Genomic DNA, 72,089 nt, shown 5'->3' with positions numbered 1-72,089 from the left:
CACACATCGAGACAAAACCACGCACCAAAACACACGAAGAACACATGCGTACCGTTCTGTAAGTAAGAGGACAGTGACATGTACATACTGTATGCACGTTAATTATTTTGCCATTAGCTTATCGCAGCAACATAGAAACCGCAAGAAGCAAGAAAATGTTGTGTACATGCTTGCAGATGTTTACTGCAAATAACCCTATGGAGATGCAGGAACACTCGAGGGACTTGACAGAGCCATAACGCACCAACCTATGGATACTATGGAAAAGAGCACACAGTAGGAACTACACTATGACTTAGGAAATCACAGTAGGCCACAACAATCTCAGAAAGCTGAAGCTAAACTGATCACTGCACGAACCAGAGAGCTGTTGTGTGTGGAACGGGACCACTGCAAAGGTTGCATTGTTGCAAGTGACATTCTTTCCCCTGAACTGAAGAAACACCAATGGGGCAGGCACAAATAATTCTCCTTAAATTCAGAGCTCCAGAAGCTCACAAACGCGGTATCTGAACATGTGGTCCAGCAGCACTGATGGTGAGCCAAGAAATGGCATCTGGGAAGAGCAGCGATCTCACAAACCAGACTTGCAACAAAGTCGTTACAACCGAGCCGAAGTTGTATGATGGGAAAGGAGCACTCTCAATAGTCATGGTGGTTCACATGAGCTATAATGCAGACACATAGTTGTGTATATTACCTTAAACAGGTACACTCCGAGCTGAGAACCAACTTGTGTCCCAGGGCTGGGGGTTAGCAGCTCGATCAATCACAATTCATGGCCCTAAGGGTGGGTAGTTGGGGCCACCGACCAATCATCCGGTCCGCATACTGCAACATTTAGAAGTTGCATTTTTCAGGGATGTTTCAAGCCTGACACCTGACATGAGAGGACCAGTAAACTAACCTCTATTGGGACCGCTATAAGGGAACTACCACCCAACACCCAATCACAAACGGTGATACGTTTCAGGAGAAGGGCCCAGACTGGGACGTCATTGAGATACAACCACAATACAAAACTGGCCTGCAAGCCAGTGTTCGATGAGTGTGTCTGGATTTTCCTTCCATGTGCTAATCCCTGATGGTTTGTTGGCTGTAATAAACCACAGTTGAACTTGCTGCCTGTCTGGACTTGCGTTCCTTTTGGGAGAGGAAAGGAGTTAGGCCTTTCATGAGTTTGGAGTTCGCGAACTCCTAGCAACCACCCTGCTTGCCTGGAAGTTCTTCCCTAACACTTGTGATAACAGGCTTTGTGAGCACTGTTGTGTCCTGTTGAGATTGCCGCTTTAATGTGGCATGCCCTTTTAAGGAGAAGAAAGTCCATTGTTGGGGAATGCAGGACATGTGGGTCCAGGTTAGTGGGGATTGTGTGTGGGAGCCATGCTTCAAGAGGCACAGTGTAAGTACAATGGGAAAGGGCCAAATGTGTGCTTTTGCTGCTATACCAGTGTCTGCGCTGCCTGGGTTTACTCTTTTGGTGGTCGTCACTCTTAGCGGTGATGCTCAACAACCCGCAAGATCCAAAAGCACACTCCTTTCAACATTTATATAGTTATTTAGATAGATTTAGAAAGGTCATGTCGACTTCCCTAAATGGCCTCTTAATTAATTATATGCGTGCCAATACCTGAATTAAGGGCAGCCTTCCTCTGTATGACACCATGGTAGACTTTTCTAAAACCTTTGCTATCATCAATCGAGGCAGTTAGAACTTAAACAGTGAGGTCTGCCTCCTCCTCTCCTGGCAATTATAGACCACATACATGATAACACGCTGGTCCAAATTAGATTACATGGGCTGGGTCATTTGACAAACCCAATCTGAACTATGAGAGGCCTAAGGCAGGGGTGCATTCTTGCCCCCTGCCTTTTTAATTCATATTTGGCTGATTTGGGGGAGGTATTGCAAAAACAGCCCTGTCAGTCCTAAAATACGCAACCAAAATGTTTGCTGGATGGCGTATACGGACAATATAGTCTCAGTTGACCACACTCACATAGGCCTCCAGCACCTTTTAAATGAATTTAGTTGGTATTCTTCGGAAAGTTACCTGTTGATCAACCCCCAAAAATCACATAAAAATGTGCTTCTCAAAAACAGCTAGACGGTGTGCAGGTTTCAAGTGGGTTTTGAACTCTGTGGAGGTTATTTCTGCAAAGGAAGGTCTATACCTGGGTTTTAGAATGACATTACAGCCTAGCATAGCTTTCATATAGGTTAATTTGGAGGAAAAGATAGACCAGTTTGTCTGTCAAATGAAGACTGCTAAGTAATTTTTTTATACAGAAAAAGTTATTCCAGCGCTGTTTTATGGGATCGATGTCGAAACGCAAGCCTGGGGTGTTGACTGGGTCTGCTTGGAGGGGAGATTATGGAAGAAAGTTTTTAATTTACCTCTCTCTGTTCCAATGGCCTCCCTCCGTTATGAGCTCGGCCTGATCTAAATGAAAGCGTGGTTAGACTGGAGGTTGGTTTCCTTTTCCAGATCTATAAAGCTTCCTCATCAGAACTCTTCTTATTATGATATTAGGATACACATGGCAAGAGGGGAAGATCCAGTCCTTTATATATTGAATAGTGCGTTAATAACCATTCTGAATAACTGTCTCTGCACTTTTAACGATTTGACCACAAATCCGTGCAGTGTCAAATTATCCATCAAGAGAGCGGACTGGATAAACACAATTGACAGGATGAGAAGCTCTCGCTTGCATGGTTCATTATCCAGACTGGATAGGCCTTTCCCTGTCTTGTGCACATATCTGCGCAAATTTCCAAACGCATATTGGCTTGGCCAATTTGTAAGATTCCGATTGAATTTGCTGCCTACAGGAGAGGTCATGGAAGTTCGGTTAAGAGGACATAGTTAGGATGGCATGTGTAAGCTGTGTAGTGAGAAAGAGAAGTAGCAAACCTTGAAGCACATTCTAATTTCATGTCCAGCTTTGCAAGCTCAGTGTCAATTGTATTTAGGACGATTTGTGAATAACAGTGTGTGGTTAAACCCTGAAATAATCTTGGAACGCTTGTCCTCTGGGCATGAAACTTTCTTGACTATCGAAGTGTTGAGTAATGTGGGACTTTTAGAATGATCTTAACGAGGTATATTGGTCACAATGTTTGATTTATTACGAAATATTTTAATTTAATTCTGTTTTGTATGTTTGGTAAATGTAAAATGTATATTTGTGTACGTTTTGATATGCTATGTAAAAGGTCATATTTTTGACTAAAACAAATTAAATAGAAAAATATATATATAGGGTTTTCACTGCAGGCTAGGGTGTAACAAAAGGAAGTGCAATAGGAAGGAGGGGTGGGACACAATTGATAACAAGGTGAATAGTGGGTGCGTTAGGAGCAGGTAGGAACATCAGAAGAATAGAATAAGGGCCGGCTTCTGATCTGGAAAGGGAGGGATAGGCCTCCACTTAAATGTAGCACAGAAACTCCCCAATCCCTCTTGATCGCGCGCTTCAGCAACTTCTTCACCTGCCCATCCATATCTTAAGCTCTTGAAAGATGCTATGTTTAAGTTCACTGCTGATCGTATTTCTACAGGATCATTGCAACGTTGTAACATGGTGTAAAATTGTGGTACTGCACAGCCACGAGTTTAGCAAAGTGGTGCTCTTGGTAACAGACCCTGAGGCAATGGAAAGTACTGTTGGAGGAGGGCTTCAATATGAACACTGAAATGGAGGTTGAAAGTGTAAGATGAGTGAAAGGTGAAAGGAAAAGTGGAATCAATGGCCCTCTGGGGAAAAGGGCCTCAGTGAGGTATTGGGGCAAAAGTGGGGTGGGGGGGTGGAGTAAATGGAATAGAGAGATTGCTAGAAATATGTCAGGATCCTATATGACCTCTGGAAAAAATACATTGCTTATGCAGAGTGGTAGCTAGGACAGTTAGGGTTATTTTTTTTGTTTTTGTTTATTGTGTATTTGTAAGGCACTTATACATCAAGTAAATTGTATTTCAAAGCGCCCCTAGGGCAGACGGGGAGGGAACATGGGAATGAAAGGCAAATATAATAACAATGAAGAGAAAGAAAGAGGTGGTCTTACTAGGCCTTGTGAGCCTTCAGAACGTGCAATTGCAGAGAGAGAGAAGGGATGAGGGAGGGGGTAAGTGCTAGGAGTTCCATTGAGATCGCTTGGTAAGCGTGGTCAACTGCCAATACAATAAGGGCAGGCCTGTGACACAGCGCAGGCCAGTGGGCGACCAAAGGCAAGTGCTAGGAGTGGGCAGGGCTGAGGCTATTGTGGGGAGGGAGCAGGACCCATAAAGGACACATAAGAGCCCTGGTCACCAATATCAGCAGTTGTGGGGTTTAGCAAGGGAGGGAGAGGGGGAAGGAGGAGGTGAAAAGGAAAGTCTTGAGGAGCTTCCGGACTTTGAGGAGATCTGTATCAAGACAGAGAGAAAGGGGGAGGCTGTTCCAGAGGAGGCAGCCAGCTGGGGAAAGAGATCAGCCACCAGCTTGCTGTTTAAAGAAGTGCTTGACACGCAGAGAGTTGGCGCCGGAGGAGCGTAAAGATCTGGAGGGAGAGTATTTGGTGCGAGGCACAGACAGCCTCATGGATGATGCAGCGAGATTTGAATTTGATGCTTGCAGCAACCGGGAGCCAGTGGTGAGATTATAGGGCTGGATAGATGAGGGCCCTGGGCTTGAAACCAAGGATAAGTCTTGCAGCCCTATTCTGGATAAGCTGGAGGGGACGTAGAGAGGAAGAGGGTAGATTAAGGAAGAGGCTGTTGCAGTAGTCCAGCCTACAGAGTACCAGTGCTCTAGAGACATTGAGCCTCTGGGGGAAAGTGAGGAAAGTAGGGATTCCTTTGAGAAGGTGGAGTTGAAAGTGGGCCTTCTTGGCAAGGTCCTGGATGTAAGGGAGGAAGGAAAGAGAGGAGTCGAAGATGACTCCAATGTTTCAGGCTTCAGATAGTAGAAGAGGGAGAGCCCATAGAGGGTGGCCAGAGTTAAGGGAAGAAAGAGGGAGGCAGAGATCATTGGAGGGACACCAGGACTGGATGGCAGAGCAGTTCTTCACGGTTGTTCAGGAGAGCAGTTTCCGTGCCTCTTGATGCTCGGAATCCAGATTTATGGTCTTGTAGGCAATCAACAATCTCAGTATGCTGGGTGAGTTAGGGGAAGACAAGCTTCTCCAATAGTTTCCCAATGAAGGGGGTGATAGAGATGGAGTGGTAATTAGCCGGACACAAGGGGTCAGTGGAAGATTTTTTCAGGAGGGGGCGAACAATAGAGTGCTTGAGGGAAGAGGGGAAATACCCAGAATCAGAAATCAGCAAGTGCTGTCCTTAATAGTTCTGGAAGAACAGGGGGAGACCTGTATGGAGGAGAATCATTATGGAGCTCTTAACTCCTGCCAAACAAAGCAGAGGCAGCCATCTTCTACTCACATTTAAAATTGGTAAGGTTCATTGATGGGGAATGCTGGACAGGGCGGGGCCTCGGTCAGAGTTGGCAGGGATCTTCTATGGGAGCACTCCAGAAGTACAATGCAGGTAGGCAAGGGCCACGTTTGTACTGTCTCTGCTATGTTGTTAACATGCAGAGCTGCTCCTGGGGGTAATACTTAACTGGGTGCAGGTCAGGCAACCCACAACATTCCTTAGCAAAGTTCCCCCTCCAGTACACTGAAACAATAATTTCTAGATGACCATGTTCAGGATTCTGTTTGCCACAAATTCTTTTAGATTGGATTTCTTTATCTATTCAGTCCTCCCTGGTGTTAAATATTTATGTTTTGCTCTTGGCTTCCCTTGTGGATCTTTTGGTATTCAATTATTTATGTATGCTGACGGCACCCAGATTGTTCCATGACCGGATGGGGAGAAAGCCAGTTTAAACTTTGTCTTTCTGTCGTTGATACATGGATGTGTCATTTCAGGCAGAAATGTAATGACTCTAAAACCGAAATTTTCATGCCCTTTGTTACCCCGATTGGTGTTTTTATTTGGGCCTGAATATTTAGGTTCTTGCTGTAAAGGACCGTTAGGGGGTGGTCTGTACTTCTGCTCTCTATATGTTAGAGGGGAGGCACAGAGGACCCCAGCCTAGATTCTCTATTCGGTAGCTATGGTCGAGCAATCAAGGCCTAGCTTCTGAGGAGGTGATGCAGGCTGGTTCATAAGTACAGTGTAGTCCCCAAGCCCCCACAAAGGAATGTCCGCACACTGTATTGGTTAGAACACAGTCTTTATATAATCAATATTCAAGGTTATGTACACTCATCATAATAACTCACTTTGTACTTAGGAAAATCAACAATGGCAAATATATACAATTCTAAAGTGGTACCACCCTTTGTATTAGATCTTATTAAAGTGCATCAACAATACTGTAACAATGTCACACAGATCAATAGAGTGAAACCAGCAATAGAGAGAGGAGAGAAAATAAGATGGTTGAGCAATAGGCAGAATACTGGCCCCTACCACTAGACACAGTTCTGTGTGGAGATCCCCCCACCTGGGCAACCTGTAAAATAAAGATATAGCACAAGCCCAGTCCATATATTGTTCTGCAAGTCTTATTCCCTCCTATAATGTTTTTACCCCCCCAATGTACCTGGTGGAGTCGAGTTCTTCGAAGAGGCGTCGACAGATCCTTCTTGAGCGACCCCCTTTCAAGCTGAGTCACGGATCGTCGCGAGGCGTCGAGAAGCGTTGAGGAACTCGGCGTTCGGCGGCGGGGAATCGACGGCCCTTCTGGAATGCCTTCCCTTTCAAGCGGGAGACACAGGGCGTCGAACGTCCGTCGAGGAACTCGGCGTTCGGCGTCGGGGAATCGACGGCCCTTCTTGAGTGCCTGCCCTTTAAAGCGGGAGACACAGGTCGTCGAACGTCTGACGGAGAACACGGGTGAACGGCGTCGATGAGGCGGCAGCTTCGTCCGAGCGGTGCTCGTCGGAGTCGGAGCGTTGGCGTCCTGCAAGGAAGAGGCGTGCGGGGCACCTCGATGACAATTGTTCTGGACCGCAAAGATTGTGGAGACGGGGGCCCAGCAAGGGCGTCGAGTCGTTCGAGTCTTTGTGGTCTTCGGGTGGCGGGAAACCCACCGGCAGGTTTCTCCTCGGCGCGTTGGTCGTCCTCGACTTTCTCCGGCAGGATAAAGTGGTCGACGAAGCGGACGAGGGAGTCCTTCGATTCGAATGTTCTTAGGCAAAGGTGCGGACGGCTCCAGTCATCGGCGGCACGGCGTCAAGTGGTTTCCACGGCTGGGCAACACAACTTCGACGGGCCTCCAGCGGTTACACAGACCTGCGAACCCTGGTCGACGGCAATGGACTTCGACGGCGGCGATGTCCGGGTGCTTCACTTCGATCTCCTCGGTGGTCCCGTCTCGGGTCGGCAGCCTTTCGAGGGTCTGACTTCTAGGGCGCTTCGGCGAAGATGGAGCGGTGCTCGATGGTCCCTCGGAGCACGGGAAGAGGGTGCCTTACCAGGTCCTCTCTCGGGTCAGTCTTCGACGATTTCGGCAGCCTTCGGATCGGTCGAATCAAATGCAACAGCAAGTCTTTTTCTTCCAGCTGGACGTCGAGGATCAGCAGTTCCAGTTACTCTTAGAGTGGAGACTCAGCTCCAGAACGCTTCTGAACAATTACCAGTGGTGAGATGTCCCCAGATATACTATTCTGTCTCTCATCCACACTGCTGGCACACACTCAGCAGCCAATCATACAGAAGGGCATTCATGCAGTCAGTCAGCCAATCAGGCACACAGTGCATTCAGGCCACACTCCTCCCTTTCAGACACTCACAACAAGGAATGTGGATTGGGACAAGTACCCAGCCATTCAACACTACACACTGCATTCAGGCCAGTTTCGGGCAGGGCTGTCTCAGTCTTTGTCTCTCATGCCAGAAACCAGACAACCACAACAAGGAGTGTATATTGGTCACACACTCCATTCACCCAGGTCCCACCCACAGGAGGTACCCACAACATACAGTCACTGGGAAGGCTCCATTCAGTCTAGCTGGGCCTTCACAACAACACCATATATGGAACTTCCACCCAACAGCCAGTCAGGGGGAAGGGACAGAGTCAGGGCTTCCCAGGACTTTGGGAAAACAAGGTAACAGGTAATAGAAGGCAAGAGGCCACAGGGGCCATCTTGTTTCCTATCAGGAATCAACTGATCCCAATGGCAGGGCCTGGGTATCCCAAAATGGAGGACACCCAGAGCACCTGTCAAATTCAGCATGGAGCTGCCACCAGCCCATACCCTGCTCTGTGGGCCACCCACAGGTGCCCAAAAACATACACTAGGGGCACAGGGTTGTACCCCTACCCATGGGTGCCATAAGGGTATCCCATGGGTCTGTTCACCAAACCAAAAGAGAGAGCTGCACTGCCAGGAGTCCCACATGGACTCCTGGGCAGAAAACACGACAGAACACACGATAAAAAGCAGTAAAGGACAAGGATTCAGAGGCCCTGTCCCTCTGATGCATTTCCAGCATCACAGTCGCCCCCCCCCAGACTGAGGTGGAGGGTGTCTAATCTCCCACGGGATAGACACCCTCATCCAGACGGTCAACATACCTTCTGGAAAGGCCATCTGCATTATCGTGATTCTTCCCTGGTCTGTGCTCTATGGTGAAGTCTAGCCCTTGCAGGCTAATGGACCACCTGAGCAATTTCGGATTCTCACCCTTCATTTGCATAAGCCACTTCAGGGGCTTATGATCTGTTTGGACCTTGAAGGTAGACCCCGTAAGGTAGGGCCTAAAACGCCTAAGGCTCCAAACTATGCTAAAACACTCCTTTTCAACAGTAGCCCGCCTAAGTTCTCTACCCTTGAGTTGTCTACTGATGAATATGATAGGATGTTCTCTCCCTTTGTCATCTAACTGGGACAAGACAGCTCCAATTCCGGTGTCGCAGGCATCCGTCTGGACGATAAAGGGTCGGCTGTAGTCAGGCGCACACAACACAGGTGCCCTACACAGACTTTCTTTCAAGCCATCAAAGGCCCTATGACAGTCTTCGGTCCAATTAACCTTCCTAGGCTGTTTGGGTGAAGTTAGAGCTGTCAGGGGTGCAGCTATGGTTCCATAGTCTGCCATGAAATTGCGATAGTACCCAGTGAGGCCCAAAAAGGCTCTCACCTGGGTTTGAGTAGTGGGAGTCTCCCAGTTCTATACATCCTGTACTTTACTGGAGAGAGGTTGGATTTGACCCCCTCCTACCTCATGACCAAGATAGGTAACTTTCCCCTGAGCTATCTGGCACTTGGTGGCCTTGATAGTGAGGTTAGCCCTTTTCAAGGCCTGCAACACCTTATCCAGATGTGTCAAATGCTCTTCCCAGGTGGAACTGTAGATGGCAATGTCGTCTAAGTAACCCACACAAAAGGCTTCCAGCCCACTGAGCGCATGGTTGACCAATCTCTGGAAGGTGGCAGGGGCATTCTTCAACCCAAAAGGCATGACCCTAAACTGGTAGAGTCCCTCAGGTGTTGAGAAGGCCGTCTTTTCCTTGGCATGGTCCGTCAGAGCTATTTGCCAATAGCCTGAGGTAAGGTCAAAGGTGCTCACAAATTTGGCAGCACCTATGGTGTCCACGAGCTCATCAGCCCTGGGCAATGGGTGCGCGTCAGTTTTGGTGACGGCATTGACTCCTCGGTAGTCCACACAGAACCGCCAATCCTTGGTACCCGCCTGGGAACTTGCCTTGGGGACAAGGACCACTGGACTGGACCAGGGACTGGTTGAGGGTTCAATAACACCCAGATCCAACATCTTGGCGACCTCAGCCTGGATGTGGTTCTTGACGGTATCTGACATACGGTAGCACCTGCTTTTGACAGGCACACTGTCACCAGTGTCAATTTCATGCCTACACCACGGTGTAAGGCCTGGCGTCAGTGAAAACAGAGAGGCATACTGTTGGAGCAAAGCCCTGCAGGCCCCCTGTTGCTCTGTTGTCAAATCCGGAGAGAGATGTACTCCCTCCACTGAGCCATCCTGAGGGTTGCTATGCAGCAAATCAGGAAGGGGCTCACTCTCATCCTCTTCTTGCCCTGAAGCTAGCAAGAGACATGAGACTTCTGCTCGCCGGTGGAAAGGCTTGAGCCGGTTGACATGGAATACCTGAAGGGCTACCCCAGAGGCTCCCATGTCAACCAGATTATTGACTTCACCCATCTTGGAGATGATCCTGAAGGGTCCAGTCCACTTGTCTGCCAAAGCTCTAGGCTTGGTAGGCTCCATCACAAGGATTTCCTGTCCCGGAGTCCAATCCACTTGCGAGGCTTTAAGGTCATGCCAGTACTTATTCAATTCCTGGCTGGCCTTGAGATTTGCTCTTGCCTGACCCATCTTCTGTGTCATCCTCCGTCTGAGGCCTAACACATAGTCCCCCACTGGCTTGGCGGGACCTGGAGGGGTGGCTTCCAAGCCTTCTCTGATCAAGGCGAGGGGCCCCCTCACGGGATGTCCAAAGAGTAACTCAAAGGGGCTGAAACCAACACCCTCTTGAGGTACCTCTCTGTAAGCAAACAGCAGGCATGGCAGGAGGAGATCCCATTTCCTCCTTAGGGGTTCTTCCAAAGCCCCTAGCATGCCCTTGAGAGTTTTATTAAATCTCTCAACCAGACCATTGGTCTGGGGGTGGTAAGAGGTGGAGAACTTGTAGGTTACCCCACACTCTTTCCACATGGTTTTCATGTAACTAGACATGAAGTTGGATCCTCTGTCAGAGACAACCTCCTTGGGGAATCCAACACGGGTGAAAATGCCCAGGAGAGCCCTGGCAACCACCTTGGCAGTAACAGTCCGAAGGGGTATTGCCTCAGGGTACCTGGTGGCATGATCTACCAAGACCAGGATGAACCGATGTCCACCTGAAGTGGGAGGGTCAAGGGGACCGACGATGTCGATGCCCACCCTCTCAAATGGTGTGCCAACCACTGGCAATGGCTGCAGTGGGGCAATGACACAGCCTCCAGTCTTGCCAGACAACTGACAAGTTGGGCAGGTCCTGCAGTGGGACTCCACCTCTACTCCCATCCGTAGCAAGTAGAAATGGGCAGAGAGCCTCTGCTTAGTCTTCTTGGTCCCAAGATGACAAGCCAAGGGCACCTCATGCGCCAACTGCAGTAGGAAGGGCCTGTAAACCTGGGGTACCACCAACCTCTTGAGGGCACCAGGTTCAGGCTTAGTGGGCTCACTAACAAGGAGCTCACCCTCCCAATAAATCCGGAATGTCCTAGGCACTTCTCCTTGTGCCTGGGACAGGGCCTGTTTCCTCAGTCCCTCGAGAGAGTGGCACTCTCTCTGTCCCTTACAGAAGTCTGCCCGGGAGGGTCCCCCTTCAGCTAACAAGCATTGAAGGTCAGGATGATCCTCCGGGTTGAGAACCTCTCCCACAGGAGAGTCTTCTGTCTCTTCTCCCACAGGAGTTGAGTTTGGGTTTTCCACTGGACCCAGCCCGTCCGGAGCATGGATCCCAATGGGTGCTGTCGGAACAGCAGGAAGAGAAGGTGTTCCCTCCACAGAGGTGGCCTTCTTGGTCTTCCTTCTTCTTGCCTTAGGCCTCGCCTTTGGCTCAGGTACCTGACTCACAGCCAGACCCGGGGTCACCTGTGACCTAGTCACTGCAGCAGCAGTCATGGGAAGACCATCCGAGATCAACCCCAACTCTACTAGATCATTTCCTAACAGAATGTTAGCAGGGACATTGCCCTGAACCAGGACAGGAAGCTTTGCTGTCTTATCTCCAATCATGAGTGTGACTAAGGCTACAGGCGATAATTTGGGAGGCCCACCAGCTAACCTGGTGGTTCTCAGAGGAGCACCTACATAGTCCTCTGGCTTGAGCAGGGTCCTGTCCACCACTGTCATGCTTGCCCCAGTGTCTCTCAAACCAGTAGAAGGCTGGCCATTCAAGAGGACACTTCTCAAAAACCTATGGGTGTTCTGTGGGATAGTCGCCAGTACTTCTGCATACTGGTCCCAGGCCCCAAGGGACACTAAGGAAATCTCTACCGGAGCACCAAATGTGATCCCGGTAGAGGAGGGGAGGACAGTGGCCTCCACCTCAGACACGGGGTAAGGGTAGGTCAGGCTGACAGCGTGTACTCCAAGTGCCTTACCTTTACACTTGGAGTCACCCCTTCTGTGATCCAGAGCCCCACAGTCCCAACAAGTGCCAGGAGTGCGGGGTACGGTACTGGGACCACTGGGAGCCTGCTTTGCAGCAGGTGGACCACTACTCTTATTCCCACCCACAGATGACTTATCCCCACTAGATTTTTGGATCTTGGGAGAGGAAGGTTTAGGTTTACCCGACTGTGACTGCTTGTGGGACTCCTCAGCTTTCTGAGAGGCCCCCTTTTCTTTGTCCTTGTCCTTCCCACTGGAGTCCTTAGGGGACACCCGGTGGGAGACCCACTTGTCAGCCAACCTAGCCAGCTTAAAGGGGTCCAAAATGTTCTGGTCATCCACATACTGACGCAGCTCTGGTGAACAGGCTTCAGAAAAATGCTCAAAAAACAAGAGGTGGGACAATTCAACAAAAGTCTTAACCTTGTATCCATCAATCCACCCCATCATGTTCATGTGCACAGCACTCACCCAGTCAACCCAAGACACATTCTCTCTTTTCTTAAAATCCCTGAACCTTTTAAGGTATTGGGCAGGTGTTTTGCCAAACTTGGCAATCAAAGCAGACTTCATACACTCATACTGACCCCTTTCTTCCACACTCAGCTTCAGAATACAGTCATATCCAGTTTGAGGCACTTTGCTTAACAAACACTTAGCCCAATCTCTTTTATCAACATCATGAATCGCACAAGCCATTTCAAACGCTTCAATCCATTGGAGGATATCTGAACCCTCCACAAATACACCAACCAAATCTTTCATAAACTTGGTGGCTGGGGACCTGACACTCTCACTGGTCTTAGCTGAAGCCTCCACTCTAGCTTTCTCTAGCTGGATTATCTGACATTCAGTGTCCTGGCTCTTGAGTTCAAAGTCCTTATTTCTGAGTTCAAGATCCCTATTTTTTCGAGCTCCACTTGTTGAGCCAACTCCTCTTTCTTAAATTCAGCATCTATTTCCAACTTGCGGTATTCAAAGGCCAATTTCATCCTTAATACCTCAAGCTCCAAGGAATTGCTGGGGTTTGGAACAGAGGCAGCAGGAATGGCGGCATTCCCAGAAATAGATTCAGCAGAAACCCCAGGGGCAGAGTCCTCATTGGTTGCATTCCCCCCCTCATCAAGAGTTTCACCATCAGTCTGGTAGTCCACCATGGCAGCTATCAGCTCAGCCCTAGACTTATCCACAAAGTCTAACTCCCTGGCTTCACAAGCACTCTGGAGAGCCTCCAAGCTCATCCGAGTCAATTTGCCATTTGCAATAGACTCCCTTGTTTGTATTGCAGTTATCTTGTACACAACTAAACCTTAATTTAATAAAGTGCAGATATCTTTTGTAAGTGGCACGGTTATACACTGATTCTTAAAACCATAAGCATCCCACCGCTTGCCACCAGCTGTAAAGGACCGGTAGGGGGTGGTCTGTACTTCTGCTCTCTATATGGTAGAGGGGAGGCACAGAGGACCCCAGCCTAGATTCTCTATTCGGTAGCTATGGTCGAGCAATCAAGGCTTAGCTTCTGAGGAGGTGATGCAGGTTGGTTCTTAAGTACAGTGTAGTCCCCAAGCCCCCACAAAGGAATGTCCGCACACTGTATTGGTTAGAACACAGTCTTTATATAATCAATATTCAAGGTTATGTACACTTATCCTAATAACTCACTTTGTTCTTAGGAAAATCAACAATGGCAAATATATACAATTCTAAAGTGGTACCACCCTTTGTATTAGATCTTATTAAAGTGCATCAACAATACTGTAACAATGTCACACAGATCAATAGAGTGAAACCAGCAATAGAGAGAGGAGAGAAAATAAGATGGTTGAGCAATAGGCAGAATACTGGCCCCTACCACTAGACACAGTTCTGTGTGGAGATCCCCCCACCTGGGCAACCTGTAAAATAAAGATATAGCACAAGCCCAGTCCATATATTGTTCTGCAAGTCTTATTCCCTCCTATAATGTTTTTACCCCCCCAATGTACCTGGTGGAGTAGAGTTCTTCGAAGAGGCGTCGACAGATCCTTCTTGAGCGACCCCCTTTCAAGCGGGAGTCACAGATCGTCTAGAGGCGTTGAGAAGCGTCGAGGAACTCGGCGTTCGGCGGCGGGGAATCGACGGCCCTTCTGCAATGCCTTTCCTTTCAAGCGGGAGACACGGGGCGTCGAACGTCCGTCGAGGCACTCGGCGTTCGGCGTCGGGGAATCGACGGCCCTTCTTGAGTGCCTGCCCTTTAAAGCGGGAGACAAAGGTCGAACGTCCGACGGAGAACACGGGTGAACGGCGTCGATGAGGCGGCAGCTTCGTCCGAGCGGTGCTCGTCGGCGTCGGAGCATCGGCGTCCTGCAAGGAAGAGGCGTGCGCGGCACCTCGATGACAATTGTTCTGGACCGCAAAGATTGTGCAGACGTGGGCCCAGCAAGGGCGTCGAGTCGTTCGAGTCTTTGTAGTCTTCGGGTGCCGGGAAACCCACCGGCAGGTTTCTCCTCGGCGCGTTGGTCGTCCTCGACTTTCTCTGGCAGGATAAAGCGGTCGACGAAGCGGACGAGGGAGTCCTTCGATTCGAATGTTCTTAGGCAAAGGAGCGGACGGCTCCGGTCGGCGGCGGCATGGCGTCAAGTGGTTCCCACGGCTGGGCAACACAACTTCGACGGGCCTCCAGCGGTTACACAGACCTGCGAACCCTGGTCGACGGCAATGGACTTCGACGGCAGCGATGTCCGGGTGCTTCACTTCGATCTCCTCGGCGGTCCCGTCTCGGGTCGGCAGCCTTTCGAGGTTCTGACTTCCAGGGCACTTTGGCAAAGATGGAGCGGTGCTCGATGGTCCCTCGGAGCACGGGAAGAAGGCGCCTTACCAGGTCCTCTCTCGGGTCAGTCTTCGACGATTTCGGCAGCCTTCGGATCGGTCGAAGCAAATGCAACAGCAAGTCTTCTTCTTCCAGCTGGACGTCGAGGATCAGCAGTTCCAGTTACTCTTAGAGTGGAGACTCAGCTCCAGAACGCTTCTGAACAATTACCAGTGGTGAGAGGTCCCCAGATATACTATTCTGTCTCTCATCCACACTGCTGGCACACACTCAGCAGCCAATCATACAGAAGGGCATTCATGCAGTCAGTCAGCCAATCAGGCACACAGTGCATTCAGGCCACACTCCTCCCTTTCAGACACTTACAACAAGGAATGTGGATTGGGACAAGTACCCAGCCATTCAAAACTACACACTGCATTCAGGCCAGTTTCGGGCAGGGCTGTCTCAGTCTTTGTCTCTCATGCCAGAAACCAGACAACCACAACAAGGAGTGTATATTGGGCAGAAAACACGACAGAACACACGATAAAAAGAAGTAAAGGACAAGGATTCAGAGGCCCTGTCCCTCTGATGCATTTCCAGCATCACACTTGCCCAGTACCCATTTTTTGTATGAGAAATCTTGGGGAAAAAGTTCTCCAAACTGTTCCTTGCTCTCCATATTTAGGATGTAGATCAATCTTGTATTCACCATCTTTGCCTCCTTTTAGGGGTTCTTCATCTTCTTTCCCCTACTCAAGTCACTATAGTTATTCGTTTTTTATCTAACAGGCTCCACTATTGCAATACCAGAGTTCTTGGCCTCCTGTTGTACTCATGCCAGTACGTCTGGCTGTGGAGAATTGCGCCGCTCGACTTATAATTGCTCTTTGCCATTTTTACCTCCTATACCCAGCTATTCAAGCCCATTTGGTTGCCTGTGGCTAAACAAATAAAATTATAAGCTGTGTGTCTTGTTTTTAAATCCTTGCACACATATTGTTCACTGTTTATTGGTCTCTAAATTGAGGCATGTCTTTCCCGTTGAGCCCGTTGTGCTCTTCAGCTGCTACTTTACTTGTGCCCTCTTTTCATTACTCTCATTTTGGCAATATATGTTTTCAAACTTTTATGCAACTCTCTCTCAAATCAGTTATATAGTCATGATCTTAGCATTTTCAACAAGAAATTAAAACATGTGTACTTAATCATTGTTGCTTTGTCTTCCTATTAGTGCAAAGGTGATGTGGATAATTCATTTTTATTTATTTTATTTCTTAGAATTTTTGTTCGGCTCTGGACCTACCCAGCGGGTCTCAGAGCACCTTGCAAGGCTCAAAGAATAAAAAGGTGGGAGGTGAAACAAAAGTTAGAAAATATTTTTCCGGATAGGATAGACATTTGATAGCAGGGAAGATGGAGGGTTAGCGTTAAGTGTGGGGGAAGAGGTATGTTTTGAGGCTCTTTCTGAAAGTGGTAATTGAGTGTGCAATGCAGATGTTGCCTTACACCCAGCGACCGCATCTCTCCTGCACAAAAAAGTCTTTACTGGCTCCTGGTTGCTTCACGGATTACATTCAAATCCCTCTGCATCATCCACAACGCTGTCTGGGTCCAGGTACCACACTATCTTCAACTTTATCTCACTAAATACTCTCTCTCTAGACCACTTCGCTCCTCTGGCACCAACTCTTGTGTGTAAAGCGTTTTGCTAAACAGAGGGCGGAGGGTTGTTCACTTTCCCCAGCGGGCTCCCTCCTATGATATAGCCTCCCCCTCCCCCTGCGCCTTGAGCAGGATCATCTCAAATTCCAGAAGCACCTTCAGACCTTCCTCTTTTCCTCCCCCTTCCCTTATTCTTTCCTCTGCTAATCCAGCAGTTACTGAATTGGTGTCCTGGGCCCCTTATGCATCCTCGGGGCACGGCCCTCTCACACCAATTCTGCCCAGCTCCTGTCTATCCACAGCACTTGCATCTGAACACCCTCCTCCCTGGAGGCTCACACTCACACCTCCCGCAGCTCCAGTCCGTGTCGCACTCAACATTCGTAGCACTTCTTTTGTGCTCACCCATGAGCTCGGGCTCCCCAGCACTTACCCCATTTCCCTCTTCCTTGCTACACTTGCACCTTCTGAATACTCACAAGGCATAGTAGGTTTGTCCCGTCTACCTTTTCCCACCACCACTCTTAAATATTGTATTTTTAATGTATTTTCCCACCCTTGCTCCCTCTCTGCCGTGTGGGCACTTTGAAACAGTATTTCTTATTGTATAAGCGACCAACATTCCTAGCACTTCTTTTGTGCTCACCCATGAGCTCGGACTCCCCAGCACTTACTCCATTTCCCTCTTCTTCGCTGCACTTGCACCTTCTGAATACTCACAAGGCATAGTAGGTTCGTCCCTTCTACCTTTTCCCCCCCACCACTCTTCAATATTGTATTTTTAATGTATTTTCCCACCCTGTAGGCGCTTTGAAACAGTATTTCTTATTGTATAAGCGCCCTCACAAGCAATCAATAATTAAATAAATAAAATAAATATATAGTTTGCTCCAAGCCCTGGCTGCCAGTGTGTAAATGCTGGTTTGTGTGCTTGTTACTTTGCAGAGTGAAATGTGTAGGTGTTGCTGGCTTGCTTATCTGGTGTTTGTGTGGGTGATGGGTTCGAGTTTGTCGTGAGGTAAGATGTGGTTTTGTGGTGGATGTCTTTGAAAACAGTGCAGAGTCGTTTGAGGGCAAATCTTTGGGTGCATGGAGAGCCAGTGGAGCTGTACAAGACCAGGGTTTTGTGTGAATGTTTGAGAAGGTGGTGGATGAGTCTGGCTGCTGCATTTCGTATGGCTTGCAAGGGGGGGGGGGAGGGTGCTGCTGGGGAGTAATAAAACATGTTAGTATTCTTGTCCACCATACTTTGCTGTCTTGCATCACGGCTTCTTTCGTTATTGGAGATTTTTTTGGCACACGATGCCCTCAGCAATCCAAAGGTTGGGGTTGGTGCTCGATCAGCAGAGGTCCTGCAGGTTTGGCTGGGAACAATGTCATATTTTAAGTGAGGGTCAGATAAGGGCCTGAAGGCCGTGCCTCCAACTCGTGACATCATTTCTTGAACCCAACTCCTAACCTATCACTAGACAGGCCATGATCGGGTCTGCAAGCCATTGATCCCCCTCCACCCCAATCCCGTGAGCCAGTTTGAGAGAATGGATGGAATGGTGGGAAGGGAAATCTATGGTTTGGGAGCATTTCAATTGTAAAAGCCCAGGCATTTATTTGGTCCTGGTTTTGGGAGCTTTAGCTCACTACCTCAACCCAAACCGGACTGAGCTTGCGCAGTGGGGATGGATTAATAGAGCACTCCTCAATACACAAAATAAATGTGTGCAAGCAGCCTGTACCTGGTTTGAGACTTGTTGATGTCGGTCGGGGGGCAGGGGGGGCTTGCTGATGGGAGGGGAACACCGCCTCTAATTCCCCAATGAGCCAACTGACCCTTACTAGTGGCGGTGCTGGCAGTGGACACCAGAATCCTGAAAGTGTTTTACCGTGGCAATGACTGCATAGATTGTGGGCACTAGCATCGTTGAAATGTTCACTGGCAATGAGGATATACTGTGTGGGGACCAGTATCATTCAAACATGTTTTACGGGGCTATTCTTAAATGTACTGTGGGCACAGGCATCATGAACGAGGGCTTTAGGGTGGCAGTGCTGGCATCTGACACAGGGATCATGAACATGTAATTTAACAAGGCAGTGCTTGCATATATTGTGGGCACAGGGATAATAAAAGTGTGTTTTACAAGCAATTCTGTCAAATATTATGGGCAGAGTCATCATTAACATGTGCTTTACAGTGACAGTGCTGGAACATATTGCAAGCCGAGGAACCATAAAAATGCATTGTAAAATGCTCCTGTCTTCTGTTGGTGACCTAACATCATTTGGCTTTTTTCATATTACCCTACAGAACATGTTACTCAACTTCTCTTTAAATATGTACTTTAAAAAGGCACTTTTTGACTTATTATTAAAGTTTTCACAGAGGAAGAACTCTCCCCAAAACTGCCTTAGATTGGATTGAGGACCCTCATTATACTCAGTCGCTGACAGAAATTCAGGGGAAAAGATTACAACTTTCCAGTGAAATAATTCACTAGCCGGAACCGGAAGTAGTCAACGAAGCATAATCAGCAAGAAGACTAAAGGATCAGTGGACTGGAGTGGGAATGTTGGCAAGTAATGTTGATGCCTGTCCTCGCCCCAGTTCTGTTGTATGCCCATTAGCAGTTCGGCTTGTTAAAACAGAGTGAGCTAGCTGGAGGCGATCTAAACACTGCACGCCACTAGCCACTGGCAAGACATACATTTGGATCAAACCAATTACGAAATCACTCTTGGGCATTTTATAGTGCTCTTCTTTTGCACTTGCAAAACACAACCATCAGCTAAAGGGCATCCTGGCCCTAAGGGGGAAATGCACTGATCACAGCAGTAGCACACACCCAGGTGCAAATTTGGGATTTCCGGTTTAGAATGGTGCTCAAGATAAATTAGACATTAACAGAACAAGAAAGTCTTCCTTTTTTTAAAAAAAAAAAAAGTCAGAAAGTCAGGAATAGTTCATATAGCAAGTTGAATCGTGTTTCATAGAGAGGCTGCAGAACAGTAGAGAAGCACTCTGCAAGATTATTAAGCCTATTGGGCGACCATCATTTCATCATTTCAGGAACACAGTGACCCTCTGCCAATGAGAAGACAATTATGAAGCATAGTAATGCCCCAATATATGAGCACAAAACGCCATATGTTCACCTTGCAGGGTGCTATGGGGAGTACAGTGGGTAATACTCGAGTAAACATGTTATCATTTAACATATCTGGTTCAGAGTCAAAACCCAAAAACTGGATATTGTCACACTGTTTTGGGGACAGAACTAAATAAAGGGCAGTATGAAATTTGGACAGCTCTAATCTCAATTGGTTGACACAGTGTTGTATCCCCGCTGTCAAGTAGCCACACGGCCATACTGTTCTTCCTTATGAAGCTAAACTACCTGAAACTAACCTTGACTATTTGGTTATGGAGTTGGTTTCATTTCACCATATGTACTTTCTGGTCATCGGTTTCTAAAGGAGGAAAACAGGAGACAGGGTGAAACTATTTTCTGAGATGGAAACATTCTAACTTTTCCAAATCAAAAAATTATACTGTCTGACAATCATTAAAGGTGGAACATTGGAAACTAAGGAAGGACATAGCGATTGTCTATCAAGTTTTAAGTGACCATGATTCCATGATTGTGTCATCCTAATAAAGTTCATAAACAATGTATTACAAAGGTACTGATGTCAGTAACAACAAATAATGTAAGTTCCCAGAGATGGGCTATGAGGAGTGTATGATTGTCAAGGTGTCTACATACATTTTGTTTTCAGAAAGGGAAGCATAGGGGTACTTTTTGGCTAGATTATTAATGAGTTGCCCGTCAACTGCTATGATTGTCCTTGTGTGAGTAAATTCCACAATTAATTCTGATCTTTTTTATACATTTTTAATATAGTTTTAGGGTTGGCGGTACTGTTTATATATTTGATTAGGACCCGGGTGGTGTGATCAACCAATCAGGTTTCGCACAATGCCGGCCGAATCCAACTTTACAAGCTATTGGCTTAATTGTGCACACTTCCCCGCTTCACTTCTGCCCTGAGCACGCCATGAGTAAAGAGAATGTAAAAATGTCACTGAACTGTTGCGTCTTGCAGTCCTCTCGCCCAGCCATGCTGCTGTCTTCCATTTCCTTGTCAGCACGCAAGGGAAGAGGGGCTCCTCCTATGGCTCCCTTTGTCATTTCCATGACACCCATCTTCTGTGTAGGTATTTTTGTTAAATAAGCCTTGAGCTCCCTATGCAAAGCCTTTAATCCCTCCATAAAGAACCATTAGTACCCCAGGATTTTTACTGGGGTCATTAAATGGCACTAATGCCTTAAGTGGTGGCTGTAATGGTCAGTAACATCCCACCACCCATGTTAAACTCAGGCTGTGGGCCAGTAGCACCCAGTGCAACCAGTCACCCGAGATATTACTCCCTAATGCATTTTTGGAAACTAGATTGAAATAAACCTTCAGATGATGAGAAAATATAATTTTATTGGGGTGATGTACATTTGTGGGTTAATGTCTTCCTTTGTATGGAAACTCAACCACGCTCCCGACACTCTCCTTTAGTCTCACTACTGTAATGTTTTAACTTAATGAGATATCAAATTCTTGAATCTAATCTTTCTAATATGACTATCAAGTACAGTTCATAAATGGTTACTTTTCTCACGGAACTATTGCCACAACATGTCTGAGTAGAAGCTGGGTTAGGGTGACTGTGCATGTTCCCAGCGTATTCTTAAACTTTCATATTAACATTATGTGTGTCGAACAGATCAGTGCATGATTTCCTATCGTAAAATGGAGGCTGCAGCGTAATTTGATCACCTATTCTGTATGCCCCTGGTTCTCAGGGGATAGGCAAATCTTCTCATTTCTAGGATGGCAGCATGTAGCCGAGTATTCTCTGCCGTTTCCTGATTGCTAGTTTTGTGAAGGGGAAAGCGGGTTGGTCAGACTGCAAGATATCCACACAGGTGCTTAGTGGGAGAAGATAAAAGGTATCCACCTATATGATTCCAGGTCATCATGACCAGAATGTATCTTGATCATAGCTCTATTTTGCCCTACTGCCGCTTACGCCACGATAAATAAGGAGAAAAGGAAACTCTACTTTATGCTTAAAAGCATTTATTTAGATCACAATGACATAGTTCACTTGACACACGTGCCAACTCTTTCCTTTCGTGCAATCCGAAGGCCTTTTTCAGCTCATTTCGGACTCACGTTTGAGAAGACAATCATTGTGACCTCTCAAAATTCCAGTGTTTGGTTACTATCAGAAGCACAATTTTAAAACACATGACTAATAGATACACCTAGCTCAAAATGAATCTCCCCTTTAAATCTCCACATCTGCCTTCACCTAAATTCTCAGAACTGCTGGTGACTTTATGCACGGCTACTGCTTGGAAGGTGGAAGCGGGATTTCAGTTGGTGGAGAAGGATCATCGTCAAACTTCATATCACGGCAGAACAGTACATCCTGCTTTCCAAGACCAAGCTTGTATTGCCATACATACATTTTTTGCCCAGGCTGCAGGGTTAAATTGACAGATTCTTCAACGTCCGTCGCCTCGCTCCAATTCTCTGTTTCCGTGTTAACGCTACTCCCTCCATATTGGGCAGTGACGGAGAATTGATATTTTGCGAAGGCTGCTGTGAGATCGCCTGCGCTGTAGGAAGCGGTCATAGAAACATTCCAGTTGTGCTCTATGCTGGACATCTTTTCCCTGGTGTACCCCACTTTTCTAGTAATCTTCTTAGACCAGGTTATGGCTGTTTGGGAATCATTTGACATGGTTTTGATGCAGTCCCAGATGCCGTATGCAGGTCCTAAAGTAAGTGAGAGCCCTCCAGGAAGGAAGTTGATTACATCATTATGAAAGGACATTGACGTCCCATCCTCATTGGTGTTGAAATTGGTGCATCTATAGTACTGAACACCCCATTCATCGTGTGGCTTTACAAAGTAGTAGTAATTTTGAACACCCCAGTAGTAAAGACCATTTCTACACTCTGGATGAAGGCTATATTCCTCGGCATCTCCGTCTGTGTTCAAGCTCGTGACGCGACGATACGTGCCTTTGTTTTGGAAGATGACATAGATATAGCCAAAAGCTGAAAGGTAGTGATCACCGCCCTGACAGTTTGGGTGGATGCTGTACACCACAGCATCACTATCTGTGTTCATGTTGGAGACTCTGCGATAATTGGTTCCTTTGAGGATGTAAAAGAGGTCATCCTGGTACGCGAGATAATGTTCACCTCCTCGGCAGGACTGATGGAGGCTGTAAACATTAAGGTCTTTTCCTTTGTTGAAATTGCTCGATTTCATGTAGCAGTTCATGTCAGACCGTACAATGTAGTAGTAGTCCTTCACGCCACAGAGGTCAACGCCAGGGGCTTTGCTCTTGGGAACTATTCCAAACATTTTCAGTTCTACTGGAAAAACAAAAATGACAAATCAATTATTACAAAAGAATCAACAGTCAATAAAAGTAATGCATGTTTCTATGGCTGTCCTGTTTGTGCGTTAGGAAATACTTTATCGACAGTGATTAGCCCAGTTATTTCCCACAGGTATACAAGTAACCTTGAGTTAATACAAAATGTATTTAGGTCGTTCGACTTGCAACCACCAATCTCTTTAATATGGAACCGCAGTTCATGGTCTAGTTTTGGTAGATACATCAATTGCTCACCTCATTTTTTTTTAAGCTCTGCAAGAGGTGGATCCGAGCCAAATGCTTCGGCCAAATTCTTGTTTGCCCTTTTCAAATAATATAAAATCGCTTTTATTTTGGAAAATATTAAACTCGTGTTTGAAGAAGCCATGTTACCTATACAAACCATTGACATTGTTTTATGCTGCAATATAAAGGGTGATCATGCATGAATAGGAAGTGCTGCCATCGCCCGCAAAGGCATGGACCACAAGAGAAGCAACCCGCTTCCCAGTGTGAATGCTTTCAGATAAGGGCACCATCGGCTTCCTGTCCCTCGTGCCCTGCTCCATTTCGGAACACCATCTCTGGGAGGCTCCAAACCAGAAGAGCAACACACAACTGGCTCCTTACCAGCACCCACTTTGTCGCCATATCTGTTGTGAGGGGTAGGTGAGCAGGAGACACAGGGCTGGTGCTCACGTTCCCACTGCCTCCACAACCTCCGTGCCCAGCCTGCCCTCAGCCGTACCGCTGTCTGAGGCAACGAAGTAGAGAAAGAGGGTGGGGACTGCAGAGCACAGGGAAACTCAGCATCCTCCCAGCTGCTTCCCCGAATCATTGTGAGAGGGAAAAGGGGAGGCAAGGAAACATGTGTAACCGCAGACCTGCTCCATTCCTTTCCTGCAGTGACCTCTAGCCTAAAGAATGGTCTGAAAGGCATACCAGGGCATTAGATTGGAATGGTGCCAGACTGTGGGAGGTTGATTGCAAGACCTGGAAACTCTGTAAATATATGTGCTTATATTTTTCCTGTTGGGGGTAGAGTACCAACTAGAGAGGACTGATGAGAGGGTTTGTGTAGTCGACATTAATATCCATGAAATTGGCTTTGTAGAAGGGCCGGAGCTGCTCAGGGCAGGTATCTTGTTTCTTTTGTGTGTTTTTAGGTAGGGTGCATGCAAGGCTGCTCATTAAAAGGGGTTGTTGAATGGTGGGTTTTAATCAAGATTGCGGTTGGTTTCAAGGCACATAATGGGATCCATTATGAGCATTGTGGTGACCAAGCCTGGGAGAGTGAGCAGGGCACTATATCCCTTGGTGTGGACTAGTGAACATGGCACTACATCTCTGAGTAAAAGAGAGAGAAGGAGAGCTGCAGCAAAGGGGAATACTCCTGGGACACTTGGCAAGGGGAGGAAGCCGCAGATGCCAAGAGAGGCCGGGAGGCCTTGAGGTCCCCAGACATAGTGATGAAGACGGAATGCCAGAGAGACTTACACGGGAGCGCTTCCTGTCTAGAAATGTGTGAATGCCTTTTTGTTTGCTGTCCTTCGTTTATAATCCTGAGTTCAAGGACTACGTTTCCCAAGAAGCTTTATATCACAGCCATTATGAACCAGTTTCAAAGCAATAGTCTTACGCTGTACTTTTGTTCATTAAAACCCTTTAAGCTTATTCTAGTGTCAGTAGTTGTGTGTTTACTCTGCCTTGGGACACAAGTCTGAGCTGAATACCTTCACATGGGGGAACTCATTGGAAAACCTAATTCCCTAATCTCAACAAGGCATGTTACACTGCTGTTGGTGGTACAGCCACAGGCACAACAAAAACGTTCCAACAAAAAAAGGGAGCATTAGCTCTGGTTTCCCACCTTCATTAGGCAATCTGTCCTAAGCTGATGATGGTCCATATTTTCCCATTCTTTTACCATTGTGATACTGACACTGGTAACAGCATCTCCAGGCTTCGGATGCAATGGAGAAGAAATGCTGCCATACAGTTACCTAAGAAAGAGCGCAATGTGGTACATAGCTCATGATGTTAATATTATTTCCCATTATCTTTCCATGTCCCTGCAACGGACTCACCATCTTCTGTGCCACTGGTGTTGGACCATAAGGGCCAGGGCTAATGGAGGGGGAAAATCAAGGTTCTAGTCTAAAGGACATGGGCATGCTACCCTATAAGTGGGTCGCAGAGCCCTTGCTGTTCAGTTGCCTGGCCTAATGTTCAGTCCACCCTCTGCTGTCAGGGCCCCTTTGGTGGCTTTATACCTTCTTAGGTCCATCAACAGGATAGTGGTGTAGTGGACCACTAAAGTGTTGTACTTTTGTGCACCAGCTAAATAATTGTATGAAATAGGCCATGACGACAATACCCAGTGGATGGGTTTGAGGTGGTTGGCACCTCTGCATTGACTTCTGCAATGGTCTGCCTTCTTCTACCACAACAGAAATCATGCGTATTACTTCTTGGTCTTTACTGTGTTTGGAAAATGAATTATTCCCATTTATAGAGTCTCTCGCTAGACATGTGAATTGTGGGCCATCTCTCTAGCAGAGCATAGAGAGACTATAAACCCCCCCGATCAGTGAGTGATTGATTCTTATCCAAAACCAATGTCTTCCTGAGTCCTGAAGTAGGAAAGCTGCCCTTCCAATTTCCACCCTCACTTGAACCGTTTTTCTTCCAAACCTAAACATTATGTCAAACCAAAATACATGGAAAAAACCTTAGCATGCCTTTTTTTGGGTTGTTTTTGTTTAACTTTTTCGTACGTTTTGATCTTTTGAATTTTGTTGGTTATTTTTTTTAAGAAGAGAGAAAAGGCAAGAGGAAATCAAACTAAACAGCCCCCCTCCACAAATATAATTAAATGTATTGACAGTGCCCCCGAAAACAAGACCGAAAAGTACTGCAGCCAATTTGCCAATCTTGCCTCTTCCCACAATTCTCCCCTGCTAATAATCTGCCGCTCGACTAGGCAGGATGGCCAGCGACGACAGGAAATGTGGTCTATGTCCCTACTCTCTGGGACTTGGAATCCAGGACCCACAGACCCTGAGACGCTGCTTGGAATGGATGCAGGCTTTCTCATGTGAGGAGCGAGACTCGCTTACTGAATGGACATGCTTTCCCTTACAACATTGACATCATTTCCCAGTGTTCTGTGAGCGGTCACTGCCAGCCACCTCCTTCTCACTTGTTTGGGGTTGGTGGGTGGACAGGATCATGCACTTCCCTGTGCCAGTGCTGTGGGTGATTCAGGAGGGCAGTTGTAACCAAGGAATGTCTCGCTGAGATCTTAGCCCTCCTGACAGACCCTGGCCCAAGGTGAACTTAACGGTTTCAGCCTATGCCGGTATAACTTCTACGGCCATTTTGAAATCATCCCAGGCCTTCGAGAATGATCCAGCGTTGTAGGAGGGGACTAGAAAAAACAAGTTAAACTTTGTGAGAGTGCGGGCGCTCCAAGGGTGCAGAGCAGTGCCTTTCTCACTGACCAGGTAGAGAAGAACAAATGAAATCTCAGAGGACTGTATAATAAATGTGCCTTTGAGCAAAATATACATTTAGCTCAGAAGCATGCCTTCTTTACTTTGACAGAGCTAGGTGGCATGTTTTTTTTTTATTGATTCGGTTAAACAAAATTCAACCTTTCAAATCATTTTTTACTGATTTTAACAAACAAATTAAAAAGGCAATCAGTATAACATTTACATTTCCGTGCTTTGGTTCGTCAACACGAACAATTTGTCTCATCTTGCTAAAACATTCATAAAATATTCCGTAAGTAATTAAAGACATATGATAATATAACATTTCATAAGTATAAATTTAGAGACTGCCATTATAAAATATGAATCAGAAACTTATTCAAATTAAGAAAAGTGAGAATAATAAATCATATTAAAGAATTTATATTAGACATACATCATGAACCAAATTTTACGTATGGCTCAATGCAACCATTTGAGGATTCATCCTTGTCTATTACGATCTTCAGATTGAATTCATCATTCTCAAGAAGGAGAGCATTTACAAAAGTTTATTATGGCTATTTTAACCGGTGTGCATGCAGTTGCAAACAAGTGTTCCCATAGTTTGAGCCTTGCATCAAAAGCTTACTAAAAAGTGGGTTTAGATATAGGTTAGACTTGTCTGTAAGCTTGGGGCACTCTGTCAGGAGATACTTTCGGGTTTCCTCTTCATTGTTATGATTGCAAAATCTACATGTGTTACTTGCCTTTTTGATGAGACCTCGCCTGGATAACACATCTCTCGTTAGCCAAAAATTGAATCGAAATCTTATAAAGAGACATCTGAATCTTGCTTCTACCCATATAACCTGTAACAGTGTGCAATTTTTTTATTTTCAAAAGGATTTCATTTAAAATCAATATATGCATTGCAAAGTCGTCGTAAAACTATCCAGTCATACTGGCGGAGCTTTACTTTTGCTCTATCAGGATTAGTCCCAAGCAACTCCAGAGATATATCTGCATCCGCCATTGTTGGGATTACAGTAGATCTCCACTTCGTTATGAAATGATGAGAAGCATTCAGCACATAGGATGCAAGGAATTCAATCAATCAGTGTTTTCATTTTTGGTGCCAAAATGCATTTCCTCAAAAGCATACATGGTTTCCACGTGTAACTTGTGTCTAGAGAGACAAGGACCAATTTGCAACGTATAACTGGACCTGGGACTGTATATGGGAGATTCAGTACTTTCCGCCAAAATTTTGCCTCAAATGTATCCCAGAATTTCCGACTTATAATGTTCTTTGATTCAGCACGGTATACTAGAATGGGTACAGTTTTTTGTTTGCAGAAGGATATGGCAGCTGAACATGAAAACGTTCCATATTTATACAGAATGATTTTGGTCTCGTAGATGGCAGTTGTAAGTTTTACTTCTAAGCCAATAAAATATAAATCATTAGGACGATTATTGAAATTGACTCAAAAATAAGTGTATTTGCGCACTATTCGTAGGGGTTTGTTTAGCAACAGCCATTGGGGAGTTTTGCTCGATCGTTTAGGTTTTACGCAGTGCATTACTTTGGTCTTGGAGAGATTGATTTCTAGCTGGTTATCTATGGCATAGGATCCCAAGGCATCAAGTAACCTCTGGAGGCCTTTGGGAGTGCGGGATAGTAAAACCAAATTGTCTGCATAGAGGAGCCATGGGATTGTGTGTACTCCTAGCTTTGGTACTTCAGATATTAGATTGTGAAATGTTTCCATCATATACAGGATGAAATAATTAAAGAGAGCGGACGCCAATATGCAGCCCTGCTTGAGGCCTCAATACATAGGGATGTTATCAGTAAGCAGTCCTTCGAGGGTTAAATGTACCTGTATTGTTGTGTTGGAATAAAGGTTCATCAGATTCGATATTGAAGTTGGACAGCCAGCACGCTTGAGTTGGTCCATGAAAAGTTGTCTGGACACAGAATCAAACGCTGATCAGAAGTCACCGAAAGCAAGATGTAGTGATTGCTTGGTCTGAATGCAGTGGGCTTTAATCGCTGATAAAGTTAGAAAGTTAATGCCAGTACCCAACCCTGCCACAAATCCGGTTTGGAAAGGATCTCGATGTTTGGTGTCAAGAGTCCATGCATTAAATTCTATCAAGATGAATCTCGCAAAGAGCTTGCCTGGAGCATCGGGCCAGGCTATGGGCCTATAATTTGCAGGGCACTGTTGATTGCCCTTTTTATAAATATACTTCAGCCCAGACTTCAGGATGCTCTTTGAACATAGCATTCGTAAGGCCATCAGGACCAGGTACTCATGATCGGCTGAACTTATGAATATAATACATGATATCCTCTTTTGTTATTTGGAGACTGAACGAAATATTATCAGCAGTGAGTTGTTGAGTCTTGGAAGATGCAGGGTCAGCATATAAATCCTGAAAGTGCATTACCCATTGGGACTCAGACACTCCATTTATCTGGATTGGGTCCTGTGCTAAGCCATGTGTTTGATTCAAAAGAGTCCACATATGGCCGTTGTTCTTTTGCACCAAGGCACATAGCATGGATTCCCCATCTTTCTGATAAAGGCAGGCCCTGCGATGGCGAATCCAGTTTTTATAATTTGTCTTAAGGCTTCATAATGCACTATTCCTTGTTAACTCAGGAAGTAAGCAAGCTTCACATCTCTCCTAAACTTAGTTTTCCTAATTCTATAGCATTAACGTGTAGATTTTTAAATATGGGTTTCCCCATATTGTTAGGAGAGTAGCTACATCTTTGTTATACTGAGGAATATTGAATAGCATCTGAGGTTTTTATTTCAAAGGTGGTTGAGAAATGATTATTTAATTCAATTAGAGTGGTTGGTGACCGCTTGAATCGATTGTGTCCATTGTTCACCAAGAGTCTTCCTTTCCTTTGAATCTCAAGGTGGGATCTGCACATGGAGGTATTTAACCAAGAAAGTGTTAACATGTCATGATCACTGTGATTTTGCTTAACTTTAATCATGCGAGAGGCTTGAGCTAACAGGTTCTTATCAACATAGATGTAGTCCAATATAGCAGTTTGGGAGCTTCTGGACCATGTATTCCTTGGCGGTATATCTCCTGGGAGAGATCCATTGGTCATCATCATATTGTGAACTTTCATATATGCAATCCATTTTTGTTGATCCGAAGTCATATGCATTTGTAGATTGGAATAATAATGCATATTTAAATCTCCAGTTAATATCGTTTCGCTAATGTCATCATTCAAATGAATTAAATTAAATATGATTTCTATCACAAAAAAATGTATCTGTCGTATACCCACTGGGTTCCAGTACATGTTTATTAATGCAATGCATCAATGATTTACTGTGATTTTTACTAGTTGCATGAACTTATTGGGAGCAGCCCAGCAAGTAATCGTTAAACCCAAGCTTGTTTTAACCACCACTATTAGTCCTGACATTGGTGTACCTTTTTCATAAGGGAATGCAGGATTTAGAATAACATCGTGGTTATTCCAGGACGGAAGTTCTGATAACCAGGTTTCCTGTAGGGAGACTATGTCGTACTGATCAAGTCAATTTTCTTTGTTATTTAAGAGGTGGATAAAGCCCTGAGTGTTCCAGCTTGCTAGGGTGAAGTCCGAGGGCTGTGTACAAATAGGCTGTTATAAAGCACATGTCTCACAGTTGCATGAAAAGTGTGGAATTTTTGGAAGACCAGTGGAGGTTGGAGGTAAGTTTCTGGGCATGGAAATTGGGAAATGCATAGCAATGTAGGGAACCTTCTTTAGAGGCCGCACTGCCCTTTCTTTAATTAGGGGTGTTGTACTTGGTTTGTAATCCTGTGTTAATATAAATCCCAAAGCGTAAATATCTGCTTTGACTTTCCAAATGATATTGCAGACTACACCAGATTTGATCCACAGCCTGGCAATTGTTAAATTTGAATTTTCCAGAAATTTGACTTGGTCCAAATCAGAAGATGTTCTTCTAGGCCCGCTATCTCGGCAAATATGGCCAGAACGGAGGATCTATTTAGATCATACTCCGGGTATGGTGCCGGATAACATTTAATTATCAAGTGATGATATTGAGAATTATACGACATTGAATGTTTCTTCAATTCAAGCATTTGGCAATGAGGGGGTTGGGGTGGCATGGATTCCAAGGGCTGCAAATTCTCAACCTGTGAGGGAATCATTGATGCTCGTCGCTATTGTTCTACTAGATGTTGTGGTTCGCGATACAAATATTTTTCTCCTACCGTGTCGGGGATTGGCAAGCATCTTTGTTCACAGTATGAGAGTTTTTCACCAGCTTTGTTAGTTACTTGTGGGGTGATCACAGAGGGCAAGTTGATATGTGAGAAAGACCCATTGTTACTATGCAATGTTCTATCTGCACAAGTTGGAACAACATTGTTAGTGAGTTTACTATAACGTTGCGATTGGTGTTGGTCAGACATATCGATCGAGTTCTCTCCTAATTTCTGACCTTCTTTGTTCAGTAAAAGAAGAGTCAAGCGTTACAAAAAGTATAGACTGCACTCGGACACTTGTTAATGATTCTCTGGCTATAGATTCATTTTGAAAACGTTCAGCTTGCTGAATTAGATCTAGAGGCGCCTAGGCTTCTATAGTTTGGTTAATGTCTTCAACATCTTTTTTTTATTCTGCTTTACTTTGGCATATTTTTTTTATTTTGTCAGCTGACGCCCTAAAAGTTAACTTTTTTAGGCAATGATATATTCGAGAAGAACTGCTTAGTAGATGTGTTGACCTTTTTATCAGTAGTTTTCTTCCCTTGGGAGTCTACTTTAGCTGTTTTTGCTGATTTTGTTTTATTGTTTGCTTTAGCTATGCTGAATATAGTATACGCAGTTTTTTTAAGTTGACATTTACTCTTATTTAAATTGATATGAATTAAGGGGGCACCTATGGATGGTGTATTTGCATCAGTCATGGTCTCTATTGGGCGTATAATGCCATTAAAAATCAGTAGCTTAGGTATTATCTCGTTATTTTGTTGTAATGTTGGAAATACGTCAGCTTCAGCAAGTGATTTGGTACTTATCCATTATCCCCTGAAGTAGATAACATTGGATTGTTTTTATTTCTTTCGTTGAGAAGATTTAGTAGCCGCGAGTCACGCTCCATTATCTCCACAATGAGCGCCGACTATTTGTTTATCTTGTTGTCTAGCGTTTCAAACAACTTCAATAGGGCCACAATCGTAGAATTCATGGCAGTTAGAGTTATGTCAATCAAAGCAATTGAAGATGCTTGATTAGCAGGGGTTGATGGAATGCAAAAGGGATGATTAGGTTTGCAAGGTGTTGGCTGTACATATGAAACAGACAAGGGGGAAATATCCTGTGGTACTGTCTCAAATAGAATAGGAGATTGGGATAAATCGTCACTAGGTATAGATGGTAAGAGTTCATGTTCAGGAAAGTCAATTTGAAAATGTAAGGCTTTCACAATAGGAATATCGTGTGGCAAAGTCTCAGAGATGAAATTAGACATATGCTTTGGAGGAGCCGACACATTCAAATTACAGCTCTGCACTGCTATATCAGGCATTGTGCTGTCAGGAGTTTCGTTAGATTTGGACGGCTGCTGAATCTGATTCATAGAAGAGCAGCCTGTTATAGGCAGATTGGAAATAGGGGCTGTTTTGTAAATGACACCTGAGCTGCTAATCATTTTGGCATGTACTACAGTTAAAGGTAATGGCGGCGTGCCGGTGAAGCCTGCAGTGATTAGTGAATCAGTAATCACAATCACATTGGTGTCATTCAGTTAACAACGGTTCTGTTGTTGCTTGTTGGGGCGTGGTTACATTGTTTCTGCTAGATTTTTTGTCCCCTACTTGGTAAAACGGTTTAATGCTGGGGCTTGTCACATGCCTCTTTCTTATGAGATGGAGAACACGGGGAAGGAGACTTGGTTGCCCAGACACCCACCTTGATTTTCTGTAGAGGCGGCCGAGCAAAATGCTCCAATTGTTTAGTGGAGTCGTTCGGAAGGGGCATGTTAGATTTTAAAGCATATGCCGATCTCCACATGACCAGGTGAAGTCTAGTCGCAGAGAAAATGTCCTTTGAAGATTGATGTTCTTTTTGCGAACACACACGGTAAGCGGACCGAAAATAAAATACAAATAGAAAGCAATACTAGGTGTATATAAATAAGTGGGTAGAAGGAACAAGCTAAACACAATCACGGACGAAGTATCGGGAAGGGCTGTTCATCACTTCTGCGAAGCAGTACTTCACCGGTACTTTGCCCTGGTACGCGCGCGCAGGTGCGCCCGATGGATTATGTAGCTTCCTGGGAAGGTGGGCGTGGTTTGAGATGCAGGATGGATTATCTCAGCAAAAATGTATCAGAGTGCTGTACTGTAAGGGTTGAAGATGACGTCCTGGGACTTGAGGTTTTAAGAGGCTGCCAATGCTGCTCACTTAAAAAACAACAAGCAATCCATCAACATTGCATGTTTTCAGAGGAATCTTTGTGGCCACGCCGACTGTCTTGATGAAGTTTGTTGGCTATTTTCCCCCCCGCGAGATCAAATCAAGTCTGATCCGATGCTGCCTGGAAACTGGAGGCACTTTATCAGTATTTAAAAAATTGCATTGTGAAAAACCAGGCCTTTCTCCCCTTTTAGGATTCTCAAACGTAGGTGTTTTTTTTCCCTGTGTTGTTATAATATGCACTGTATCAGTATTTAAAAAATTGCATTGTGAAAAACCAGGGCTTTCTCCCCTTTTAGGATTCTCAAACTTAGGTGTGCCCTCCTACTTGTTTCAAAACGGCGCATTTTGAAAACTCCTTTCTTGAGTGTTGTCATCTGTCCTATTGCGCAACCTGCTTGCCTCCCGCTGTCTGATCTGCCTACTCCACTGACCTTCACTAGTGTCTTCTCTTCCACCCTCCCCCTCTCCCACCTACTCTATGGTGCTCTCTGTCTCTCCTATCTTTTCTAACTGCTTCTCTTTTGACTATCCTGCTCTCCTCACTAAATCTGTTAGGAAAAGGTTTAAAAAGGACATCCTGGTCTCCAACCCAGGCCTCCCTATCGCCGACACTTACACCAATGCCTCCTCCAAGGAAACTCTCACTGGCATCCACTTTGTCGTGCCTTCGCCAGACCTATGGACCCTTCATATGGTCTCTGTGCTCTCCCCTTTCTCCTCTTCTCCCATTAATGGTGGCACCCGCTGGGATGCCCTCCTGGCATCCTTCCTTTCCTCTAAAGTCATCATTAATGTCTAGTCCAATGGGACCGTCCTGGTCCAAGGCCCTCAGACCAACCTTCACCTCTTTGATAGACACTTCCCGTGCCTCATCAACTTCCTTTCTTCTCCTGCTGTCCCCTCTCCCCTTTCCTTGACTACCTCATCTCCCCCTTCTGCCTCCTCCCTGGCTACCTTGCCGTCCCCTTCCCTCTCTGCCCCCTGTCAGGCTCATTCTACACCTCTGCATGGCATACCTCTGATCTGTACCCCTCCCCGGAAGTCCTTCAAGGATGGCAACCTTCCCCATCTTGCCACTCTAAACTTTTGCTCTGCTGTCAAATACTCCTCTGATATCTGCCGCCTTCTGGAAGAACTTGACCTTGATGTCCTTGGTCTCACCGAGACATGGTTCACGGCCAGCTCTGTCACAAGCTTTGATTCGCTCTTACCTCACGGCTAAAAGATCCTCTCTGCGCCAAAGGCCAACCGCTCAGGTGGGGGTGTAGCCCTGATCTTCCCAGAGTGGATTCCTGCCTCTGTCACTCCTACGCAGGCCTACTCCTCTTTTGTATGCAGGCTCCCTCTCTCCCCTAGCCACTCACTTACTGTGGCTACTATCTATCGGCCACCTGGTCAGATTTCATCCTTCCTCTCTGAGTGGGCGGACCTCTCCACCTCACTTCTGGCCTCAACTACTCAACTCCCCCTTCTTGGAGACTTCAACTTCCACCTGGATGCCTCCTGTCCGCCCTCTGGACTCTTTCGCGACCTCTGCAACTCTCTCTCACTCACTATTCTCCCCTCTGGCCCGACTCATTCTGCAGGGCACACTCTTGATGTTCTGATCTCCTCAGACCTTCCCCTCTCTGTCCCTCTCACCACTCCACTCTCCTGGAGTGATCACTTTCTCCTCTCCTACCACCTCACCCTCCGTACCCCCCAGGCCAAGCCGCTTCCATCACTGCCACCCACCTTCTTGGTCATCCGACCCATGAAGCGCGTGTCAGCTGAGGCTTTCGCCACCAGCTTGTCACCCCCCCTACCCTTCCCCCTTGGCTGACTCTCATCCTGACACAGCCCTCTTCACTCTCCACTCTGCTATTTCTGATACTCTTGATATCCTTGCCCCTGTCATGAGAATCTGCCTGAAGCCCAAAGCCAAGTGCAACTCCTGGTACGACACAGACCTCGTCATCCTAAAACGCAAGTGTAGGTTGGCCAAGAGGAAATGGCGTGCTTCATGTACATCGTCTGACAAACTGGCCTGCCGCCTGCTGCAAAGGCAATACCGGCTCTCTGTCCTAACCAAGAAGAGAGCACATATCCAAGCCTGTGTCTCTGCAGCATCTAACAATTCGGCTGAACTCTTTAAAATCTGCAAGGAACTGGCCAATCCTGCCGCAGTCTCTACCTCTCCTGTCCCCTCCCAGGCCCTCTGTATGGCACTGGCGTCCCACTTCATCTCTAAAACTCAGGACATCCTGTCCTCTCTATCCTCTTATCCCCTCCCTCCCCCCCTCCCTGCTCTTCCTCTGGCCATTCTGCAGCCACCTCTCCTCCCTCCTTCTCTGCCTTTCCCCTGTTCTCCGCAGACGAGGTTTCTAGACAAGTCCGATCTATGAAAGTCTTGTCGAAACAGGTTCACCCTTGTTCCTCTAAAACTATCAAGGACCACATTGACTCCCTGGCTCCTGCCCTGGCTGATTTCTGCAATCACTCCTTTGCCACTGGAGTCTTCCCATCCCCCCTGAAGCACTCCCTTGTGCACCCTCTTCTTAAGAAACCCACTGCCGACCCCTCCTGCCCAGCCAACTATCACCCAATCTCCATCACTCCCTTCCTGGGCAAGCTCCTGGAGAAACTGGCCATCTCCCAGCTTAATCTCCACACTGAATCTGTGTCTCCATCACCATCAGTCTGGCTTCAGAGCTGCCAGAAGCACGGAAACTGCTCTCCTGAACATCCGTGAAGACCTGCTCTGCAATCTTGACTCTAACACCCCTTCCGTCCTCATCCTACTTGATCTCTCTTCTGCCTTTGACACCGTCAACCATGCCATCCTGCTCAACCATCTCCGTTATAACCTGGGTATCACCGGTCAGGCTCTGGCGTGGCTGACTTCTTTCCTCTGCGACCGACCCTCTAAGGTCCAACTTGGGTCCTTCCTCTATGCTATCTTTTTCTCTACCTGTGGTGTCCCCCAGGGGTCTAACCTCTTTCCCTGGCTGTTCAACCAATACCTGGCGCTCCTGGCCCACTGCATCGCTGCTCTCTGCCCCAACTTTCAGTGTTATGCGGATTACACCCAGCTCATTTTCAGGCTACCATCGGCCTCCTCCTCTACTTCCCTCATCTCTGACTGTCTGTCTACTATCCAGGAGTGGTGGGCCGCCAATGACCTCTGCCTTAATGCCAGTAAGACTGAGATTCTCCTCATTGTCACACCCACTCCCTCCTTTCCTGTAGCTCTCTGGCCGGCCTCTCTTCGCCCTCTTCCTGCTCCCACCTGTGTGGTTAAAAACCTTGGGGTCATCTTCGACTCTACACTCTCCTTCTCTCCTCACATCTCTGATGTCTCTAAGAAGTCACACTAACAACTGCACCTCCTCAGAGGTATTCTTCCTTTCCTTTCCTTCCCCCAGAAGCTCACTGTCTCCAGAGCTCTGGTTCTCTCTAGGCTGGAGTACTGCAACAGCCTCTTTCTAAATCTGCCTGCTTCTACTCTCCGCCCTCTGCAACTTATCCAGAGCAGGACTGCAAGACTTGTCCTTGGCCTCAAGCCCAGGGATCATATCTCTCCAGGACTGAAATCTCTGCACTGGCTCCCTGTGGCTGTGAGGATTACGTTCAAAACCCTCTGCATCGTCCACAAGGCCTTATGGGGCCTGGGGTCTCAATACCTTCAACTGTCTCTTCCTAAATACCTTCCTTCTCGAGCTCTTCAGTCATCTGCCTCAAACTCCCTCAGGGTCAGTCGCTTCTCCAAGCAACGAGTTGGTGGTAGATCTTTCTTCGGCTGGGGCCTCCCTCTGGTACAGCCTCCATGCCTCCCTGAAACTTGAGGAGAATCATCTTCGGTTCCGGAAGCACCTCAAAACCTTTCTCTTTGCTTCTGCTTTTTCTCCTCCTCTCCCTTGCTGACACTGACTTTCCACTGGTTGCCTGGTCGCCCTCTGATCTTGGGCCCAGGTCCCCTCCCCCTCCAGTCGCATTCCTGCACTGCCCTCCTGGCAACCCCGCACTTGCGGACTGTTTTCTGTATACCTACAGTCCCACTACCAGCACTTGACACCTGTTGTCTGCACTTACCCTTGCACTTGCCACCTGCTGGCCATACTTTACCTATTGTTATTTATTTTCTTATCCCATGTACTGCACTGTCCTCTCCCCCTTCCCACCCCGCACTTCTCCCTCCTCCCCTTCCCATGCACTTGCACGATCTGAATGACACCTGGTCTAGTAGGGTCGTTGTCTGTCTTCCCTCTGTTCCCCTCCCTTGCCTCGTCGCGCCTTGAAACACCTGTGTATAGGCCCGTTATAAATGCCATATCATATCATATCATGTATTTATTGCAAATGAAAAGTGCATTGCCAAGACCTACTTAACAAATGTCGAACGGAAAATCATATTGTGCCTCCTATACTGTATGAATACATGTATATTGGCCTACGCCAAGCCACTTACGAAGAGATCCGCGTTACAAGGTCTTGACCTTAGATCTGAGTAAGCCGCCATTTTAGGTCCATCTGCCATTTTAGATTCTTTCTCTAAAGTCACCATGTGTTCTAAGATAGTGGACAGTGTCATTCCGAATGTAACATGGACGTCTTGACCTCTATGTACAAACTAATATGTACATGTTAGGGTCATGAACTGAGACCCTGTCCTTCACTGACCTGTGTGTAGAGGATTACCTGCGCCAACGAAGCTAATCCTTGAGCATATGTTAAACACAATGTATTCAAATACTGAAATGTGAACACTTGTTTGACTGCATTATATAAAGAGGTTTGAGAAGGCTGTACGAGAAATCCGAAGACATATTGTTGCCATTGTAACTTGTTAGGGAATGTTTTAATGGTAAACCTTAAATGCATAGATGTATGAACTCGGCACGAACCCTAGATCTGTGATGTATTAACTTGTATTAACTTGTAGGTGAGCTGAACATCATGTTTTGGACTGTATAAAAGGCGAGACTATTCTAATGTACAGCCCCACTCACTGAGCACACCAAACAGAGCTGGAGTTCGCTGTGTTGTACTGAGGGCCTGATAGCTATCTGTTGCTTTGTCCTTTGAAACTATTCAGTATAGAATAAAGATCTTTGTATCTTTCTTTGTAACCTGCGTTTGGTGTATTTCCTTTTGGGGTACTCAGCCTCGATATCTTCTTTTTGATTTCACACAAAGAGCATTTTAAGAACTGGAGCAATCCCATTGCATGGTGCTTTACAAACGTTTACAATGTCATGATATCCTAGTTGAATCTGTAAACAGGCTGCTGGTGGACAGTGAGCTGGAAACAGTGAATGAGGCCAGCAGAAGAAAACATTAAGTAGTACATCTTCAGTAATCACTGATATATTCACAAATACATACAGATGTGCAATCCGGTGGTCCCAGCGGTTAGGGGTCATTGGATGGGGGCTGATAGCAACCTAAGACTCACAAGCTCTTCCTCCCCAGCCCCCCGGAGAGTAGAGAGTTCTTAAGGGAGCCAGTCACTGTTTGAATGCCCCTCATTTCAGCAGACAGGGGGCAGCAATGAAGGGGTGTCCAGAGAGTGAAGAAGCAAAAGTGAGTGACAGCACAGGGATTGACAGACACATGGGGGGGGGCATTTTGGAGAGGGGTGTAATGTTAATGGAAGGCGTAAAAGGCTTGCATTAGGCTTTTAAGCCTAACTTCATGCCCCATTTTCATCCATTTGTATGGCAGAGAGGGTGGGGGGGCGCAACTTGCTTTTCCGGCGCAAATGCTGGGGATCCTGATGGAGGCCGCCGGCTTTATGTGCCAGCATTAAGCAGGCGGACTCCATAGGGATACCATATGCTGTTTGTAATGCAGTAAATTACAGCAAGGTAATTCGTTGAAATTACTTCATATTACCTTGTGAGAGAGTCCTTTTATAGATGTAAATAAGGGTAAGGGGACATGGGGGCGTTGGGTGTGGGGTGGTAATGAAGAGGGGCATGATGGGGACCCCCCTAAAAAAAAGTGAAGCAATTGCAACAAAGTAAATAACTGGCAAGCAATTTACAGGCTGATTCATGGAATAATTAGCGCGGCGCAAGTGGGCAAAAACGTGCGAATCGCAGTGGAATAGCGAAAATCGCAGTGCAATTGCGAAAATCGCACGAAAAGCAGCGCACGTCGATTCATGGAAGGCCGTGCGCGAGAAAACCAGCGGATGTGCGATAAAAAAGTGCGCGGCGCACGTTGGCGCACAGGCCATCTAACAGCGTGCGCCAGGTCACAGCGAAAATCGCACAGGCCACAGCGAAATTCGCACATAGCGCGGCGCACGCAACAAAAGTAGGCGGAACACGGGCGTAACACTCGGAATGGGGAACAACTTGCCAAAACGTGGGCGTCACGGGGGAAGTACAGGGCACAAGTGCGCGGAACGCCCACACGCTCGCCTACAACACGTATTCATGGAATAGAATAGGGCAAAAAAGCGCACGCTCAAACCAGCGCACAGGCACAAACACGACCGCCACAAGAAAGCAGGCGGTAGCGTCTCTGCGGCTGTAAGAAATGTGCGCCAAAAGGTGCGCCAACAAATAGCACCTATATACTGCCATGATGAATGTCCCATACTGTGGCCCTCCAGGAAAAATGACGTGCAAAGGGGTACCCACAAACACGGACACCCGCTGACAAAAAATACGTGTGCGTGTATACCGGGGTGCGCGGGAAGTCTAACACGCAATTTCAGCAGGGTACGTGCATCACAGGGGTTCGCGTGAAGTTATTCACGCGATCGGGACTGGGGGAGCGGGCTACGTGTATTTCAGGGGTTCGCGTGAAGTTTCACACGCGATCGGGTCTGGGGGAGCGGGCTACGTGTATTTCAGGGGTTCGCGTGAAGTTTCACACGCGATCGGGTCTGGGGGAGCGGGCTACGTGTATTACAGGGGTTCGCGTGAAGTTCCTCACGCGATCGGGCCTGGGGGAGCGTGCTACGTGTATATCAGGGGTTCGCGTGAAGTTTCACACGCGATCGGGCCTGGGGGAGCGGGCTACGTGTATTACAGGGGTTCGCGTGAAGTTCCTCACGCGATCGGGCCTGGGGTAGCGGGCTACGTGTATTACAGGGGTTCGCGTGAAGTTCCTCACGCGATCGGGCCTGGGGGAGCGGGCTACGTGTATTCCAGGGGTGCGCGGGAAGTTCCACACGCGAATAGCCTGGGCGCGTGTATTTCAGGGGTGCGCGGGAAGTTCCACACGTGAATAGCCTGGGGGCACGTGTATTCCAGGGGTGCGCGTGAAGTTCCACACGCGAATAGCCTGGGCGCGTGTATTTCAGGGGTGCGTGGGAAGTTCCACACGCGAATAGCCTGGGCGCGTGTATTTCAGGGGTGCGCGGGAAGTTCCACACGCGAATAGCCTGGGGGCGCGTGTATTCCAGGGGTGCGCGTGAAGTTCCACACGCGAATAGCCTGGGCGCGTGTATTTCAGGAGTGCGCGGGAAGTTCCACACGCGAATAGCCTGAGCGCGTGTATTTCAGGGGTGCGCGGGAAGTTCCACACCCGAATAGCCTGGGCGCGTGTATTTCAGGGGTGCGCGGGAAGTTCCACACGCGAATAGCCTGGGGGCGCGTGTATTCCAGGGTTGCGCGTGAAGTTCCACACGCGAATAGCCTGGGCGCGTGTATTTCAGGGGTGCGCGGGAAGTTCCACACGCGAATAGCCTGGGCGCGTGTATGGGCGCGTGTATTTCAGGGGTGCGCGGGAAGTTCCACACGCGAATAGCCTGGGCGCGTGTATTTCAGGGGTGCGCGGGAAGTTCCACACGCGAATAGCCTGGGGGCGCGTGTATTCCAGGGGTGCGCGTGAAGTTCCACACGCGAATAGCCTGGGCGCGTGTATTTCAGGAGTGCGCGGGAAGTTCCACACGCGAATAGCCTGAGCGCGTGTATTTCAGGGGTGCGCGGGAAGTTCCACACGCGAATAGCCTGGGCGCGTGTATTTCAGGGGTGCGCGGGAAGTTCCACACGCGAATAGCCTGGGCGCGTGTATATCAGGGGTGCGCGGGAAGTTCCACATGTGATTTGACAGTGTGGGTCCTCCCAGGTGTACCCTGTACACCCTCCACGGCCCCTGCAGGCAGCCCACACCACAGGGGACTACCCTGCATCCCTGGTCATGTCCCGCAGGCAGCCCACCCACCATGGGCATGCCCCCCAGCAAAGGCACATGTCTCCTTGAACTAATGAACACCAACTCATGTCCCCTTGCACCCCCACCCCCCAGCACTGTGGGGCACCTCCAGCACGCCCCCACCCATGTCCAACTCATGTCCCCCACCACCCCCACCCCCAGCACTGTGGGGCACCTGCCAGCAGGCCCCCACCCATGTCCAACTCATGTCTCCCACCACCCCCACCCCCCAGCCACCAGGGTCACCCTCCACCAGGCCCCCACTCATGTCTCCCACCACCCCCACCCCCCAGCCACCAGGGGCACCCTCCACCAGGCCCCCACTCATGTCTCCCATCACCCCCACACCCCAGCAGTGCAGGGTCACCCTCCACCAGGCCCCCACTCATGTCTCCCACCACCCCCACCCCCCAGCCACCAGGGGCACCCTCCACCAGGCCCCCACTCATGTCACCCACCACCCCCACACCCCAGCAGTGCAGGGTCACCCTCCAGCAGGCCCCCACTCATGTCTCCCACCACCCCCACCCCCCAGCCACCAGGGGCACCCTCCACCAGGCCCCCACTCATGTCTCCCACCACCCCCACACCCCAGCAGTGCAGGGTCACCCTCCACCAGGCCCCCACTCATGTCTCCCACCACCCCCACCCCCCAGCCACCAGGGTCACCCTCCACCAGGCCCCCACTCATGTCTCCCACCACCCCCACCCCCCAGCCACCAGGGGCACCCTCCACCAGGCCCCCACTCATGTCACCCACCACCCCCACCCCCCAGCCACCAGGGGCACCCTCCACCAGGCCCCCACTCATGTCTCCCACCACCCCCACACCCCAGCAGTGCAGGGTCACCCTCCACCAGGCCCCCACTCATGTCACCCACCACCCCCACACCCCAGCAGTGCAGGGGCACCCTCCACCAGGCCCCCACTCATGTCTCCCACCACCCCCACACCCCAGCAGTGCAGGGTCACCCTCCACCAGGCCCACACTCATGTCACCCACCACCCCCAGCCACCAGGGGCACCCTCCACCAGGCCCCCACTCATGTCTCCCACCACCCCCACCCCCCAGCCACCAGGGGCACCCTCCACCAGGCCCCCACTCATGTCTCCCACCACCCCCAAACCCCAGCAGTGCAGGGTCACCCTCCACCAGGCCCCCACTCATGTCACCCACCACCCCCACCCCCCAGCCACCAGGGGCACCCTCTACCAGGCCCCCACTCATGTCTCCCACCACCCCCACCCCCCAGCCACCAGGGGCACCCTCCACCAGGCCCCCACTCATGTCACCCACCACCCCCACACCCCAGCAGTGCAGGGTCACCCTCCACCAGGCCCCCACTCATGTCTCCCACCACCCCCACCCCCCAGCCACCAGGGTCACCCTCCACCAGGCCCCCACTCATGTCTCCCACCACCCCCACACCCCAGCAGTGCAGGGTCACCCTCCACCAGGCCCCCACTCATGTCACCCACCACCCCCACACCCCAGCAGTGCAGGGTCACCCTCCACCAGGCCCCCACTCATGTCACCCACCACCCCCACCCCCCAGCCACCAGGGGCACCCTCCACCAGGCCCCCACTCATGTCTCCCACCACCCCCACACCCCAGCAGTGCAGGGTCACCCTCCACCAGGCCCCCACTCATGTCACCCACCACCCCCACACCCCAGCAGTGCAGTGGCACCCTCCACCAGGCCCCCACTCATGTCTCCCACCACCCCCACATCCCAGCAGTGCAGGGTCACCCTCCACCAGGCCCACACTCATGTCACCCACCACCCCCACCCCCCAGCCACCAGGGGCACCCTCCACCAGGCCCCCACTCATGTCTCCCACCACCCCCACCCCCCAGCCACCAGGGGCACCCTCCACCAGGCCCCCACTCATGTCTCCCACCACCCCCACCCCCCCAGCAGTGCAGGGGCACCCTCCACCAGGCCCCCACTCATGTCTCCCACCGCCCCCACACCCCAGCCACCAGGGGCACCCTCCACCAGGCCCCCACTCATGTCTCCCACCACCCCCACCCCCCAGCCACCAGGGGCACCCTCCACCAGGCCCCCACTCATGTCACCCACCACCCCCACACCCCAGCAGTGCAGGGTCACCCTCCACCAGGCCCCCACTCATGTCACCCACCACCCCCACCCCCCAGCCACCAGGGGCACCCTCCACCAGGCCCCCACTCATGTCTCCCACCACCCCCACACCCCAGCAGTGCAGGGTCACCCTCCACCAGGCCCCCACTCATGTCACCCACCACCCCCACACCCCAGCAGTGCAGGGGCACCCTCCACCAGGCCCCCACTCATGTCTCCCACCACCCCCACACCCCAGCAGTGCAGGGTCACCCTCCACCAGGCCCACACTCATGTCACCCACCACCCCCACCCCCCAGCCACCAGGGGCACCCTCCACCAGGCCCCCACTCATGTCTCCCACCACCCCCACCCCCCAGCCACCAGGGGCACCCTCCACCAGGCCCCCACTCATGTCTCCCACCACCCCCACCCCCCCAGCAGTGCAGGGGCACCCTCCACCAGGCCCCCACTCATGTCTCCCACCACCCCCACACCCCAGCCACCAGGGGCACCCTCCACCAGGCCCCCACTCATGTCTCCCACCACCCCCATCCCCCAGCCACCAGGGGCACCCTCCACCAGGCCCCCACTCATGTCACCCACCACCCCCACACCCCAGCAGTGCAGGGGCACCCTCCACCAGGCCCCCACTCATGTCTCCCACCACCCCCACACCCCAGCAGTGCAGGGGCACCCTCCACCAGGCCCCCACTCATGTCACCCACCACCCCCACCCCCCAGCCACCAGGGGCACCCTCCACCAGGCCCCCACTCATGTCTCCCACCACCCCCAAACCCCAGCAGTGCAGGGTCACCCTCCACCAGGCCCCCACTCATGTCACCCACCACCCCCACCCCCCAGCCACCAGGGGCACCCTCCACCAGGCCCCCACTCATGTCTCCCACCACCCCCACCCCCCAGCACTGTGGGGCACCTGCCAGCAGGCCCCCACCCATGTCCAATCCATGCCCCCCTGCACCTGGGTCCCAACATTCCCCAATCATGTCCGTAATGCCCATCCTCCCCTGCCAAAAGGCCCAACCAACTATCACACCCACCCACATATCAAAGGCAATTACATGTTACACCCCCAATTTAAATAATGCAATTGAACACATGTCTGTCACACACAATGGCTGCAAGTGAATGACAAAACACCCAACATGACATGCCTGAAAGCAATGAGATGATACGACACATTGAAGATTAAAAAAATAATATGTATTGAACAGCAAGTAGAATGGAAATGAAATAAGAAAAAACACAAAGCAAATCAAACAAAACAAGATGAATGTCCAAGAAAATAATCTGAAAAATTAAAATAAGCCAATGAAGAAACATGAAGAAGATCATCCTGGGTCCATGAGCCCAACCAAATTAAACCTAACTATGACTACTAACTAAAAACTGAACTATATACAAAAAAGTGGTGCATTGTCCAATCGCAACCAAAAAAAAATAAAAAAAACAAAGGAAACCTAACCCTAACTATACAACTATATACAAAGGCAGCGGGCTATTCGGACGGCTCACTGGTTGTTGTCATGGGCCAGGGCATCATCGAACTCCTGGTCAATGGCTTGGAGGCGGGCATGTTCCCTGGCCCCGAGGTCCCGCAGGGATAACGCAGTGTCAAGCTCAAACTCCCTGCGAAGACCCTCGAGGCACTCAGCCCGCCTCAGCGCCCTCCGCATGGAGTCCTCCGCCCTGACCATCGTGAGCCGTTCCTCCTCTGCCCGCTGCCGCTCCGCACCTATCCGCTGGCACAACCGCTCCCACACGGAAGCCACTCCCATTCCAGGGTTCTCCTGCCCTCCGGCAGATGCCTGCACCCCTGATGTTGATGGCCCCGAGCCATGATGCCTCCCACGTTGAGCCTGCTGCTGCCTCCGACGCAACTGCCTGTGCCAGCACGACGGCATCCAGGCTGATGGAAACCACCGACGCCGTCGTGCACGTGCCCTGCCCGATGATGCCGTCACATCCTCCATCTGCTGGGGTCCAGGTGCTCTGGTGTCCACCCCTGCTGGATCTCTGACTCCCGACTGTGGCAGGGATGGGATCCCCACCGAGCTGGCTGCATTGGTCGGGGCAGGTCCACAGGGGGCCCTGGTGGCATCTGGGCTGGAAGACGGCAAGAAGAACGACTGGTGGATAGCCTGCACAGAGGAGGAGAGGGCCGCCACATTGGCCAACACATGCAGGAAACCCCGAACATGGCCGATCCCAATTGGGCCACGTCGGCACGGTGCACTTCGTGATGACGTGCGTGCTCCTCCCGGGAAGCACGCACGGCATCACGAATCACAGCCGTGCGCATCGCGACCCCAATCAGGACCTTCTCCGCACGGCCAGGGGTTCCCATGTCCGCAGGTGGAGGGGAGTCAGGTGACATGGACATCCCCTCTACCTGCGGACAGGCCTGGGACGGGGCATCCCTGCTGGTGCATGGTGGTGCACTCACAGGGTCAGGGACAGCGACATGCACAGGCCCCTCCACGGTGACCTGTGCTGCCTCCTGCCCCTGGCCCTGGACTGCACCACTTGCACCAGCAGGGATGCCCCCACCAGGCCCCATGTGTGCCCCAGTGGCGGCCTCCTCCTCCTCTGTGCAAACCACCAACCTGGATGGCTCCTCACCGTCTCCCACCGTAGCAGGCCCCTGTGGGGGCTCACCCACCCCTTCCGCTGCAACCGTGGGGGCATCCCCGCCGCCTTGCTCCACAGCGCCGTCTCCGCCCTCTTCTTCACTAGCCGCTGCGTAGAGGGAGACAAAGAACACAAGCATCAGGGCACTGTACAATGGTCCCCTAGACAGGAAGCAATAGCAGATGAGCACCACTGTCAAAGTACACTTCCATCATGTCCCTCCACAACACATGGGTCAGTCCAGGCAAAACACACACAGTAACAGGCATGGTGCATGCCATGGACATTTCCATGCATGTCCAATGGACTCTTGAAACATTCAATGATATGTAACTCACATGCATCATGGCTCATGCCCATCACATGCACACACTTCACCTCAGTCACATCCATCTGGCCCCAAACACACCAAACACAGCGGATACAAGGGTAATTTGGCTGCTTTACTGAATCTGTGCATTGTCACACACATGTGTCATGCATCCATGGCATGCACAAGTCACAGACACGCAGGTCAGGCACACAGACATGGCTACCATATATGTACCTGGCATCAGCACCCATCCCTCACCCCCACCCATGTCCAGGTACAGAGACTGGCATGCTCTCATGTTCAAAATCTGCATAGGGCTCCCCATGCGGCATTTCAACACATGCAACAACCATGTGCATCACACATCACTGGTCGCACATGCATTACCATGATGTCCCTGCACACATACATGCATACATGGCCTATGGCACACATACAGGCAAGTATCATAGAACCAGCCCACCGCAACATGCCCTGTCTCACACAGTAATGCATGGACACTTACCGCTCAACTCCAGACGGGCCTCCCTCTCAAGGATCTGGGCGTGGAGCGCTGGGCGTACGCGTTCCAGGACCCTCATCTGGATGGAACTCATGCGGCCCCGGCCCCCCTCCACGAGGCGCCGGGCCTTCACAAGGGTCCTGGACCTCAAGTCCTCCCAGCGCTTCTTGATCTTCAGGACGTCGCGGGTTGCCACCCCCTCCGCGTTGATGGCAACCACACAGTCGGCCCAGATCCTCTGCCGTCCTTCCTTGCTGGCGCGGGACGATCCAAAGAGGGCATCATACTGCCCCAGGACATGCTCCACCAGGACACCAACTTCGGTGACAGTGAAGCTGGTGCCCCTCTGCCCCTCTGGCCTGGGGTTGCCACTGGTGCCAGATGTGGAAGTGCCCGACATGGCAACCCCAGAGGCAGGTGTGGGTGGGCAACTGGGTCCTGGGGCTGGGCTGTGGAGCGATGTAATCCCAGTCGGGAGTCTTCAGTTCCAGCAGGGGTGGACACAGCAACTGGACCCCTGCAGATGGCTAATGTGCAGGCACCAAATGGCAGGGCACGGTGGCAGCAGGCAGGCAGGCAGGCAGCAGCAGATGGCACGTGGGAGGCTGCTCGGGGCACTGGGGGGCAGTAACTCGGCCTTCTGGGCAGGAGCGTGGTCTTCCGTGTGTTTTCGCGTGGCCAGCTTGATACGGAGTGATTTGGCACGTGAAAATCCTGCACGTCAGCGTGAAATCCGAGGAAAGGCCCTTAGCGCGTAAGCGCGTCAGCACGCATACGCGATTCTATTGGACCAGAGTCCCTCAGCGCGTAAGCGCATCTGTGACGTGACCCGCACGGGTGTTCCCCACTCAGCATGTGATGACGGGGCACACGTGGAGATACTGCACGTCAGAGTGTCATCGCGTGTAATTGGACAAAAGTGCGCGTACACGCGATTGGCCTATGTACGTGTATTTAATGGGTGCGCGGGCACTTACACACGCAAGTACATCAGCGAACCTGTATCCCGTGGTGCGTGTGAATTTCCACACGCTATTGGACTGGGAACTGGATTCCAGGGGTGCGCGGGTCACACGCTGTATCCCGTGGTGCATGTGAATTTCCACACGCTATTGGACTGGGAACTGGATTCCAGGGGTGCGCGGGTCACACGCTGTATCCCGTGGTGCATGTGAATTTCCACACGCTATTGGACTGGGAACTGGATTCCAGGGGTGCGCGGGTCACACGCTCGCCTAGAACACGCGCAAAGCATAAATTTGCGGACTTTAACAATAACAAGCTCAGACGGCAGGATGAACATACCGTTCCTAGCAGCAGTGGCAGTGGGCTACCAAAGGAGGAGGAGGAGGATAGTCAGGGCCAGAATATTCACACCCAGAACCAGCCTTTTCGGGATGCCTGATGACCAGGTGTATGGGAGGTACAGGTTTCCACCACACATCATACTGGACCTGGTGAGTGAGTGGGAGGATGACCTCACATCACCCACCCTGTGCTCCCAAGCACTCAGCCCCCTGGAGAAGGTCCTCAATGTACTGCACTTCTTAGCCACTGGATCATTTCAGCGGACAAGTGCCATAGTGGGTGGGGTGTCACAGGCCACCCAGTCACACTGCCTACACCAGGTCTTGAACATCATCACTGCACGCCCATCAGTCCGCAGGCACATATACCTGCCCAGAACACCTGCAGAAAGGCATGCTGCCGCCCTGGATTTTTACGCTGTGGCACGATTCCCCAAAGTGCTAGGTGCCATCGACTGCACCCATGTGGCTCTACGTCCCCCCAGGGCATCTGAGCACATCTATAGGAACCGCAAGCACTGGCATTCCATCAACGTGCAGGTAGCATGTAATGCCAAGGGAATCATCACCTCAGTATATGCCAACTATCCCGGCTCCACCCACGACAGCTTCATTTACCGAATGTCCACCCTAAGCCGGGACCTAGAAGCTGGGCGGCATGGCGATACATGGCTGCTTGGTGAGTATGTATGCCACTGCACATGCATGCATGTTGGATACTGAGCAAGGTCACAACCCCACCAATGATACCAATCACCACCTCCACAGGGGACAGTGCCTACCCTCTCAGCCCCCACATGATGACGCCAATTCGGAACCCCACCACGCCACCCCAGGTAAGATATAACACAGCCCACATTACAACCAGGGGCATAGTGGAGCGCACATTCGGAGTGCTAAAGTCACGCTTTCGCTCCCTTGACCGTTCTGGCGGGCAGCTGTTATACGCTCCCCCAGTAGTGTGCAGGATCATAGTGGCAGCATGTGTCCTGCACAACGTTGCAACACGCCGGGGCCTGGCCGTGGACATGGTGGTGGCCCCACATCCCCAACCACATGCACAGCTGCTGCGCATGGGAGGGGAAAGGGCACGGGGGGAGGCAGCCCGTACACAGCTAGTGGCTAATTACTTCACATAGAAATCACACCCCTGCGGAGTGCACACTGCCCTTGCACATTCCATCTGACAATAAATGATGACTCAACCTGACACTTATCCTGAATGTCTGGAGAATGAACCGGGAATACCATGTCAGCCTGAGATTGTTCACCTGGAAGTGTCACAATGTGTGCATCCCTACCCACACAGACACCACCAATGCAGTTTTGTGAAGTTACACATTGAAGCAGCTAAAATGAATACCCACTTGCAAAATGCAACAAGAGGACAGTGCCATGTCAGCCAACCCAACCCCAGCACTGCCACACGACACACCGTGCCATGTCATGCTAATTGCAGGTAAACAAAGTAATCCCCACAACATGACATCAGTCTCACTATGTACAGTGGCACTATTAGAAACCTGCAACACCTGAAATGCTCACAGCAATGCCGGACCAACAACATACTTGAGCACGTAGTACCATTAACATGACATCACAAATGTTACATATTAGTAGTCTCACCACCTGGAAATGCCTGCACTCCCACCACTACCAACTGTGCAGTGTTGTCGCCATGTAGAGTTGTAGGTGCACTGCTGCCAACATGGTCCCCATCTCCAGACTAGAGGTCCTTGTGTGGACATGAGGAAGGGACCTGCAAATTGGGAGGTAGACACAGAAGAAGAGTTACACATCAATGCAACATGCAGTGTACAACACAACAGCAATATGCACTAGGAATGTATACACAGTATTGACTACAGACTGGCCACACAGCTCATGGGAGTCCAACGTCACTGTGTAATTCACTGTCACTTGGGCACACCCTTTGCAAGCCCATGGAAACGGGAAGCAGGAGGGGTGTGTGTGACTCAAACCCAAGCATCTGAACCAAATACATTACAAGCCTGCATGTGCCCAGCCACAATGCAGCGTATGCCCACAGGAACCACGGAAGCCAACAGATCGTCCCAAAAAAATTGGGAATAAAAGAAATAAAAATAAAAATAAAAATAAGAAACAATCAAAAATGGCCATTGATGGGCCCGGGGGGGTTGGGGAGGCCACCCAGGAGGTCCGAGGACAGGATGCACACCAGAACCCACCTGCGTGGATTCTGGGAAGATAAAACACCTCCATGGGCTCATGGCCCACACGGCTACCCTATTGTGGGAGTATCACTGCTGTCGCTATTATCACCCTGTGCAGCTGCATCCGGAGGTGGTTGCACTATGGGAGGCAGCCCACGCAAGGCCCTAGTCTGCTCCTCCATGGCTGCAAGCATGCGGGTGTGGTAGGTCTGGTTCTGGAGGATGAGTGTGCGGAGGTCCCCATGCAACAACTCACGGGATGCCCGGACCTCCGCCCTCGTTGCCTGCATCTCAGCTGAGAGCGTACGGGTGAGACGCTCCAGCTGCTGTTCTGTCCTTTGGTGTGTTGAAGCCTCAAGCTCAACAAGAGTCGTCCTGAGGTGAAGGAGCTCCTGCCTCAGGGCTTCCCTGTGGCCCTGGGACTCAATGGAGATGGCCTCCTGCAGAGTCGCCAGTGCCGCCCGCCTGTCCCTGTTGGACCCCAACATGTCCTCCCTGTGTGACTGGCAGATGGAGTCGGTTGCCTGCTCTAGTCGCTCCATCAGCCTTTCTGGGGGGACAATGGAAGTGGCCACCCTATCCATGGCGTGAGCCATCATCTCGGATGATGCAGCCTGTTGGGTTGCCATACCGTAAATGGATTGCTCCCATGCGGTATTGCCGGGTGGCGTACGGCCACCACGTCGGCGGGCACCACACCTGTCTGGGGCAAGGCGAACTGCGCCTTGCTGTGCCGGCACTGCCTGAGGCTGCAGGACTGCATTCCCCCTCTGATCTGCTGGCCCAGGAACAGGATCAGATGTCGCGGAGTGTGACCCTGCATCCGTAACCACCGAAGGCGTAGCTGTCAACACTGACATCCCCATGGAGGGTCCTGACCCTGGTGCAGGTGGGTGAGACAGAACAGATTCCCTCCCTGGAACACTCACCTGCGACGGCACGTAGGTCTCATCCGAATCAACACCTGAGTACAGCTCGGGGGAGGTGCAGCCAGAGACACCCCTTGAGAGCACGACCTGCAGCACTTGTGGGTTCTCCCCCACCACCACACCACGTCCCTCACTGGTGGTTGGTCGGCCCTCGGACCCCTCCTGGGTCTGCACCATCTCCACAACCCCAGCAGTATCAGGTGCGTCTTCCCCTGCAAAGACATGAAAACAAAGAAATGGAAACAGGCATTAGCACCATGGCACACAATGAGGGCTGAGAAGCAAGAGAACCAGTACTTGATTGACACATGTCCCACATGACTAAAACCCTCCCATGCATGCACCCTCACTGCGTATGAAGTGCAGGCAAATGGCACACACTGATGACACCAAGATGGAAGATGAACACATTTTCTGCATGCTGCCTGGCAGTGGCATCACACATTGGCCTGTGATTGCCAGGTGAAACACACATGCCATCACACAGATGGCATGTACCATTGCTATTGAGTGAAGATGGAGAGGAGGGCAGCACCTATTCATTCAGTCCAGTTCCCGCATGTAATTGCTTTTCTAATTCTAACAGGTCAGATTTTTCACCTGGAGCTGCCAGTCAGAAATGGTCCAATTGCACAGGGACATGTGTGTACAAATGATATCCAGGTAACAAAGTCACTCCACTTTACCATACCCATGTCAGACATGTGACTAGTGGACAGCGACATGCCTAGTGAAAGTGGTGGAATGCAAACAAACTGACTGAATGAACAGTGAAAAATAAGCAAATATGTTGTGGGCAACTGGCGTGCAGTTGGGCTAGATGTCTACTGTTGGCAGAAGGGATACTGCTATGGCCAAATGCAGCTGCGCAGGAAGGATTATAATAATAATAATAATAATAATAATAATTAGGCTTTTATATAGCGCTACAAACCCTCAGGTATCTGAGCGCTGCTTATTATTACCCACGGTGTGTGGTGCTCATTTATCGACCTCGGAAGGATGAAAGGCTGAGTTTGGCCCCGCCGGGATTCGAACCTGCGTTAACAGGCTCTGCACGGGTGTCAAAGCGGGCGCTCTACTCGCTATGCCACTTGATTGCATGAAGCACATGGCTGACCCATACGACTCAGGTGCACACACTCTCACCTGGCACACAAACAGAAGCCCTCACACACACACCATGCACATGGATGACACACACATGCATGTGCACTCACCGGACAATGCCTCGTAATCAGCCAGATCTCCCACGCCTTGGATCTGTTCCTCCGTGACGTAGGTCCCAGCGACTGACTCATGTGGAGTGAGTTCCATGTCTACTACTGGAGACCCACCTCCAGTCACTAGAGTTGCGGCATGACTTGAGGCCAGCTTACTCTTTGCCCTGCGCTTTAGGTCATTCCAGCGCTTATAGCAATCATTGGCTGTGCGCCTCACAATTCCAAGGGCACTTACGATGTCCGCAACGGTCTGCCAGTGTGCCTGGCGTTGTGCAGGTGTGGTCTTGGATCCTGCAACAATGACCATCTCGTTGTCATGTCCGGACACATACTCGACAAGTGCATTCAGTTCGTCATCCGTGAAGCTGGGCTTCCTGGACGGGCCGGACTGTGTAGCCGTGTCTGGGGCATCAGCCTGTGCCGGACGAGCACTCTTCCTCTTCCGCTTGGAAGGTGGTGGTGATCCTGAGTGTCCTGCGCCGCTCTGGACACTAGGGGCAGGAGCCCTGGTGGACTCTGTATCAGGAGTGTGGGATTGCACACTCAGCATGGGAGTTGGTGCAGGCATTGGCTCTAGTGTGATGGTGTCAGGGGGAATGTCAGCAGCATGGACTAGGACCGACACTGTCCTGGCTGGGTGTGTGAGGGCTGGGGTGGATGGAGCCGCAGCTGCCCCTGCAGCCTCTCCGCCCTGCCTCCTTGGTGCAGCAGATGACCTTGCTGCCCCAGATCCACGTGGCATGATGGCATCAACGTGCACCAGGCACGTGTCGTAGCCCTGCTGACCTGGAAGTCAGCCATGGAGTCAGCCAGGTCTGGTGCCACAATGGGCTGGTCCAACAAGGGCTGAGCATGGATGGTGTCAGCCACATCAGCCTCAATGGGAGGGGGGGAGGGGGGGGATTATGGGTGCCCGTGACTGGTCCTCCACACATGGGGGGACAGGCTCACCCTGCAAGTTACGACCACGTCCCCTACCGGATCCACCACGGCCACCACTTGTGGCTCTTCCACCTTTGCCACCCTTACGGAATCCTCGCCTCCCAGCCATGGCACTGATGTTAATGTGCGTATGGGAGTGGATGTAGACTATTGTCCTGGGCAATTGGGGGTCAAAGGGGTTGGGTACCAGATGGTAATTGTACCCTAGTGCTCTAGCAAGGCTGAATGTAACCCCTGGGGAAAGATGACGGGTCACGCAACGCACAGGAGGCCCAAAAAAGGGAGATGACGTGCACGCAACCCCTCCTAGACCACGTGTGCAGAAAGAAAAACCTGCACTACGCTGTGGCACCCAGAAACACAAGAATGAACGTATGCGTGTCACACGCAGCCTAGAATGACCTCTGAAGGGGTAGGCTACACACGGGGCAAGCACAGATGTTAGATACGTGCGTGACTCACCGTCTGCCTGGTAAACGAGCGTGTAAAAGGAGCACGTTTGGTTGGCAACACCCCCGCCAAAAGAAGATTTGTACGCTGTCTGAGGAGACAGGACAACAGTAGAAGGGAACACTGTTTGAGGGAACAGGCCCAGGTAAACCAGTAAAATCGAAAGAAGAGAAAAAGCTGTCAGAGGTAACAGGGAATACGAACTTGAAACGCCGTGAAGTAAATCGCGTGTGAAACGACAAGAAGTACAGAATTCACCCACTCGCTCTCCACGAAAAGCACGTACAAGGAAGTGGTGTTCTACGCGTACCTTTTATACAGGCCCACACGTCCAGCGTCACTTACGCGGCGTGTACGCGCTAGGGCCATTTCCACCAATTACACGCTTTGTCACTTCTGCGTGTAGGGACATTTCCTCCAATTACACGCTTTGTCACTTCTGCGTGTAGGGACATTTCCTCCAATTACACGCTTTGTCACTTCTGCGTGTAGGGACATTTCCTCCAATTACACGCTTTGTCACTTCTGCGTGTAGGGCCATTTCCACCAATCACACGCGATGAGACTCTGACGTGCAGTCTTTCCACGTGTGCTCTGTCATCACGTGCTGTGTGGGAAACACCCGTGCGGGTCACGTCACAGACGCGCTTACGCGCTGAGGGCCTTTGGTCCAATAGAATCGCGTATGCGTGCTGACGCGCTTACGCGCTAAGGGCCTTTCCTCGATTTTCACGCGGACGTGCAGGATTTTCACGTGCCAAATCACTCTGAACAAGCTCGCCACGCGTAAGCACACAGAAGAACAGGCTCCTGCCCAGAAGGCTGAACTACTGCCCCCCAGAGCCCCGAGCACGCTCCCACCTACCATCTGCTGCTGCCTGACTGCCTGCTGCCCACGTGCACTGCCATTTGCTGCCTGCACATCAGCCAGGGGTGCTGTTGCTGTGACCACCCCTGCTGGTACCGAAGACTCCTGACTGGAATTCCATCGCTCCACAGCCCAGCCCCAGGACCCAGTTGCCCACCCACTCCTGCCTCTGGGGTTGTCATGTCGGGGCAAACACCATCTGTGACCACTGACAACCCCCGGCCAGAGAGGCAGAGGGGCACCAGCTTCAGTGCCACCGAAGTTGGTGTCCTGGTGGAGCAAGTCCTGGGGCAGTATGATGCCCTCTTCGGAAGTTCCCGCGCCGACAAGGAAGGACGGACTCGGATCTGGACTGACATCGTGACTGCCATCAACGCGGAGGGGGTGGCAGTCCGGGACTTACAACATGTCAGGAAGCGCTGGGAGGACTTCAGGTCCAGGACCCTGAACAAGGCCCGGCGCCTCTTGAAGGCAGCGGATGCCAAGGGGCGCCGGGGCCACTTGTCGGAAGAACAGATGGGGGTCCTGGAACGCATATCCCCAGCGCTCCACGTCCAGGTCCTGGAGAAGCAGACCCGTCTGGAGTCGAGCGGTGAGTGTACATGCATCCTGATTGTGAGCAGTGCGTGTGGTGATTATTCGGTATTGTGCAGGTTGCACATCTGTTTGTATGGGGTCGAGTATGGGTGGGGGTGTACATGGCCGTGGGGCTGACACATGCGAGGGCTGTAATGTGTGAGACATGGATGGTGCTTGTGTGTGTAGGCTTGCATGGCAAATGCAGTTGTGCGTGCACACATGTTTGTATGTATGTGTATGTAAGTAGACATGTCCGTGATGTCACGCATGTATGTTGTATTGGGCTGCATGTATGAGCACTGTGTACATGTGCATGTGTGTGTATTTGACAAGGGTGCAACAGTGATGCAACATGGATGCATGTGACTGCGGTATGTGTAAGCCTGATTGGCAGATGTGACATGGATGCCCGTCTGAACAGTGCGACACTTGGCCGAGGTGTACACATGCATGCAAGTGTGGTGGTGTGTGTACATGTGTGGTGCACTTCCTGTGTTGCATGTGATGTCTGGGTCACCTTTGGCTGCTCATGCTGTTGTATGTGTATGGATGGTGGTGGCAGTTGCGATATGGCTGTGGTATGGCTCATGTGTGCGAGTTGCAATGACATGTGTGTTGGGGATTGTGATGACATGTCTGAGGTTTGCCAATGCCACTCATGTGCAACTGTCATGTGTGTATGTGTCCATTGTACAGTGCCCTGATGCCTGTGTTTTGTTTCTCCCTGTCTGCAGCGTCAACTGATGAAGAGGGCGGAGAAGGTGCTGTGGAGCACAGCGGCGGGGATCCGACCGCCAGCCGGAGACGCAAGGCCCGGCTCCCCTCCCGTGTTGTCATCTCGTCGGGGAGTGAGGAGTCCGGTGCTGCGTCCCAGGCCGCAGCTGCCGGGGGGAGGTCCAAGAGGCGGAGGTTGGAGTTGGACTCCTCGGCAGCAGAAGGGGCAGCGGGGACCCCACAGGGCCCAACAGGGGAAGATGGCACGGAGTCATCCAGGTTGGTGGGGGGTCTGGTGGAGGAGGAGGCCGTGCAAGCACCAGAGACGGGGTCTGGAGGTGGGGATCCCACTGGTGCTAGTGGTGCAGTCCAGGACCAGGCACAGGAGGCAGCACAGGCCGCCGCGGAGGTGCCTGTGTGCAATCCTGTCCCCGATCCTGTCCCTGCATCATCTTGCACCAGCAGGGATGCCTACGTCCAGACCCGTTTCCAGGCAGGGGATGAGCTGACGTCAACTGGCCTTCCTCTGCCTGCGGACGTGGCTATCCAGGTCCGGGTTGAGCCTGTCCTGGCTGGTGTGGCGTTGCGTCAACGGGCCATGCGAGGTGACCTGCAGTCTTTTCATGGAGAGACTGCACGTCATCTCGAATGGCTCGTTGACCACGTCAGCCTGCTGGGACAGGTCACCCAGACCGGATTCCTCCGTCTGATGGGGCTTGTTCCGACCCCCTCCTCAACTGGACCCCCTACGCGCCAGTCGTCCTCTGTGCCATCTTCCCACCCATCAGTCACCTGGGTGCCCTGTGGAGCTGCCTCTGACAGTGCCGTCAGGCTGGTGGAGGAGGCATCCCTGCCACAGTCGGGAGTCGGACGTCCAGCAGGGGTGGCCACATCAACAACTGCACCCCAGCCGGCGGAGGATGTGCAGGCAGCAGGAGGCAGTGCACGGGCAGAGGCAGAGCAGCAGCAGCAACATGGTGGGAGCCATGAAGGCTCGGGGCCTTCGACATCGGAGGGGCAGGCATCGGCCGGAGGGCAGGAGGACCCAGGACAGAGAGTGTCTTCCGTGTGGCAGCGGTTGGGCCACGCCATAGGTGCGGAGCGGCGGCGGGCGGAAGAGGCGCGGCTCACAATGGTCAGGGCGGAGAACTCCATGCGGAGGGCCCTGAGGCGGGCCGAGTGCCTCGAGGCAATCCGCAGGGGGTTGGAGGAGGACACGGCGTCGTCCCTGCGGACCCTCGGGGCCATGGAACTGGATCGCCTCCGGGACATCGAACAGGAGTTCGATGATGCCCTGGCCCGGAACACCACGGAGTGAGCCGCTGGACTTGCCCGCCGCCTTTGTATATAGTTCTTTAGTTTTAGGTTTCCTTTGTTTTTTCTTATGATTTGGAGTCGACGGACACTGCTCCACTTTTTGTATATAGTTGATATTTAGGTAGGTTTTTTAGGAGGTTTCCTTAGTTCAGTTGTGATGATGGACCCTTGTTATTTTTGTACATAGTTCTTTGTTGCATGGAGAGTTTTTACATTTCACTTTGGACAATATTTTATGGATTTGATTTTCTACTTTTGTGTTTTTATGCGGACATGCAGCTTATTTTTTCACATTTACATTGTAGTTATTTTTCTTTCATTACCATTTGTATTTTTGTCCAATACATTTTTTTTCCATTGTTCACTGTGTGGTTTCATCTCATTGGTTTCATGCATATCATGTTGTGTGTTTTCCCATTCAATTTGAAAATCTGTGTGTGACGGACATGGGTTCATTTGCTTCATGAACATTGGGGGTGTAACATGTGTTTTCATTTCCATTTGGGTGAATGGGTTACTTGGTAGGGCTTTTTGGCTGTGGAGGCTGACCATTACGCACATGATTGGGGATTGTGAGGACCTGGTGGGGGCTGCACATGGTGGCAGGGGGGTGGGGGTGCAAGGGGACATGAGTGGGGGCCTGGTGGAGGGTGACCCTGCACTGCTGGGGGGTGGGGGTGCAGGGGGACATGAGTGGGGGCCTGGTGGAGGTTGACCCTGCACTGCTGGGGGGTGGGGGTGGTGGGAGACATGAGTGGGGGCCTGGTGGAGGGTGACCCTGCACTGCTGGGGGGTGGGGGTGGTGGGAGACATGAGTGGGGGCCTGGTGGGGGCTGCCCATGGTGGCAGGGGGGTGGGGGTGGTGGGAGACATGAGTGGGGGCCTGGTGGGGGCTGCCCATGGTGGCAGGGCGGTGGGGGTGGTGGGAGACATGAGTGGGGGCCTGGTGGAGGTTGACCCTGCACTGCTGGGGGGTGGGGGTGGTGGGAGACATGAGTGGGGGCCTGGTGGAGGGTGACCCTGCACTGCTGGGGGGTGGTGGGAGACATGAGTGGGGGCCTGGTGGGGGCTGCCCATGGTGGCAGGGGGGTGGGGGTGCAGGGGGACATGAATGGGGGCCTGGTGGAGGGTGACCCTGCACTGCTGGGGGGTGGGGGTGGTGGGAGACATGAGTGTGGGCCTGGTGGGGGCTGCCCATGGTGGCAGGGGGGTGGGGGTGGTGGGAGACATGAGTGGGGGCCTGGTGGGGGCTGCCCATGGTGGCAGGGGGTGGGGGTGCAGGGGGACATGAGTGGGGGCCTGGTGGAGGGTGACCCTGCACTGCTGGGGGGTGGGGGTGCAGGGGGACATGAGTGGGGGCCTGGTGGAGGTTGACCCTGCACTGCTGGGGGGTGGGGGTGGTGGGAGACATGAGTGGGGGCCTGGTGGAGGGTGACCCTGCACTGCTGGGGGGTGGGGGTGGTGGGAGACATGAGTGGGGGCCTGGTGGGGGCTGCCCATGGTGGCAGGGGGGTGGGGGTGGTGGGAGACATGAGTGGGGGCCTGGTGGGGGCTGCCCATGGTGGCAGGGCGGTGGGGGTGGTGGGAGACATGAGTGGGGGCCTGGTGGAGGTTGACCCTGCACTGCTGGGGGGTGGGGGTGGTGGGAGACATGAGTGGGGGCCTGGTGGAGGGTGACCCTGCACTGCTGGGGGGTGGTGGGAGACATGAGTGGGGGCCTGGTGGGGGCTGCCCATGGTGGCAGGGGGGTGGGGGTGCAGGGGGACATGAATGGGGGCCTGGTGGAGGGTGACCCTGCACTGCTGGGGGGTGGGGGTGGTGGGAGACATGAGTGTGGGCCTGGTGGGGGCTGCCCATGGTGGCAGGGGGGTGGGGGTGGTGGGAGACATGAGTGGGGGCCTGGTGGGGGCTGCCCATGGTGGCAGGGGGTGGGGGTGCAGGGGGACATGAGTGGGGGCCTGGTGGAGGGTGACCCTGCACTGCTGGGGGGTGGGGGTGCAGGGGGACATGAGTGGGGGCCTGGTGGAGGTTGACCCTGCACTGCTGGGGGGTGGGGGTGGTGGGAGACATGAGTGGGGGCCTGGTGGAGGGTGACCCTGCACTGCTGGGGGGTGGGGGTGGTGGGAGACATGAGTGGGGGCCTGGTGGGGGCTGCCCATGGTGGCAGGGGGGTGGGGGTGGTGGGAGACATGAGTGGGGGCCTGGTGGGGGCTGCCCATGGTGGCAGGGCGGTGGGGGTGGTGGGAGACATGAGTGGGGGCCTGGTGGAGGTTGACCCTGCACTGCTGGGGGGTGGGGATGGTGGGAGACATGAGTGGGGGCCTGGTGGAGGGTGACCCTGCACTGCTGGGGGGTGGTGGGAGACATGAGTGGGGGCCTGGTGGGGGCTGCCCATGGTGGCAGGGGGGTGGGGGTGCAGGGGGACATGAATGGGGGCCTGGTGGAGGGTGACCCTGCACTGCTGGGGGGTGGGGGTGGTGGGAGACATGAGTGTGGGCCTGGTGGGGGCTGCCCATGGTGGCAGGGGGGTGGGGGTGCAGGGGGACATGAGTGGGGGCCTGGTGGAGGGTGACCCTGCACTGCTGGGGGGTGGGGGTGCAGGGGGACATGAGTGGGGGCCTGGTGGAGGTTGACCCTGCACTGCTGGGGGGTGGGGGTGGTGGGAGACATGAGTGGGGGCCTGGTGGAGGGTGACCCTGCACTGCTGGGGGGTGGGGGTGGTGGGAGACATGAGTGGGGGCCTGGTGGAGGGTGACCCTGCACTGCTGGGGGGTGGGGGTGGTGGGAGACATGAGTGGGGGCCTGGTGGGGGCTGCCCATGGTGGCAGGGGGGTGGGGGTGCAGGGGGACATGAGTGGGGGCCTGGTGGAGGGTGACCCTGCACTGCTGGGGGGTGGGGGTGCAGGGGGACATGAGTGGGGGCCTGGTGGAGGGTGACCCTGCACTGCTGGGGGGTGGGGGTGGTGGGAGACATGAGTGGGGGCCTGGTGGGGGCTGCCCATGGTGGCAGGGGGGTGGGGGTGCAGGGGGACATGAGTGGGGGCCTGGTGGAGGGTGACCCTGCACTGCTGGGGGGTGGGGGTGCAGGGGGACATGAGTGGGGGCCTGGTGGGGGCTGCCCATGGTGGCAGGGGGGTGGGGGTGCAGGGGGACATGAGTGGGGGCCTGGTGGAGGGTGACCCTGCACTGCTGGGGGGTGGGGGTGCAGGGGGACATGAGTGGGGGCCTGGTGGAGGTTGACCCTGCACTGCTGGGGGGTGGGGGTGGTGGGAGACATGAGTGGGGGCCTGGTGGAGGGTGACCCTGCACTGCTGGGGGGTGGGGGTGGTGGGAGACATGAGTGGGGGCCTGGTGGAGGGTGACCCTGCACTGCTGGGGGGAGGGGGTGGTGGGAGACATGAGTGGGGGCCTGGTGGGGGCTGCCCATGGTGGCAGGGGGGTGGGGGTGCAGGGGGACATGAGTGGGGGCCTGGTGGAGGGTGCCCCTGCACTGCTGGGGGGTGGGGGTGCAGGGGGACATGAGTGGGGGCCTGGTGGAGGGTGACCCTGCACTGCTGGGGGGTGGGGGTGGTGGGAGACATGAGTGGGGGCCTGGTGGGGGCTGCCCATGGTGGCAGGGGGGTGGGGGTGCAGGGGGACATGAGTGGGGGCCTGGTGGAGGGTGACCCTGCACTGTTGGGGGTGGGGGTGCAGGGGGACATGAGTGGGGGCCTGGTGGGGGCTGCCCATGGTGGCAGGGGGGTGGGGGTGCAGGGGGACATGAGTGGGGGCCTGGTGGAGGGTGACCCTGCACTGCTGGGGGGTGGGGGTGCAGGGGGACATGAGTGGGGGCCTGGTGGAGGTTGACCCTGCACTGCTGGGGGGTGGGGGTGGTGGGAGACATGAGTGGGGGCCTGGTGGAGGGTGACCCTGCACTGCTGGGGGGTGGGGGTGGTGGGAGACATGAGTGGGGGCCTGGTGGGGGCTGCCCATGGTGGCAGGGGGGTGGGGGTGCAGGGGGACATGAGTGGGGGCCTGGTGGAGGGTGCCCCTGCACTGCTGGGGGGTGGGGGTGGTGGGAGACATGAGTGGGGGCCTGGTGGAGGGTGACCCTGCACTGCTGGGGGCTGGGGGTGCAGGGGGACATGAGCAGGTGTGCAGGGTAGTCCCCTGTTTTGTGGGCTGCCTGCTGGGGCCGTGGAGGGTGTACAGGGAACACCTGTGAGGACCCACCCAGCCTAATTGCGTGTGATAATTCCCGCACACCCCTGTAATACACGTACCAAGCCAAATCGCGTCTGATCATTACCACGCACCCCTGTAATACACGTACCAGGCCAAATCGCGTGTGATCATTCCCGCGCACCCCTGTAATACACGTACCCAGCCGATTCGCGTGTAGAACTTCCCGTGTACCCCTGTAATACACGTACCCAGCCAAATTGCGTGTGTTATAATTCCCACGTACCCCTGTAATACACGTACCCTGGCTAATCGCGTGTATAACTTCACGCGTACCCCTGTATTACACGTGCCCTGGCTAATCGCATGTAAGACTTCCCGCGTACCCCTGTAATACACGTTCCCTGGACAATCGCGTGTTGAACTTCCCGCGTACCCCTGTAATACACGTTCCCTGGACAATCGCGTGTTGAACTTCCCGCGTACCCCTGTAATACACGTTCCCTGGACTATCGCGTGTTGAACTTCCCGCGCACCCCTGAAATACACGTACCCTGGCAGCCTGGCTAATCGCGTGTATAACTTCACGCGTACCCCTGATATGCACGTTACCCGCTTTGCGTTCCTTGTTTGGCAGCCCTGTAAACTGGTCCAGGGTTAGCGCAACCCTTTGCGATGATTTAGCGATTTTGATGGCTTTTCCTTGCGCGAGGGCGTTCTTGGGGGCGTTACTGGCGCTGCTGCAGGGTCGCTGCGATACTCTGCGCCACGGCTGGTTTGGGAGCCTAAAATCCATGAATACGCTGTGCGCGGAAATCGGTTTTAGCGCACGTGCCTGGCGCAGACAATCGCAGGCGGACACTCTGCGCCAGCCGCTTGCGACACTTTTCTGCGAAATTCTATGAATTACCCTCTTAGTTTGTTAAATTAACTTAGAACCAGGGATCCATTTTAAACGCTGCCTGCAGGCGTATATGGCAGGCAGTGTTTACTTCATATGCACGGTGCAGGGCGAAAGGTGGCGTACACGCTCATGCAACACCGTTTGCCCTGCACTTTTGCATGGCGGAGTGCAAATTACCAATATTCAGAGGTGTGGACATGTGCAGCCAACGTGCATGAGTGCAGGCAGCTGCTGCCGTATTACGTCGGGGACTCGAATATGAGCCCTAGAGGGTAAGGGAGATTATTGGAAAAGACTGAGCGAGTAGGGGTGGGAGTAGTGTACACATGGTCTCTGGAGGATAGCTCAGAGACAACGTGCTATCCTTGGAAACAAAATGACATGGAGCAACGCAGGTTCGATCGCTGCGTCCGCACTTAGAAATCTCCGGGTACTAAGGGTGTTATAAATAACCAATCATATAAGACGCAGGAATTTGAGTTGGGAGAGGTTTTGCATGTATAGCGGCCCACATGCATGGAGGAAGGCTAGACCTAGCGAGGTTGTAGAGGGCACACAGAGCAACCCCAGTTCCTCGATGAGAGGAGCAAAGCAGTACAGTGGGAGCCCAGGAGGAGGCTGGAGTATTAATACAGCCGCCGGAAGACCAGGGTGGTAACGAGTGTTTTTGGTGCAGTGAAAGTGGAGAAGGGCAGGTTTTTACAGATGTTCACGACTTTACGCCTGGCAGCCATAGCTGGTGATGATTTGTTGTGAAGTTTCAGGTCACTGCCAAAGAATACGCCAGATTGCAGCATCCTAACCGTGTTGCGTAAGCAGATCTCATGCAAAGACGTTAAAATCCAGTCACTGCAAATGCAATTGAGCTCCAGATAATGATCTGACGGTGGCAATGACATTTTAAAAATAAATAAAAAGGAACCGCTTATGTAAACTGTGAGCTTCTCCTTTTCAGGCGGAAAATGCTGCCAGGGTTCTGGAAAGATCCTTTTCAGCACAACGCTTTTTCCTGCCCCACGCCTGTGACGCAGGGGACTGACACAGATGATTGACCCTCACAGCTGCAAGATCTGACTCAGATGAATGACCCTCACAGCTGCAGGGTCTGACACAGATGAAGGACCCTCACAGCTGCAGGGTCTGACACAGATGAAGGACCCTCACAGCTGTCAATTCTGACTCAGATGAATGACCGTCACAGCTGCAGGGTCTGACACAGATGAATGACCCTCACAGCTGCAGGGTCTGACACAGATGAGTGTCCATCACAGTTGCAGGGTCTGACCATCACAGCTGCAGGGTCTGACACAGATGAATGACCCTCACAGATGCACGGACTGACACAGATGAGTGACCCTCACAGTTGCAGGGTCTGACCATCACAGCTGCAGGGTCTGACACAGATGAGTGACCCTCACAGCTGCAGGGCCTGACACAGATGAGTGACCCTCACAGCTACATGTCCATCACAGCTGCAGGGTCTGACACAGATGAATGACCCTGGCAGCTGCATGGTCTGACACAGATGAAAGACCATCGCAGCTTCAGGGTCTGACACAGATGAAAGACCATCGCAGCTGCAGGGTCTGACGCAGATGAAAGACCATCGCAACTGCAGGGTCTGAATCAGGCGAATGACCCTCGCAGCTGCATGGTCTGACACAGATGAATGACCCTCACAGCTGCAGGGTCTGACACAGACGATTGACCATCGCAGCTGTAGGGTCTGACACAGACGAAAGACCATCACAGCTGCAGGGTCTGACACAGACGAATGACCCTGACAGCTGCAGCGTCTGACACAAATGAAAGACCATCACAGCTGCAGGGTCTGACAGATAAAAGACCATCACAGCTGCAGGTTCTGACACAGATGAAAGACCATCACAGCTGCAGGGTCTGGCGCAGATGAATGACCCTCACAACTGCAGGGTCTGACACAGATGACTGTCCATCATAGTGAAGAGTGTGCATGGAGCAGGGGTCTGCCACATTAAACTCTCTAGATACTTGGGACTACGTCCCCGGGGCCCATGATCCCTTAAAATTGACTATTCTAGCATGGTCTGATGTGAGTTGCCATATGAAACATCTGGCGAGCAGATCTGTAAGTGTCAATCTGAACCAGCTGGAGAGCTGGGATTTCATTGGGCTGGGATAAGCAGCAGAGACCCTGCAGTCTCCAAACAAGCATTGGCAATGCCAACAGTTTGACCTTTTGTGTAGGCATGGAAAAAACACTCGCCAGGCACAGCCGTAGTCGGATTACCTGGACTTTGATGGTATCAGATGCAACATGGTGAGAATTCCTGGGCCTCTAGGAGCAGTGCCTGGCAAATGCCTAATATTTAAAAACGTATTTGCCAATGCTTGTTTTAAACGGGACTTCAGTGAAGGACATGCAGAGTGCTTGTAAACCGAGTGGCTGAAGACAGACCTGGTTAAGACATTTTTTTATTACAACGGTAGTGGCGTAACAACTCCAATTAAGTCATTAGCTCTCAGAAGACTGCTTTGAAAAAACACTAGCAGGCATTTTGAGTGTGACGTTTGATGGTAAGGCTTGATTAAAGCGAGCTCAAAGAGTTCCCCTGAGGAGGTGTTTTGAGTGGGCAGGGGCAGGAACTAGGTGGGAATGGCCATATGGATTAGCATGGCAGTGGGCAGTCAATGGGTGGCCAAATAATCAAACAACACCTACAAGCTGTATGTCTCTCCTCATATGCCATTCCTCCCTAACTGTACTCTAATGCAATCGTTTCGGCTCATAGGTAATAGCCCAAACTAAAAATGCCCATAAAGGAGAGAGCACCCAGCAGAGTGAGCACCCTGCACTTGAGCAGGACGGATATTCATAGGCTGTTCGAGAAATAGTTGCATGGAACCCAGCACCTGACTCCCAAAAGGGAAGGGGGGGGTCTGAATGGTTATATAGAGGTTTGCAGTCAGTTTACTGTTAGGATTCTATTACAAATGAAATAAGCAGAAAGGCCAGTTTGCATTATGTGCTCAAAATGGGATTGCAGGTTTGAATGACTGTCAGGGATGTCATATTTAAAATATTGCGTTTAATTTGTGTTCCCCAAGTGTATGTGAAGTAGCCAGTGGCTTTTGTGCTGTCTCATTTGAGATTTCAGGGCCAGATGAAGATGCATGGGGGGACATGGTGGCAATGCCCAATGCCCCAACCATTTACCACACCCAGCAAAATGCTGCCACGCCCTCTTTCCAGAGCCCCCCTAGATTCTGTATACCACTGAAAGCAGTGCTGGAGGGGCAAAGGTGCAGGTCCTCTGCATGGAGGGTTTATAGGACGACAAAATGGGGATTTGTGCTTGCACGGTTGCCCAGAGCTCTCACCTTTCATGTGGCATAGCTCTCAACTCACACGCTTTTGGCGGGTGTCACCCGCCTTGTAAACAGCTGACTCACCCGCCAAGACTCCTGCACGGCCATTAATTTCAATGGGCCTCTCACCCGCCAAAAATAAAATCGGGTGTTGTCACCCGCCATTGCGACATAAATGGTTGAGAGCATTGTGGCCATGGAAAAGCCAACCAGTCCTGTTTTTGCTTTGAGTTCTGTGACTTGTAGTTTTCAAATCGGGAATAAAACTACTAGTACCACAACCCAAAGTGAACAAAAAAAGAACTGGATGGCCTTCTTCCGCATAGCCACGGGACACTTAAGGGATCTGGGCTATCTGCCACATTCCCTGCACTGGGTGAAGGGTCCCACAAACAAAAGACTGGTTTAATCTGTCCCTCCAGAACGCTTCCCGTGCCATGGCCTTGACGCCGGTCCCGAGCCCATTGACTACATCCTTACATATTGCTTAACTAGGCGTAACTCATAAGTACGATTAGCTTCAAAGAGTCCTGCTACACGTTTACCTTCCCAAAACAAGCCCAGTGAAACCTTAGAAGAATGGTGCGGAGTCACGATGAATCTAGGTTTACTTACAGGGACTGGACCAGCAAGGAGAACGCGCCTGCAGCAGCTTGCAGTCTTCCTCAAGGTTGTGCCTGGGTCCTCTCAGCACCAGCCAGTCACAGTCACGCTTGGGGGCCCCGGCGATAAATAGGTGAGCAGTCCCCAAGCCACCCCTCCCCTTCTGGCGGCACAGCGAATAGGCTTCGAACTTCTGGGTTTCTGCAGAAGCGGCCTCAAAGCCGCTCCAATAACATACAATCGCGGAAATGCCCCAGGCGAGTGGGTTTAACTGGGGAGGGGGTGCATACTTTTAGAAACGTTTCATCACCCTGAAGCGTGGTATGAAAACTCAAAACAATAAAAAAATAGAAAACCTATTTAGAGCAACTACCGTGCTCAATGTATATGTATCCGGACTGGCATGGGACAGTCATTGTTTATGTTACACAGCAGCAAACCCGCTGGACGATGAGACCGAATATTCTCCAGGGGTGTTGCAGTGGGTGAGGGGGGGTGGGGGCGTGTAGGGTATTATACTTTGATCAGGTTTTTGCAATTGTGTGTAGTTGATAAAATTGTCCACTTTTCATGCATATGCTAAATTATCATTTTAACAACATTTCCAAAATGAATTTCTTGAAAGGCGACATTCATATAATGTAACAGCCACTGTTTAAATCAACAATGATCGATGGCAGGTGGAAACATTGTATTGGCTAACCTCTCATTATTTGTTCCCAAGAGTTTCATGCACTAGTCAATTTCGTGTAATACACACGACCACTAGCAGCGGGTTTGCTCTGTGTTTTGCATGGAATGTATTCACCACTGACCCGGAGATACGATTGAGACAATACTCTTCAGAAAGGCAGGAGTGCTCGTGTTTTAAGAAACAAAGTAATTTCTATATTTTCAAGACTATGGTCCTGATTCATGAAATATATTGCATAGTAAATCGGGACATTGCGCCCAAAACCAGTTTGTCGATTCTAGAACCGACTGCACAGTACTTTTTCGGACTGTGCGGGGACTTCGCGCAGGCTCTGAACGTCTCTGCGAACGGCCGAGTGCCTTGCGCGGGACACCTCACAGAGCGTGGGCGTGGCATGCGTATAGACCGGAGTCGGGGGCGGAACTCGCAAAATGGGGAAGAACAAGTGAACATGTGGGCGTTACGAGGGGCGGCCCACAGGCAGTCCACTGCACGCCTACAAATTCGCATAACCAAGCATATTCATGGATCTGTCCGCGCAACTTCTCATCAAGGAAATGGCCACGCAAATCACTCGATCTATCCGCCACCCGAAGGCAGGCATACAGACACTTGCGCATAGGAATAACAGTGCATAGTTAAGATCAGGTGTTGGATTTAGGGGTGTGTGCACGCAGTCGGGGTTCCGATTGGACTTGCAGGTGCGCGTAAGCAGTGTAGCGGGGTGCAGGCACCGTTTACAGGGGTTTGCACGCATGTGTACAAGCATATGGCAACTTTTACGATATGTGCTACGCGTGCTGAGGGTGTGCTGGGAATAGTTACGGAGGACCCCACACGTGCCCGCGGAAAGGCTCTGCATGTGGGCGTGTTCTGGGCGTTCCGGCCGAGACTTGCACATAGGGTTACTTTGCATGTAAAATTCTGTGAATACGCGTAGTGTGTAGATTTTCCTCTGTGCGACGGGCAGCACAGATTCTTAATCAGCGTGCAGTCTTTGCAGGACCTATTCACCGCCTTTTTCCATGAATCGGGCCCCGAGTCTGCAGGTGGTAACATTTAATTACTGCTAATAACAATGGTATTAATACGTTGTGTTCTCATATTTACTGGACCCTCCTCTTCTATGCACTATAATGGTAGGTGGTATTATTACCTATCAGCTAAATACTTTCTGATGGCTAACAGGGGCCAGGAAACCCTCCACTAGCCTCTAGGTCTATGCAAGCCCTCCACTAGTGTCCAGGTCTAAGAAGCCCTACACTAATGTCCAAGTCTCAGCCATCTCAACACTACTGTCCAAGTCTAAGCAAAGCACTCCACTAGGGTCCCAGTTTAAGCAAGCTGTCCACTAGCCTCTAAGTCTAAGCAAACTCTACACTAGTGTTGAAGTCTAAGCAAGCCCTATACTAGTGTCCTGGCCTAAACAGGCTTTCACTAGTGTCAAACTGGGAAGAGTCCTAGGTTCTGCCTGCATTTTTGACTCGTCATGTCTAATGTCAAGCAATTGATTTTGATATAAAGTGTGAACACCAGATACCTTCTACCATGGCAAAGCAAATGTTCACCAACTCCAAAACAGGAGCATGTAGGTAGACGTGGTTGCCCGAGTAATAGTGGTGGCCATCTCAATCTCATTGGCAGTGATAGCAGCGGTGGTAATAGTGAAGATTAAGGGCCTCATTACAAGTCTGGCAGTAACCCTGCCAGTGCTGCCGGCGGGTTGCCACCGGACTCGTAATATTTTACAGGCACCTGACTTTCCGATGCCATCAGGAGATTCCAAGTCAGGCGGCCCGGGAAGTCAGGCGCCGGTAAAATGTGAGTCCCCATTGCCATAGAGTCCCATAGGACTCGATGGGAGTGGGGACACGGAAGCACCAGGCTTTTGTGACCAGTCTGCCTACCGCAGCTCCTGTGCCCACCAGGTTCAGACCTGTTGGGCACAGTATCCTCGCAGACAGACTCGGAAACAAGGATGCCGGTGAGTTAACTGGCCCCCTTGTTTCCGGACTAGCAAACTCATAATGAGGCCCTAAGAGCCTTATTTTAATGAGGTCAGATAGTCCAACAGAGCAAATCCGAACTGCATCTCTGTTTCAGGGTTTGCCCCGATTAATTTTTGACACTATCTCGTTGGAGCGTATGCTCACACGGGTCTATATTTGTTGCGTGCAAACATTAGCTCGGTGTGAATAATCCTCTTGATTCAGTGCCATGAGTGAATGCACGCACAATGGTTATCGGTAATGGTGGTTGCCATATACAAAACAAATGTAGTATGCTATGGAGTATGACCTCCTTGACAAACTAGGCGTCACGTATACTAACTACGCAGATGACACACAAATACTCCTACCTATCAGAGGAAACCATGACACCACTGAACAAAATCTACCTTACCCTCCAAGCCTGACTACTCATCATTGGCAACACCCCCAGGCTAAACTCACTACCTCAATCCTACAACTCGGGAACATCATCCCAGAACAACATCGACGGGAACATCATCCCAGTTGCTAAGGAAGTAAAAGCTCTAGGAGTCTACCTGGACTCTACATTGTCACTAACAAGACAAGTTAACACGACTGCGTCATCAGCAGCCTACATATCCAAATTAACTATTGCTAGTAGACCTTTTTTAACTATCGACAATTGTATCACCTTGGTCACAGCACTGATGCTCTCAAGAATTGACTACTGTAACTCCCTCTTTGCCTGTTCTAACATATGAAACATTAGGAAGTTACAAATAATTCAAAACAATGCCATCAGTGCCGCCCTGAACATCCCCAAAAAGGTGTAACACACAAAACAGAAACAGGACAGAAAGCTTCACTTGAGCTAATTTCTTTATTGCGCCATCAATGCAGCCCTAACACTCTCCATGAAAAGAACACACTATCCTGGCCCTTCATGATGCTCCTCACCCTAGAAAGCGCTGGTGCACCGACTAAGAGCGGGGGGTACATGCGGGCAGTGCTCACCCTGTTCCTACATCCGATGAGATGATTTTCAAAATGTAATTTTTCACAGAGATTACATTCAACCCACTTTTGATTCTGGCCCAAACAAGTTAAAAATTGCAGTTACGGGAAAGCAGGTTTCCCGGCTGCACACTTTGGTCAAACAGACAGTTCACGTGGGACTGGACGTCAGAATTTCAGACAATTTATTTGCCCTCCGTGAGGTATGTCTGGTTGGCCCAAGTGTAATGTCTAAAACATTTTAAGAATATAAATATCAAAATCACACTCTCAACAAGTGGAAATGCACCCCCTATTAAGCTCTTTCTTTGGAGTACATACACAGTTAAATTGTGCGAGAGCGCATAATTCATACATAAAACAAATTGCAATATCTACAACATCAATTCAAACTTTTTAAACTACACAAGTCCTCTTGTGTCACTCTTAGTCAGGTGACATCTATATTTCTGGTCGACCGGTTTCAGTGATTGTCTTTGGTATATCATCTTCCTCAAGACCCATTATTTTCTTTCTTAGACCCAATCTGCATGCCCCTCAGAAAAGGAGATACAACATGTTCTGTGGGGCAAAATAGGAGAAAGTCAGGGTGACTTCTCTCACATTTAGGGTAGAGTGTATGTCATTTTATACTGTTTCTCATGTATAAAATAATTCATTTTTCAATTTTCAAAAAAGAGATCAATTTGTGACATTAAAAAGGGGCTATTTCACCACACCCCACCACCATTGAGTGTACGACATTGTTTCATTTCAGGTACTGATCATCGTACCTGTTCATCTGTTGTGTGTGCAATGAAGTGTTTTAAGGTAATGGATGCGCCTGTATAAGGATGTGTGATAGTGTTCCCTTTTATAATGTTCCCACAATGCTGACAATTGTGACATGGAACAGTCCCTTTATGTTGTAGACTCATTGCGACTTGTTTCGTGAACTCAGCTTTGATTAAACTCTTCCGTAATGGTTTACTATTACGGTAGGCAAACATAGGGAGTTCACTGAAAAGGTGTTGTAAGGTTGTCCAATAGAGGGGGAAATAGAGGGGGAGACATTACCAGGAAATTACAACAAAGAGAAGTGTGGTGGATTCATTATCTGGATTCCATATATCCAAAGGGAATGAACTGTGAAACAGACTTTATGTGCTATGTCTAACATATTCCCAGTATATGTTTGAATTGACTGTCCAAGTGAATGGTTTATACATTGCTGTGTCTAGCCTATCCTCCCCGGGCGCTCTGGGGGATATGACCGTATCACGGTCCAAATGTTTTATGTTTAATTTTGGTGTCTTGCTTGATGTATACTCAACCATCTATTCGTATTTGTATATACTGTGAAGCTGTCATTGGTTGTTTTGCTATGTAAGTGGGTGACATGGGTTCTACATTAGGAAGTTATCCCTTTACACTTTGTGAGGGATCATGTAAATTGTGGAGCATATAAGGCTTAGGACAGGACTCGCTTAGTCTTTACCGTGGTATTCTAGTTTTTAACATCTAGCATAAGGATTGGCTGTACAGTGGTTCTTTTTGTATCCTACTATCAGCCACAGCGTTAGGTACTTTTGAACGGTTAGGAGGGACACAGGCGTCTACCTAGGTTGGCGCTTGGTCCCTCCTCCGTTCTACACTCACTTTGTTCAGCGACGCTCCACGAACACAGTATTGAATTTTAACGCGCTGTCTTTTTCGTAATATGCCTCAGGTACACGCAGATTTATTTGCAGCTGCTAGCTGCGGGGAGTGGGCCCAGCGTGTGTTGACGTTGCCGTCGCCGTGACAACACACATTGTTGCCCCTACCATCATGGCGTCAGGGTGACGTTTTGCGCATGTGCACCATTTGCGTCGCCTCCTTTATAACATTGGGCTCACAGCAGCGATACATCGCTTGCAGCCGGACGCCCAGCGCTGATACTATGCAATGTTAGTTTGGCTCTTAGGAACACAGTTACGATGACCAGCAGGTAATATTTCTTTACTCGTGATGTGCACTCTGTGAAGTGTAGTCCACGTACGATCATGTAGTCATGGCTTGTTTACGTGAGGCGTAGTAGATTGTGTTATTGGGGAGTGTTTGATGTGGACATTCTTTATATTTACAAGTGATGTTGTTCACATTATGGTGCCTTGTAGGATTTAGATATGCTGTTTA

General features: G+C 50.9%; 1 protein-coding gene across 1 annotated transcript; it reads right to left on the bottom strand.

The window, feature by feature from the left end:
- Positions 1–21,709: 21,709 nt before the first annotated feature.
- On the bottom strand, positions 21,710–66,441 carry LOC138521303 (uncharacterized). The gene is made up of 2 exons (XM_069634038.1): positions 66,264–66,441; positions 21,710–23,040 (listed from the first exon to the last, which is right to left on the bottom strand). Exon 2 carries the CDS (start codon positions 23,027–23,029, stop codon positions 21,998–22,000), a length of 1,032 nt encoding a protein of 343 aa, XP_069490139.1. The 5' UTR covers positions 23,030–23,040; positions 66,264–66,441; the 3' UTR covers positions 21,710–21,997.
- Between the last annotated feature and the right edge of the window lie 5,648 nt (positions 66,442–72,089).

Source organism: Ambystoma mexicanum, chromosome 13 (assembly GCF_040938575.1).
Source record: "Ambystoma mexicanum isolate Mex_15411 chromosome 13, UKY_AmexF1_1, whole genome shotgun sequence".
In the NCBI taxonomy this organism is placed as follows: Eukaryota; Metazoa; Chordata; class Amphibia; order Caudata; family Ambystomatidae; genus Ambystoma; species Ambystoma mexicanum.
This window is presented reverse-complemented; position numbering and strand designations above follow the sequence as displayed.

Excerpts from the sequence above, each read along its gene's own strand:
- LOC138521303 (XM_069634038.1), bottom strand. The coding sequence starts at position 23,029 with ATGTTTGGAATAGTTCCCAAGAGCAAAGCCCCTGGCGTTGACCTCTGT.